Raw genomic sequence first — 70,841 nt, 5'->3', positions numbered from 1 at the left:
GCGCAAGTAGAAGGCCTGAAGCAATTACCAGCAGCAGCAATAACAATTGAGCAGGTCCGGCACCGGGAAGAAGATGACGACGCTCCGGGAAGAAGACGACGACGCTTGAGCAGGTCCGGCTCCAAGTCGATGAAGGGTGCCGACGAGGTTGCAGCCACCGGAGCACCTAAACAAAGAAGCTATGAAGGTTACTCGGAAGTCGTAAATAAATAAAAGAAATTTCTCTCAAGTACCAACTAAATATCTTGCACCTAAACACTACTGCTCCTAAGCACTACTGCTCCTAAGCACTACTGCTCCTAAGCACCTAAACACTACTGCTCCTAAGCACCTAAACACTACTGCTCCTAAGCACCTAAACACTACTGCTCCTAAGCACCTAAACACTACTGCTCCTAAGCACCTAAGCACTACTGCTCCTAAGCACCTAAACACTATCGCTCCTAAGCAAGCAGAAGAATTGTGAACCTAACAGCAGAGCAGACCTAACAACATCATCATGCAAGCAAGAAAAAACTACTGCAAGGGCAAGCATCTAAAACCTAGCAACTAACAAGCAACCTAACAGCCTAGCAACAGCACCAATCAACGTAGCAGCAGCACCAATCAACCTAGCAACTAACATCAACCTAACAGCCTAGCAGCAGCAGTAAGCAAGCTAACAACCTAGCAAGCAGCAGCAAGCAAAAAATACCCAATTTTACAACCCTAGCAAGCAGCAGCAGCAGAAGCAAGCAACCTAGCAGCAAGCAGAAGCAAGCAAGCAACCTAGCAGAGCAAGAAGAACCAAGCAGACAGCAGCTACAGCTAGCGAGTAGCGGCAAGCAGCAACTAGCAAGCAATGAAGCAAGCAGCTAGCAAGCAGTAGCAGCTAGCTAGCAGCAGCAGCTAGCTAGCAGCAGCAGTTAGCAGCTAGCGGCAGTACCAAGCAGCATCAAGCTCACCGTGAGTCGCGTGGAGTCTCTGAGAGGTGAGTTGTTGCTCCGGGTCGAGGAAGATGCGAGGGCGGCGGTCAGGTGCTCAACTCTCGCCTTGAAAAACATAAAAATAAAAATTCAAGTAAGCTTGTTCATGGTACTCGTGCGGTTCAAACAGAGAAAATCAAAAGGAAACCTGATGCTAATTAAACTTTGTCTTGTGTGCTGTCATTTTTATGTCGTGCAAATGGCTACGGTGGCTACACATAAGCAGTAACATAATGCTTTATGGTCTAGTGCACAGTAATATGAGGCATTCATCCGTAACAACAACATTCATCCAAAGAGATCAAATGTTCCAGAACAGAGCCTCATTATTTTGCTTCAGTATAACTAATACCGCTAATATTTGGCATATATCCAAACCGCAAGCATAAAGCAACCACATTAAGGCTAAGCACTAACTAGCCGATGTTTATAAGTTTGTTGTTAATGTTTACATGGCAGTGTACTCAGAATGACCTTGCTTTACTATTCGCAAAAATAAAATGACCTTGCTTTACAACCGTAGAACAACTAAAAATAAACTTGACACATATATACTGTAAATAATTGCCTATATAAAAGTGCAGGTGTAACACAGGGAACACCACATGTCAACCAAACAGCTGATAACCCCAACCAATCTATCTAGTATATTTGCCAAATGGAACAAACATAGAAATACCCTCAATCTATCTAGTACAACGTGCTCTCTCGTTTAGTTTGCATTTCGTAGTCTATATTTTGCTTAAAAATACATTTCAGAATTCCACCAAGAAGACAAGCCTCATTGCAAACAGTTTTGAAATCCTCCCCAAGCAAAGTTCCCAAGTAAAATTGTCCATTACACATTGGGGATTCATACATTCAAGTATGCGCCGGACTTAGTGTAAGTTGCATTTCCAACTAGAATGAGGAATATTGCTACAAGATGCATACGCAGTTTCAATAGTCAAATTGTTTCAATAGTGAGTTGTACTCTGGATATGTTTCAAATGGATTCTTATAAATTCTTCTTGGTCACAGAATTTCTTCTACAATATTATTTTGCTTCGTAGCTTAGACTATCATCATGAATTATAGATTACTTCGTCACTACACCATAGCAAAATAGATGTGCATTACACTAACTAACTGCACCAATGAATGCCAGTGCTCAAGTCATATAAAGAAAACTAAGCTAAACTCAAATGTTTGTGTTTTTCTCTCAAAAATATACAGAGCATCTTGCCTAGTCAATTTAGTAAGCTATATTGTTTCATCTAAACTATGAAGGAGAGGCATTTGATGCAGAAGCATAATGACGAAGGAGGAGGTGGCTCACCCGCACGTAGAGGAACAGAGTTGGCGACGAAGTTGCTGGGGTAGCCGGCGTCGGTCGCGGTGGCGCAGGTGAGCACGGGGTTGGCCAGCGCAGCTCGATGGGGCGGAGTTCGAAGGGGCTCGATTCGGCGAGATTGAGAGGATCTGCGTGGGGGAGAGAACGTGAGGCGGGTGGGGATCGAGGTGAATCGAGGGGGAGGCGGCCGCCGTCGAGGGGGACGTACCTGCGCGACGTCGGAGATCAAGATCGAGGGGTCGTCGGTGACGATGCAGAGGAGGGCGTCGCCGGGGTGGCGAGGAGAGGAGGGCGTCGCTCGTGTCGCCGGTGAGGTGGCGTCGGAGAGGAGGCCGCAGTGGTGAATGGGCGCAGGGCGTCGCCGGCGGAGAGGAAGAAGGGGAGGGGTGACAGCGCGGGGACGGCGGCGTCGCTCGGGGGAAGAAGGGGAGGGGTGGGATCTGGTCGGGACGGGGGAAGAAATTGGGGAAATTTCTATGTCCCCTGACGCCTTAGCAATAGCGCACCTCTCGGGGTGCGCCACTATGAGGCTTAACAATGGCGCACCTCTAGGGGTGCGCCACCGCTCTTTATGTCCGGGTCAAAAGAGTAACGCGGGGGGATTGACATATCCCGCTTAGTACCGCACTGGCTCTATCCCTGGTTGGTTTGTGCCAAACCCTTGCCGGCCAGGTTCGAACCCTAGCGGCCCCATTTTTTTTCCTTTTCTTTTTAAATTGATTTAACACTATAATAAACATCCAAAATAGCATAATACACCAAAATAAAAGGCATAAATAATTATAATTATGTAGAATATTTAAAATACTATAGAATCTAGAAAATATCCAAAAATATAAATTATATGTCTATTTTGATCGGTACAATGTGTAGATTAACAATATGACATCCATTATTCATACAAGAAAATGATACATAATTATCTTTTCACAATCTTCTTGCCCTTCTTTCTCGCGGTTGAATAATTTAGCCCCGAACTCCTAGACTTCTTCTCTTGAATGGACGGCCTTTAGGTAGGGTGGTCCTGCTTCTTCTTGTTGTGTATGGTTCTTCATCATCGTCGTCGTCATCTTCCATCTTCGGATCGCCGTACTGGTCAAAGTCTAGCTCGTTGGCGGCTCCATCCATTCCGACGATGCTCCTTTTGCCTCTCCTCACGACAACACGGCCGGGCTTTTGCGGGTCGGTAATGAAGAAGCATTGGTCCACTTGGGAAGCTAGTACCCATGGCTCATATTTCGCGGTGACCTTTGCGCCCGCTGTCTTGGATTTGGCTTCGGGTATAACCATGGTGGTGAAATGCCGGTCTTCTTTTATGACGTTCTTGGCCCACCTGACACGGAACATCGGCACATTCTCTCCGGCGTAGCTCAGCTCCCGCATCTCCTCGATCTTTCCGTAGTATCTCTGCTTGACGTCACCGGTGTAGGACTCCATCGTTACCCCGGAGTTCGATAATCGCTCTTCATGTCCTTTTCCTCGGTGTAGAATGTGTAGCCGTTGATATCGTACGCCGGAAATGTCATCAGGTTGTGTTCGGCGCCCTGTGACAAGGCGAATATGAGTTTTTCTTCCGCAGAAGAATCCTCGTCTATAGGGTACGTCAGCATCTTGTCCTTGAACCACCGCGTGAAGGTTGAGTTGTGCTCTTTGATTATATCTCCGTCCGTCCTCTCGTTGGCCCCGATCACCGTACGTCTTTGCGATGAAGGTTTTGTGCTCTACCACCCAAGGATCGACCACGTCTATGTGTTGTAGCGCGACTAGGTTTGCTCTTTCAAAGTCGGCGATTCGACCCTTGAAGTCGACATGCATTTCGCGGCTACCGTCGCGGTGACCCCATCCAGCGAGCTTCCCGAGATGCATGTTTACGGGCAGGCCAACGGGGTTCTCGATTTCTAGATAACTCGTGCAGAAGGAGATGCACTCTTCGGTCAGAAAGCCCTTCGCTATGCTTCCGTCTGGACGTGCCCTGTTGCGAACGTACCCTTTGATGACACCATTCATCCTTTCGAACGGCATCATGCTTGTGCAGGAACGTCGGCCCAGCTTGGATGATATCCTCCACGATATGTACCAGCAGATGCACCATAACGTCGAAGAAAGCGGGCGGGAAGTACATCTCAAGCTCGCACAGTATCACCACGATCTCTTCCTCGTAGCCTTCTAAGTTGCCTCACGCCAACAGACTTCCGAGAGATGACGTCGAAAAAGTTGCATAGGCCAAAAGCGTTTCACGGACGTGCGCGTCCATGATCCCACGGATTGCAACCGGAAGTATCCGCGTCATCAGCACGTGACAGTCGTGAGACTTCATCCCGCTGAACCTCTCGCTCGCTTTGTCTAGGTACCTGCTTATCTTCCCGCGTAACCGTAGGGAAGTTTTACTCCTAGGAGACAGTCGAAAACTGCTCGATCTCCTTCGACTTAGAGTGAAGCACGCGGGGGCAGTAATATTCAATCTTTTTGGCATTTTTCCCTTGTGACGACTTTGCGTGTCCTCCGCCTCATCATCGTCATCGTCATCATCATCATTAGGGCGTCCCGCGTGAAGCTCCTCCCCGATCCCAATTGATTGCAAGTCGTACCTTGCTTTCGGCCCATCTTTGGTCTTCTCGGCATGTTGAGGAGGGTACCAAGCGAGACTCTCGCACACGTTCTTCGTGATGTGCATGACATCAAGGCTGTGAGGCACACGGAGGATCTTCCGAGTACGGCAAGTCCCGGAAAACAGACCTCGTCTTCCATACCTTAAGCAGCGGCTCCGGCGCCTTTCGCTTCTTTCCGGCGGTGGGCACTCTTTCCAATTTTTCAATAGCTCGTCTATTTGCTCGCCGCTTCTCGTACGTGGCCGTCTTCGGGTTCATCTTCACCATCGAACAGATCCTTGCGTTTCCTCCATGCGTCGTCCTCGCGAAGCCACCTTCGATGTCCCATGAACACCGTTTTCGAGGACCCGGGATCTCTATCTAGCTGGCGGTACGTTGTGTCGTCCATGCACCTTACGCATGCATTGAATCCGTGGACCACCTGCCCCGCGACATATCCGTAACCGAGAAAGTCGTGCACCGTCGTGAGCGAGTGCGGCTCTCATAGGGCAATATTCTTCCGCGGCGGCGTCCCACGTATTAGCGGGCGTGTCCCATAGCATGGCTAGCTCCTCTTTCGAAGCCCCATATACGGATTGATGTCGTTCCCTGGTTGTTTCGGCCCTTCAATTAGCATACTCATTTGAATGTACTTCCTCTTCATGCACAACCAGGGGGAGGTTGTACATCCACACAAACACGGGCCGGGTGCTATGCGTGCTGCTCCGGCTGCCAAACGGATTGACTCCATCGGTGCTCGCGCCCAGCCTTATGTTCCTAGGATCGTCCCCAAATTCCGGGTACTCGAGGTTCAACGCATTCCACCGGCTAGCATCCGAAGGGTGTCTCAACATCCTGTCCTTTTTCTTTTTCTTCGGATCATCCGCGTCATCTTCTCCCTTCCTCATCTCCGCGTGCCGCCGCATTAGCTTTGCTTGCTTAGGATCCGCGAAATACCGCTGCGGACGAGGAGTGATTGGAAAGTACCACACCACCTTCCGAGGAGCTTTCTTCCCCTTCTTGTACCGACCGACGCCGCACTCCGGACATATGGTACACTCTGCGTGCTCGTTCCGATAAATGATGCAATCGTTCAAGCACACATGGTATTTCACATGCGGTAAATCCAGAGGACACACGATTTTCTTGGCCTCCTCGATACTAGTCGGGCACGTGTTACCTTTGGGAAGACGTTCCTGCCAGAATGACATGTTGTCGTTGAAGGATGTGTCGGTCATTTTGTGCTTTACCTTCATCTCCGAGCCATGAGCGTTACTTTCAGGCGGGTATCCTCCGGCCTGCATCCTTCATACAATGGAGTAACGGCGTCTACCTCCAGCTTGATCCATCTTGGCTTTCTCTCGGGCGGCAGCTCTATGCGTTACTCGTCTGCTTGAGAAGCAGCTCTTGAAGATAAGGGTCCTGCACCCAGTCCATCGACGATGGTCCATCGTCTTCATCTTCATGATCGTCATGATGACCTCCATCTTGATCTTCCTCATCATCAGGTCCAGGATCTCCTACATTGTGGTCATCATCATCTCCGGGATCTTCTACATCCTGATCATGCCCGAGATCTTCTACATCCTGATCACCTCCTTCCTTACTTCTTGTTGAATTCCCATGGACAAATTCATAATCATCTTCATCGCCTTCCCACCGATAGCCATCCATGAAACCACGCATGAGAAGGTGGTCCCGCACCATATCGGCTTTAGGGTTCATAAGGCTCGTTAGCTTGCATCTTCGACACGGACATCTTATCTCCTTTTGGTTATTTCTAATCATCTCGGCTGTCGCGGCTTTCAAAAACCTAGCCACAACGCCTTCACTCATCATGCGGACCATGGTCGCCTGCGGATATAGAGAAAATGGATATCTTAGCATACCAAAAGAAAATTTTGGCATGACCTTCCCTAAAAATCGGACATGTATATGCGTAGTATGCCCAACATTCGCCGAAACGGAAATGAATCAACGTTTCGGCAAAATATTGGCAACTCCATCGCATTTCAAATCCCTGCAAACAAACACATGCATGCAACACATGTGTGGATCGGAGGCTTTGCATATACAACACATGTGGAGACTTCGCATACAACACACATGCACGTGAGACGCTTTTCGCGCATGCGCACACAATACATGAGCTTCGCATAACATATGTGCACACACACGTGTGTGTGCAAGACGATCGGAACCGTTCACACACAAAGCATAAAACCAACAAAGTTACCGATACGGCGAGATCTAGAGTGTTGGATGAGGTAAAAAGTTGAGATTGAGTAGGGTATTGAGCTAAGAAAGCTTCACCATTACTTACCTATGAAGAAAATTAAGTTTACCAACTTAATTTTGGTGAATGAAGAGGTGAAAATGAGGTGGGAAGGAGGGGCAACACGACCAGATCCAGATTTGGTGGGAGGTGGTGGTGGAAGAGTGTTTGGGGAAAGTGGGTGGCACATGTGAGTGGAGGGTGAAAAGCAGGAAATGGTCCCGGAGTTAGCGAGTGGCGCACCACCTAGCCGTGCGCCACTGCTAGGGTGACATAGCAATGGCGCACTTTGCTAAGTGGTGCGCCACTGCTCACCTGGTACCTGTAAACCCACGCCCCTGCCCAACTTAGCAGTGGCGCACCATGTCGACGGTGCGCCATAGCTAGTAGTGGCGCACCACGCAGTGCGCCATTGCTAAAGCCCTCATCTCTAAAGGGCCCGGGCCATCTCCTAGCAGTGGCGCACCACAAAGCCATGCGCCATAAGTAAGCAAAGTAGCAGTGGCGCACCATGGAGACGTGCGCCACTATTAGTTTTGGGTAGGAGCTGGCCTCCTGCCAGGAATTAGTAATGGCGCACCACAAACAAGGTGCGCCACTACTACATTTGTAACAGTGGCCCACCATTTTGTGGTGCGCCACTGCTAAGTAGTAGTGGCGCACGGCCATCATGGTGCGCCACTGAAGTCATCCTTACGGCTAGGCCTTTTCCTAGTAGTGTCATTTGCCCATTTAGCCTATTTCTTTGGGAAATAGGCCATTTGGTCACACATACTTACAAATAACATCTAAAAAATATAGAATAACATATAACAAATATAGAATAATATCAAATAGTATAAAATAATATCAAATAAAATGTAGCATGATCAAGAAACGAAATGTGCCATAGTTTGAACAAATAAAAAATTACAAATTAAGATTGTCAACTTATTTTTGCGCTCTAGGATCTACTTTTGCCTCTTCTCGAACCAAGCTCTCTTCACCTCATTCATGGTTGTCAAGTCGGCGTTCATGATCATGTTGTCATCGGCTTGCCGTTTTAGCTCAACTTCCTTCTCCTTCAACTCCACCTCTTTGGCCCTTGCCATTGCTATGAGCTCAATTTCTTTCTCTTTGAGCTTAATTTCCCTAGCCTTCGTCTTGATCTTCACCTCTTCAATCTCAAGCTTTCTCTTTTGGACATCGAAGAAGTTCTTCCTATCCTCTTCCTTCTCCCGGTGCCTCCTCTCATCCCTCTTGTCCGTGGACACCTCTTTCTCAGCATACATCTCCTTCAAGGTGCCGAACAATTGCATGGCCGAAGCATCACGCTTCATGTCGGCCTTGGTTGACTTGTGGCCTCGTGGACGGCTTGCACGAGAAGCGGAGCTACCACAAGGCTGGCCACCATCAAGGTCAATGACCGTAGGATCTTTGGCGGTCTTGTTTCCAGTCAAGGTCGCCATGTATCCCTCGTACCCCTCCTGAAACTTGGGGGTGCCCATGGAGTTCCTTCCAACAATGAGGGAAGCTAAAGGTCTTTCATTCATTGTTATTTTTGTAGAAATCCAAAGCTTTCCACACCTAGAGCAAAGCGAGACAACAATGACAAACATATGTGTAAACATCGAATGAACAAGTTGAGGTTAAGAATCATACCAAGTCCTTCTTGCCCATGCCGCTAACGGGCATCCGCTTCACGTGATCATACGCCGTCTGGAACTTGTTGCATTCCGTTTGAATTGCTCCTCACCTCTTTTGGAGGGAGCACTCATTGCGGTCGCTGTCAAATGGCTCCTCTCCGTACCGGCGATGTTCATGGAAGTATTCATGGATCCGGCGCTAGAATGCGGTCCCCTTCTGCTCGGCACCTATCAATGGATCTTGCCCAATGGTCAACCATGCATCGACGATCATTTTATCCTCCTGCGTCGTGTAGTTGCTGGTTCTTTTGCTAACCCGACGACCTCGAGCTTGTGCAGTTGCAGCTTGTGTGAACTCCTCACCGAACAACGGCTCCTGGTCGATGTTCATGGTGCCGAGATGGCAAGTGGTGTCCTACTCTATGTCAATGGGAGGTGGCAAGGAAGCCTGCTCGGTCGACGGATATGGCACGGTGGTCGGCATCGTCGCCGGGTAAGACGGAGGGGCCTGCACGGTGGACGCTGCCTGCATAGATGGCGGCGCGCTCTCGGCCGACAAATCATCGAGCAGGTTGCGGGCACCAGTCGTCGCTGCTGCTCCCAGGTGCTTGGGGGGCCTTGGTGTGCGCCGGCGCACGGTTGAGATCAATGGACGAAGGCGACGGCCCCGTCATGGACTCGCCCACCTCCGGTGACCCATCCCATGACGGGTACATGTACCGCCCCGATGGCGCCACCAATTCCTGCGCGCCGGGCGTGTACCCAAACGGGGCAGTCGGCGGGGCTATTGACCTTAGAGGAAGGGGCCGGGTCACGGACGAGGCCGAGCTCCCCGCCGAGGCCGTGCCGGCGCCCGGGACGATCATGTGCTGAGCGAGCACTGCGTGGCCGTAAAAGAGCATGGCATGCTCTTGCATGGCATTCGCCTTCACCTACGTTTGGAGTTGGAGGAGCTGCTCCGCCGCCCTCTGTCGCTCCTCCGCGACAGCGGCCTCCTTCTTCCGTTGCTCGTGCGCCCTACGCCGATGGGCCCACTTCTTGCTCTCTATTGCCCTCTGCTCCATGGTGAGCTCGGGCTTCCCCTTCTTCGTCGTCAGCCCGGGCTCCGGGACCACCGGAGCGTCTAGGACAGGAGCCGCCTCCACGACATGAGTTACAACGGCCGCGAGCTGGACCACGTCTCCGATGGTGGCGGTGGCGGCGGCAAAAGCTTCGTCGGCCATCTCTAGATTTTGGGAGTGGAGTGGAGTGGGTGTTTGAGAAGGCAGACAGGCGGGTCAGGGGAGGACAAGGGGAGGACGGGAGAGGGCAGCCCTCCGTGTCCGTGACCACGCAAACGCGGCCCAAATTTAGGCCAGCTTTGGATCATCCCTGACGCCGCGGCTATCCATTTTAGGGATAAGTCCGCGCGCTGGGCTGGGTTTTTGTCCAGTTCAATCCATCCAGACGAGCAGGCGCGGGATGGATCGCCGGGTTGAAGATAGCCTTTACTACTCAGATCGGGCTCAGAGCCTGTCTAGCCCGCGGCTCCGTCCGCCGCAACAGTTGTCTCGGCGTCCTCGCCACATCCGGAGACTGGGGGACGCCGGGACGGGAGGCTCGAAAGATATTTTTCAAGGATGTTTTTTTGGCGCGATGCAACTGCGCATCCGCGGCCTTCGTCCTCCTTCCTTCGTTCCTTCCAACAGCAGCAGCGGCAGCCTTATCATCGTCTTCACCCCAACCTCTCACCTCTGCTCAGAGTCAGAGAAGCAGCATGTCAAGGATGCCGCTTCCTCCTCCTTCTCCTCCATCCCTCTCCAGCAAGGGCCCCACCCTGCCCTTCTCCCCCAAGAAGTCCCCGCCGATGCCCGTGTACAAGGACCTCCACTTCAACCGCGACCTCTCTGCCACCAAGAAGTTGCAGGTAACGCAGCAGCTTGCCCTCGCCGATTTAATTGCAGTGTGTTTGGACGGGAGTACTCACTTTAGTTTCGTGCGACGGCAATGGTTCTGCACTGGCTGCAGGTAGGCGTGGACCTGGTAGCGCGGCTGGTCGGGGTGACCCTGGGGCCCAAGGGGAGGAATGTGGTGCTCGGCAACAAGTATGGCCCTCCCAAGATCGTCAACGATGGGGAGACGGTCCTCAAGGAGGTACTGCCATTCATATCATCCTGGTCCGCTCTTGAAATTCAGTACATGTTCTTGCAATGCTGGTTATTTTACACTCATTTTGAGTGATCAGAAAATTCAAGTCCACTGATTTACTGTCTAATTGGTTTACACAAGATCGAATTGGAGGATCCGTTGGAAAATCTAGGAGTTAAATTAGTCAGACAGGCCGGAGCCAGGACGAACGATATTGCTGGCGATGGCTGTACCACTTCTATAATCCTTGCTCAAGGCCTGATTGCTGAAGGAATGAAGGTGTGTGATAAATACGTTTATACAGGTTTATAGTTTCCTCAGGAAATTGTTGTTTGTGTAATGAATTTTGACACACAAAAACTCTGAAACCTCAACCTACATCTTATGATTATTCTCAAAAAAGTAGGTTCTTGCTGCTGGCATGAATCCGGTCCAGATCGCCCGTGGCATTGGGAAGACTTCTGATGCTTTAGTTTCTGAACTTAAGTTGATGTCGCGGGAGGTATGATTACTAGTATCAGTTAATTCTTGACTGGATATTTCTCTATTTTCCTACTAATCATATATCTTTAATTTTTCTTCTTCTAGATCGAAGACCATGAGATAGTGCACGTGGCTGCAGTTAGCGCTGGAAATGATTACTCGGTTGGAAACATGATTTCGGATGCTTTCAAAAGAGTGGGCAGGGAAGGCATGGTTAGAATTGAAAATGGAAGAGGCATTGAAAACAGTTTAGATATCGTCGAAGGAATGCAATTTGAACGTGGTTACCTCTCACCTTATTTCGTGACTAATCATGCGAGTATGTCCACGGAGTTCACTGACTGTAAGGTAGTGTGGGCATCTACATGATAAAATATCACTCTGCTTTTCTTTGTGATTAACCTGTCCATGGAGTTGACTGAGTTTAAGGTAGTGCCGATATTTTCCCGATAATATGTCACTCTATGGGATAATTATCAGAGTTATATCTTGTCTTTTGTAGATCCTGTTGGCTGACAAGATAATTTCTGATCCAAGGGAGCTCTTAAGAGTATGCTTTAGTGCTGTAAAGGAAGATTTTCCATTGTTAATAATTGCTGAGGACATCGAAGAAGAAGCATTGGCTACTTTGACCAGAAACAAGCTATCGGGTATGATCAAGGTGGCTGCAACTAAGGCCCCTTCTTTTGGAGAACAGAAAACCCAATGTTTGGAGGACATTGCAATCATAACAGGAGGTACATGACTGGATCACCAACTCAACTGATGGAACTCCATCCATTGACATGCTCTTGTTGGTTTTCAGGTACAGTAGTAAGAGAAGACATGGGATACACACTAGAAGAAGCAGGGAAAGAGGTTTTAGGTTCTGCTTCTAAAGTGGTAATCAAAAATGATTCAACACTGATTGTTACTGATGGAAGCAACCTCCATGCAGTTGAGAAAAGGGTTGCTCAGATGAAAGGCCAAATTGAGGTATATTTAGCAAGCTCCAATAGTTTGATGCAAAGTCAGGAAATTCTCCTTGTGAACTTCTATTTGGATGTCCAGGAGAAACTGCTGATAAAGCTTCCTAAAGCTAACACACACCAATGAATATGGTTATCTATGCTGTAATATTTACAAAATAATATTTTTCATTTCTAATTTCCAGAACTCAAAGGAGAGGTACCAGAAAAAGATACTGGGTGAGAGGATTGCAAGGCTATGTGGTGCGATTGCAATCATTCAGGTCATCAGGTGTCACAAGTATTTTTTGTTAACTAAGAAATACTTCGTGCAATTAATATTTTGTATCATTGTACCGCATGATTTTGAAAACCTGGTGGGAATTGCAGGTCGGTGCTCAAACAGTCATTGAGCTCAAAGATAAGAAGCTGAGAATTGAAGATGCCCTTAATGCAACCATGGTATCACTACCCAATCTACAATCATATTATGCAAGATTCTGTAAACTACAATTTACTATTTCCTAACCACGTTTTGGATCTTTCAGGCAGCTATTGAGGAAGGTGTTGTAGTTGGTGGTGGATGTAGCCTATTGAGATTATCCAAGAAGATTGACATAATCAAGGAATCATTGGATAATGCGGAGCAGAAGGTAGCATTGGTTATATCAGATAAACTTAATATCGTTTCATTTGTAATGCAAAAATGTAGCTAGCGACTTACCCCTTTAGGCTTTGAGCTCTAGAAATGATGAACATGTGGTCCTACCTATTGCTGTATAATTGTTTTTTTCGGGGATGCTTTATAATTGTCTGTTAGGATCTATAGTAACTACACGGTAGGAGGCCTGATTAGTACCAATACAAAATATTGTCTGTTAGGAGGATCTATAGTAACTACACGTTAGGATCTTAGAACGTTCATCTTACTAATTTGTGGATATCAAAATATTTTAATCTATATTAAACCTGAGTACACATAAATGACATATGAGAGGGCCACATCATCCCCATTTCACTATACAGTTTCCATCCAATGAATACAAATGCATATATATACAAGAACGAAAGTGCACAAGAAAACTAGAAAGTGGCGATCACCCGCAATAGGGAAGTCCAGACCGTGCTATGCATATGGATTTCATTTGTCAACCAGAAAGTGCATGATTCACATAAAATATTCATTATTTTGTTTTCTCGTAGTGTGGGTTCTTGAAGGTACAATTGATCACATATTCAAATACGAAAATATTTATGCAGCAACCCACAGGCTCAACGCTACTTAACCACAATCCTGATGTATTTTGTGTAACTCTGCTTTTGCAATTGACAAGGCGCTGAATTTTCTGTCTTGTGATATAACTTCGTTTCTTCCCTGTTTAGATTGGTGCTGACATCTTCAAAAATGCCCTGAGCTACCCTACCACACTAATAGCAAACAATGCTGGTATGAGTGGGAAGTTCGTTGTCGAAAAGGTTATCGATCGCGATCAGTAGCTATTTCGGTTCAGTTACAAGTTGCATCCCTTTTCTTTTAATTCCTCTCTAGCTGAGGATGAATTCTGGCTAACTTGCATTTGCCTGCTTCTCTTCAAAGGTACTTTCGAATGACAATATAAGTTATGGCTACAATGCTGCCAATGGCTCCTACGAGGACTTGATGGCTGCTGGAATATTAGACCCAACAAAGGTATAGTGAAAACTTTGCAGATCAATTAAATTAATGTACTGGTACTTTGACTAAACTGTTAAACAATGTTGAATGGCATATACTAAGTCAGAAATTTGTTTACCTTGCACACATGTACTAGGTTGTGAGGTGTTGCATAGAGCATGCTGCTGTTGTTGCCAAGTCTTTTCTGACCTCAGATGTGGTGATCGTTGAGGCACAAGAGAGCAAACCGGTTCGTGTAAGGCCCCCAATGCCCCCTAGGAACCTGATTCCCCCAATTCCTGCATCAGGTAACTCCTTAACTGCGTACCATTATATAGGAAAAGACCCGCCTTGTTTTGAATATCATACCTAGTTTGGTGCCATGTTTCCAGTTTCAGGTATTCGAGTGTAGCATGCACACACTTGTCCTTGGGAGCCAACACAAATATTGTCCTCAGGAAAGCAAAATGTCTAGGATGAATCATTTTGTGGGCAAATCTCAAAGAGCACTAGAGGAAATATTTACTTTCAATTAAACATTCCACTAAGGAGAGGAAGTGATGGTCTGTGAGGCGAGTACACAGAGCTGAAGAAGGTGCTGATCAGAGCCATACGGGGACTCCCTCGAGAAAAATCATACAGTCACACTTTTTTTTGAAGGGTTGCCTGGTGGCTATTTATTGAATAGATAGTAGGGGCCACATCACGGATTACAAATGGCAAATGATCCTAGCGGGATCCGCATCCTAACTCAACACCTCTTTCGATCTATAAGCCTGACTAGCTAAATGATGAGTGACCATATTTTCATACCTTAAGCAATGTTGAAAATAAACCTGACCCATAGTACTTGCTCTCTGAAAGCAATCAGCTAGTATTGCAGTATAAGGGCTCCAGATTTCGTCTATTCTCGAGCATGCTTGTATCAACTCTAGTGACAGATTCAATCACGGCCGCCGAGCACCCAATCTGCTTCAGAAACTCCAAAATCCTTTCAATGGGGTAGTTGCTATTCCGTTGAAGTTGTGCTTATGATATTTTGAAGAGGACATGTCATCCTAGCAACCGCCTCTCCCTTTCCACCACGAAGAACAACACAAGCTGCGCCTGATCCATCACTATGGAAAGCTGCATCAATATTTAGTTTGGGAATAGACCACATAACCTCATTTAGCTGAGATTTCAGTCGGGCCACCTCATAGTTTGCTGCAAGTGCGTTTATAGCAAAAGTTGTGCTTCCTGGCGAGCTGACACGTCCTCCTTTCAAAAGCTCACGCCGCTGCCACCAAGTATACCAACAACCCACCACAATGATCTCATTTAAACCCAACTGATTAAAATTTGGTGAGTTTAGGTTCGGACCGTAAAGGATATGCTCCAAGCCACTGAACTCTGGCCGCGGCCTGGTAAAATTTGTCGATGAAATCGATCGGATTTTGCATCTCCGGTACTTCGTTGATTGACCATTCTGGCCGGCGACACGGAGTTGTGCGTTTGGGCCATGAAGACCATCATCCTTCCAACCATGGATATGTATAATTGATTTCAAGCACTCAATTATGATTTCTGAAGGAACTGAATTATAAGCAAAATACACATGCTGCCACTGCTATTATTTTAGGGCGAGTTTGGTTGCTTGTAGATTTTCGTTGCATCTGGAGAATTTGTCTCCGTAGAAAATGTAGGAGATCATGCGACCTAAAAGTCATGTTGTGCAACTAGATTGGTTGCCAACAAGTCGTTTTGAGTATAGTAGCAAAAGCCCAGGCCCGTCGTTTGGTTTGGCCCTTTTTTCGTTTCACGTTTTCAGGTTGTGTTTGGTTACAAGCCGTTTCCCGCATACGGTTACCACTTCCGCTCCGTGATGACCTTCCAAAGCAATCAACACTACAGAATAGCATTTCAAGCAGGGCTAATATGTCGCACATAGACAACAACTTAAACATAGTTGTAGCAATGGATTAGATTGTTGCAACACGAGTCCACGAACGACTGCTCATGATGCAACACAAGTTCATCAACCGAGGGGTTGGTACACACCTCCTCATCATACTTAGCTACCACCAAAAATATACATATATACTTTGCATCAGTGTTCATTAAACCTAGCTATTACTTCCAAAATATACATCATCTTCATGACGTTCATCACCGTCATCAACACCAGAATGAGCACCACAACAAGAATCCAATACTCGGGCTCCTCAAAGGTAATACTTCTTCAGGAAGGCAGTAAACCAGGACATCTTACACTCAGGGCTCATCGCAAGGTACCTGGTGTTGTGTCTTGTGCTCCATGAGGTGGATAAGAGCACAGTGGATCGCAATGGGAGAGACGGGTGCTTATGGAACACAACCGATGTAGATCATTTTCATCTGAACATAGTTTTCTATGGGCATCTGAGCATAGTTTGCTATGGGCTTGTTGAGGAGATCACCGTCCCTCGGGTGAGTCTGCAAACAAGAAGATAGTTAGTTCATCGTCTTGTCATAGCTTGTGATTTAGTGCACACAAGAAAAAATAGGTGCATTGATCGAACCATGATGTGTGCAAAGTAGGTATCATCGTCCATCATGATCGATGTTGTCTCTTCCACCCAGCCACATCCTCAAGCCTTTTGACCATGCTCACATGAATCCACCGTGCTCTTGAGTACCTAAGATGGGTGTAGATCTTCTCTAGGGCCGGCCACAATACTTAAGAACGGACTCTGCAACATCCTTGAAGTACTTCACCCTGAATCCAAGGTCCACTCTAACCTCTTTCTTGATGAGGTCACACACCTTGTTTAGAACGAACTTGGACATAGCATGTGGTTATGTCATGATGTTATTTTTCATCACCAGGCAATACTTATCAGGCACTGGCTTGTACCGAAGCGACACTGCCGCCTCCGCCTGCGGCACTGAGTTTGCAGCGAGATCTGGCGAGTTTTCCTTATACTACAACACAAATGAAGTACCGCGGTACAAGAATAATGATAAGGAAGCAAACTAACAAGCTCTTACAACATAGCACACATCAAACACTTTGCAAGCTAGCAAACCAACCAGCACTTAGAACATAGCACGCATCAAACACCTTGTAGGCAAAACAGTAATAAGAGAACATAGCACGCATCAAAATTAAGGGAATATGCCCGAGAGGCAATAATAAAATGGTTACTATCTTATTCCATGTTTATAATAGATGTTTATTTCTCATGCTAGAATTGTATTAGCTGAAATGTTAATGCTTGTATGTTTAATAAACAAGCAAGAGTTTTTAGTAAAGCCTCTCTTTTAACTAGGTCGTTGAGTAACCGATGATCAAAGGTTTCCTGGTCATGAACATTGTATGTTCTTAATAACGGGGTCATGTCATTAGAATAATGATGTGAACACAACCAAGTAGGTATGGCAATCAAGGTTTAAAATAGCACACTATTTCTCCGCTAATAGCGCACTATAGCATATCTAGAGGGTCCACGCTAAATTTTAGTAATTTTGCTCACTGTGGCGCTATTTGCGAGTAGCATGTTATATCGCGCTAAAACTTCATAGCGTTAGCGCTATTTTTTCGGGCAAGTTTCTTTCACTTTTTTATGGTGATGAAGTGCAATCTGTTGGTTCCACTTCTAAATCAGAAGATAATATCGCTAATGCTAATAATTTTTAATAAATTATTTATACTATGTTGTTGCCCTGTGACATGCTGATGTTATCCTTCTAAAATATTTGTGATCTATTTTTATGTGTGGTTATGTATGTATGATTCTGTCAGTTTTGGACTATATATCCATTCGTTCTAGTAAAATTATTTATTTTAGGCTATAATTAGTATTATTTTGAAAACGCTATTTGAAATATACCACGCTATTAGCACGATATAGCGTCCACAATGTTTAAAGGAGGCTGGCGCTATTTCATTTAGCACGCTATTTTAAACCTTGATAGCAATACAATCAAGTGATTAAGTTTACATTGCTATATCAAACACATACAAATTAGCTTTATTCCTTAGACCATGAGATCATTTCAATCACTAACACCGGAAGAGTAATTTGATGATATCACCGTAATAGGGCGGCTATAAATTAAGGTTGATTTGGGTACTATGAAGTTTTAGTTGATGGCCATGGATCAAGAGTAGTATTTATCCATCCTGATGACGGAGAGATATACTCTAGGCCCTCTCGGTGGTATTACATTGACACCGCTTGCAAGCATGTGACTAGGTCACATGAATGACATATCACAGAACGAGTAAAGAGTACTTGTCGGTAACGGAATTGAACTAGGTATAGTTGATACCGATGATCGAATCCCATACAAGTAAAGTAACGTGAGATAAAAGGAATTGATTACAACGTTTATGATTCATGCGATCACATGTTTCATCGTTGAACTAGTGGGAGTCATTACGGCTCTCTAGATCTCGCTGATGATTATGATCGGAGAGGTGTCTCGATCATGTCCACATTATTCACGAACCGTAAGGTGACACACTTAAGGCTCGTCGATGTTTTTAAGTGGAATGGAACACCGGAGAAAGTTTGGGCAGCCTAAGGATTGTTTCGTGTATCACCGGAAATGTTTCGGGATATCGGAATAGTTAAAAGGGTTGACTGTTAATGTTTGTTTATTAAAAGAATCAACAAATACAAAGTAAAAGAATTAAAAATGTTTTATTCATTTATGAGAGAAAACCACTTTCATTTTTAGTGGAGTTCTAAATAAATTATGTGACTTTTGAGTGCGTGTGAATGGAGTGTCCACCACATAATGATGGAAGAAGTGGGGGCACCTCTCTTGGCCGGCCAGCCCCCTTGGGCTGCTGATGCAGGTAAAATGCATACATGAACTTTGTCATTTATTAACATGAATTCCCACATATTTGGAACATATATGATAATAATTCCATGTTTTACATTGATTTATAGGGATTTACCAATGATCCCCTTGAAGGAGATATGCCCTAGAGGCAATAATAAAGTGGTTATTATTTATATCTTTATGTTTATGATAAATGTTTATATATCATGCTATAATTGTATTAACCGAAACATTAGTACATGTGTGATATGTAGACAACAAGAAGTCCCTAGTATGCCTCTTAAACTAGCTTGTTGATTAATGGATGATTAGTTTCATAATCATGAACATTGGATGTTATTAATAACAAGGTTATATCATTATATGAATGATGTAATGGACACACCCAATTAAGCGTAGCATAAGATCTCGTCATTAAGTTATTTGCTATAAGCTTTCGATACATAGTTACCTAGTCCTTATGACCATGAGATCATGTAAATCACTTATACCGGAAAGGTACTTTGATTACATCAAACGCCACCGCGTAAATGGGTGGTTATAAAGGTGGGATTAAGTATCCGGAAAGTATGAGTTGAGGCATATGGATCAACAATGGGATTTGTCCATCCCGATGACGGATAGATATACTCTGGGCCCTCTCGGTGGAATGTCGTCTAATGTCTTGCAAGCATATGAATAAGTTCATAAGAGACCACATACCACGGTACGAGTAAAGAGTACTTGTCAGAGACGAGGTTGAACGAGGTATAGAGTGATACCGATGATCAAACCTCGGACAAGTAAAAATATCGCGTGACAAAGGGAATTGGTATCGTATGTGAATGGTTCATTCGATCACCGAAGTCATCGTTGAATATGTGGGAGCCATTATGGATCTCCAGATCCCGCTATTGGTTATTGGTCGGAGTGAGTACTCAACCATGTCCGCATAGTTCACGAACCGTAGGGTGACACACTTAAAGTTGGATGTTGAAATGGTAGAACTTGAATATGGAATGGAGTTCGAATATTTGTTCGGAGTCCCGGATGAGATCCCGGACATCACGAGGAGTTCCGGAATGGTCCGGAGAATAAGATTCATATATAGGAAGTCATACTCCAAGTTTGGAAATGATCCTGAGTGCATTTATGGCAGGTTCTAGAAGGTTCTAGAAAAGTCCGGAAGAAATCACCATGGAAAGTAGAGTCCCGGAGGGACTCCACCTTGCATGGCCAGCCAACCCTAAAGGGGAGGAGTCCAAGGTGGACTCCCCTAGGGTGGCCGGCCAACCCCCTCATGGAAGGGGGAATCCCACCCCAAGTGGGATTCCCACCTTGGGTAGGTTTCCCTACATATGGGAGGTTTCATTGTTGGGGTCTTATTCGAAGATTTGGATACCAACACTTGGGGATTTCCACCTATATAATGAGGAGGAGAGGGAGGGGCTGCCCACTCTTGGCCGCACCACCTAGGGCTGCCCTTGGCCGGCGCCCTAGCCTCCCCTCTCTCCCCAAACCCTAGCGGTATCTCTCCTCCACCACATCCCGCACGCTTAAGCGAAGCTCCGCCGGATTTCTCCACCACCACCGACACCACGCCGTCGTGCTGTCGGATTCAAGAGGAGCTACTACTTCCGCTGCCCGCTGGAACGGGGAGGTGGACGTCGTCTTCATCAACAACCGAACGTGTGACCGAGTACGGAGGTGCTGCCCGTTCGTGGCGCCGGAAGCGATCGTGATCAAGATCTTCTACGCGCTTTTGCAAGCGGCAAGTGAACGTCTACCGCAGAAACAAGAGCCTCATCTTGTAGGCTTTGGAATCTCTTCAAGGGTGAGACTCGATACCCCCTCGTTGCTACCATCTTCTAGATTGCATCTTGGCTTGGATTGCGTGTTCGCGGTAGGAAAATTTTTGTTTTCTATGCAACGTTATCCTACAGTGGTATCAGAGCCGTGTCTATGCATAGATGGTTGCACGAGTAGAACACAATGTTTTTGTGGGCGTTGATGCTCTTGTTATCTTTAGTTTGAGTACTTTGCATCTTTGTGGCATAGTGGGATGAAGCGGCTCGGGCTAACTTTACATGACCGCGTTCATGAGACTTGCTCCTCGTTCGACATGCAACTTGTATTGCATAAGAGGCTTTGCGGGTGTCTCGTCTCTCCTACTATAGTGAAGATTCAATTTACTCTTCTATTGACAACACTAGTATCACCGTTGTGGTTCATGTTCGTAGGTAGATTAGATCTTACTCGAAAACCCTAAACCACGTAAAATATGCAAACCAAATTAGAGACGTCTAACTTGTTTTTGCAGGGTTTGGTGATGTGATATGGCCATAATGTGATGATGAATATGTATGAGATGATCATTATTGTATTGTGGCAACCGGGCAGGAGCCTTATGGTTGTCTTTAATTTCATGTTGAGTAGTATTTCAAAGTAGTTGTAATAGTTGCTACATGAGGTGAACAACCATGAAGACGGCGCCATGAACCTTGACGCTACGCCGACGATGATGGAGATCATGCCCATTGATGATGGAGATCATGTCCGTGCTTTAGAGATGAAGATCGAAGGCGCAAAGACAAAAGGGCCATATCATATCACATATGAACTGCATGTGATGTTAATCCTTTTATGCATCTTATTTTGCTTAGATCGCTACGGTAGCATTATAAGATGATCCCTCACATTAATATCAAGATAATAAAGTGTTCTCCCCTAGTATGCACCGTTGTACAGTTCGTGGTTTCGAAGCATCTCGTGATGATCGGATGTGATAGATTCAACGTTCATATACAACGGGTGTAAGCCATGTTGCACACGCGGAATACTTGGGTTTGCTTGACGAGCCTAGCATGTACAGACATGGCCTCGGGACAACGGAAACCGAAAGGTTGAACACGAGTCATATGGATGATATGATCAACATGTTGATGTTCACCATTGAAGCTACATCATCTCACGTGATGATCGGTTTTGGTGCGATGGATTTGGATCGTGTACCACATAACAACTATGAGGGATGTTGTATTAAGTGGGAGTTCATTAGTAATTAGATTAAAACATGAACTAATTATCATAAACATAGTCCGAGTAGTATTTTGAATTAATTTTGTAGTATTGGCATCCGTTTTCTACCATGCGCTAGTCTTATAATTGAGATAGAAATACTCGTTAAGTCCGATAAGAAACTTTACGGACTGGTACCGTATTGTTAAAGAATCAAGAAATGATTAAGTCCTATTGCAAACTTTTAGTAAACCTCACATTGTTGATTCAAAGAGTTGTGGTTTCAATTAGTACCTAAAGTTATCTTGTCTCCGTAAAACTTGAAGTTCAAATCTGTTTGAAAAATAAGGAGCTGAAAATTTAGTTTTCAGAAATAATCAAGGTATGAGATATATGTGATATCTAAGACCTTATTGCAAGATGATAGAATATATTTTGGTGAGACTACATAAACTCATAAGTTTTATGGGAATGTACGAAGGTTGAAGACGCAAGGCGTCCCAATCCTCCAACTATTGGGGCACTAACGATATTCGCATATCCATGAAGTGATTGTCCTTAGTATGCACCGTTGCTAAGACTCGTCGTTTCGAAGCATCACGTGATGATCGGGTGTTATAGATTCTACGTGTGCTTACAACGGTACAAGCCAGATTTGCACATGCGAATACTAAGGTTAAACTTTATGAGCCTAGCATGTACAAACATGGTCTCAGAAAGTTGTCATGAATTAATGGATAAAATTATGAGTGAAATTGTTCATCGTATTACAAAGTTACTAATAGTGAAATCTGGAACACTTGTCATATGATGATTAACTTCAAAATAAGAACCTCAAGGTTATTGGTATTAGACCAACAAACCTAGAAGTTATTGATGTTGAAGTGTTTTTCTGAATAATGAGGAAAGCTAAAAGAGAAACCGCAAAAGATATTTTGGCAAAAGAAAAGAAAAGACTAGAAAGTCTAGCTCGTGTGTATATAAATGATATACATGTTATGGTTATATTCCTAGTTAAGTCACACTAAGAAATTCTTGGGTATTAGTACTATATTGGTTGGTATGAAGTGTCATACAAAACAACGCAATACAAGAATACAATGGCCTAAGTGGTCGACAAGGAATATGATAGGAATGCACGACTGGAACAAAATAAAGTGTTATTATGTTCGTCGTTAGCATTCTATCTAGTCCTTAGAATTTATAATAAAGAACTTAATAATTGTTATTTTGCTCTGGTCAAATGAAAACAATGAGTTGTTCAAATTATGACATTACTCCATATACGATGGATAAGTTATTATAAATCTTAATGGTGAAACACACATACATAACACCGACGCTAAAATGCCATAAGGCAAATGATTTGAATTCCACTTATTTGTGGAACCGCCATTTAGGTCATGTTAGAAAGGAACGCATGAAGGAACTCCATGCAAATGGATTTTTGGAGTCATTTGATTTTTGAATCATTTGGCGCTTGCAAATCTTTTCTAAAGAGAATGATTAAAATACCGTTCATAGGCCAAAAGTTGAACGGGCAACTAACTTAGTGGAAAAATACATGATGATGTATGTGGTTCATCGGGCATAGTTGTGTGCGGGAGATTCTTCTACTTCATGAAAACTTTCAACAATGAATTGAGTATATATATGTGGATATATTCAATAAGGAAGAAGTTTGAAACATTTGAATGGATTCAAATAAATTTCAGTATGAAGTGGAAATCATCGTAATAGAAATCAAATATCTATGATTGGATCATGGTGGAAATATTTGAATTACGAGTTTTAGCGAACATCTAAGAGAGTTATGAAATTGTTCTACAACTTACGTTTCTTGGAGTATCATAGTGATGATGAAGTATCCAAGAGATATATCCAAACTTTGTTGGATCAATGATGAGATAAAATATTGATGCCATTATATTTTTGTGGATTATGCTTTAGTGACTACCGCTTTTACACCTGAATAGAGCATCATCATGATCTGTTGAAATGACACCATACAAGTTATGGCATGGGTATAAACCCTAATAGTCAACCAAAATCGGATGAATGTCTTTGTTGGTTATCCCAGAGATTTATTTGGGAATTCTTCCCACGAGACAAAGACAAAAGTGTTTGTCAATGTTTCTTATTTCCGAGAAATTGTTTCGAGTGAAGTATTTGAGTGGGAGGACAATACAATTTGATAAGGTTTATGAACCTGAGCATAATGATCGAGTAGCGCAGACATCGGAATTGGTTTCGGAAGCGGCCACGACGATCATGGCTCTCATGACTACAAAGTGTTTTAGCCATGGAGATCGAAGTACATATTGAACCTTGTAGGTATGGTTTACTTTGTGATCAAATAAATGATTTGTGGACAAAGGATTGATTTTGAACAATGATAAACCAACTACAAAACAAAGAAGTTATGATGGGCCCTGACTCCGTTAAAATGGCCATGCGCCATGAAATCCAAGTTAGATGAATACTTTATGAAAGTAAATGGATCTATGAAATTGATAGACTTGGATGAAATATCCTTGAAGAAAGCTTGACTTATCGAAAAATTGTTTACGACAAAGTTCAAAGAGTTGAATACGATAAGATTAGATCTTCCGTAGCAATGCTTATAGTCTATGTGGATTATTCTAGTAATCACTACATATTTCTTTTATGAGATATGCTAGTAGGATGGCAAAATACACTACTTAACGAAGTATGTATACAAGATACAACCAAGAGTTTTGCTGGTCCGTGGAATACTAGATAGGTATACAAGCTTCAATTGGATGAAGTAAGTATCACGGAGTTGGAATCTTCACCAGATGAAATAGTCAAAGAGTTTTTGATTTCATCGGAGACGATGAAGAGGCTTGCATTTGCAAGAAATTAAGTGGGAGCGCTAAGACACATTTATAATACTTTATGTAGGTGACATATAGTTGGTTATAAATGATGTAATTATATACTTGATTAAAAAGGTTTCATTGAGAATTAACTTCAATGAAAGGATATGGATCGAAACAAATTTAGTGTCAAGATCTATGAAGATAGATTGAAACACATAAATAAGTTTAAGTCAAAGTACATATGATGGATATTGAAGTAGTTCAATATAGAAATATTAAGAAAATGTTCTTGTCATGTGAAGGTTTAACAAGACTTGAGAGTATCTGACACTCAATGAGTAAAAACACATGAGTGATTATAGATCACGAATAATATGTACACAATCAGATATCATGTGCTATAAAGTGTTATGATCATATACCAGAATGATTCATATGATGATCATTGGACGACAGTAAGAATATCCTTGAGTACTTTAGAAGAACTAAGGATATATATATATACTTTTGTATGAACAAATGACAAACAAATCGCTGTAAGGTGTTACACCGATATTGGTTTTGTCACATATAAAATATAATTTCAATCTCAAATTAGACTAAGTGTTGTTTAAAAGGTAGCGCAATGAGCTAGAAGTTGTCTATGCTAGATTTAGAAGAGTTCTAAATATTGTGACGGATTCTACAAAAGAAGGCGAGTATGTCATTATTTTGACAATGACAAAGGATGTTAAGTCAAGAGGTTCTTTGAGAACTTGGTGTAGTTCAGACGAGTCGGAACTTTGAAGCTATATTGTGTGTGACAATATTAGTGACATATTTCGAGACAGCGGAATTAAGGTTCCACCGAAGATCAAACATATTTAATGCCAACTCATTTGGAAATGAGTGATGCGTTGAGACGCAAATGAATTACAAAATACATACGTTTCTGAGCGTGTCAGATCCGATGACTAAAAACCTCTCCCGTGAGCAATACATGATAAAGCACCAAAAGGCCAAGGTGTTATATCTTTACAAATGTAAACTAGATTATTGACTCTAGTGCAAGTGGGAGACTCGAAGGAGATATGCCCTAGAGGCAATAATAAAGTGGTTATTATTTATATCTTTATGTTTATGATAAATGTTTATATATCATGCTATAATTGTATTAACCGAAACATTAGTACATGTGTGATATGTAGACAACAAGAAGTCCCTAGTATGCCTCTTAAACTAGCTTGTTGATTAATGGATGATTAGTTTCATAATCATGAACATTGGATGTTATTAATAACAAGGTTATATCATTATATGAATGATGTAATGGACACACCCAATTAAGCGTAGCATAAGATCTCGTCATTAAGTTATTTGCTATAAGCTTTCGATACATAGTTACCTAGTCCTTATGACCATGAGATCATGTAAATCACTTATACCGGAAAGGTACTTTGATTACATCAAACGCCACTCGCGTAAATGGGTGGTTATAAAGGTGGGATTAAGTATCCGGAAAGTATGAGTTGAGGCATATGGATCAACAGTGGGATTTGTCCATCCCGATGACGGATAGATATACTCGGGCCCTCTCGGTGGAATGTCGTCTAATGTCTTGCAAGCATATGAATAAGTTCATAAGAGACCACATACCACGGTACGAGTAAAGAGTACTTGTCGGAGACGAGGTTGAACGAGGTATAGAGTGATACCGATGATCAAACCTCGGACAAGTAAAAATATCGCGTGACAAAGGGAATTGGTATCGTATGTGAATGGTTCATTCGATCACCGAAGTCATCGTTGAATATGTGGGAGCCATTATGGATCTCCGGATCCCGCTATTGGTTATTGGTCGGAGTGAGTACTCAACCATGTCCGCATAGTTCACGAACCGTAGGGTGACACACTTAAAGTTGGATGTTGAAATGGTAGAACTTGAATATGGAATGGAGTTCGAATATTTGTTCGGAGTCCCGGATGAGATCCCGGACATCACGAGGAGTTCCGAATGGTCCGGAGAATAAGATTCATATATAGGAAGTCATACTCCAAGTTTGGAAATGATCCGGTGCATTTATGGCAGGTTCTAGAAGGTTCTAGAAAAGTCCGGAAGAAATCACCATGGAAAGTAGAGTCCCGGAGGGACTCCACCTTGCATGGCCAGCCAACCCTAAAGGGGAGGAGTCCAAGGTGGACTCCCCTAGGGTGGCCGGCCAACCCCCTCATGGAAGGGGGAATCCCACCCCAAGTGGGATTCCCACCTTGGGTAGGTTTCCCTACATATGGGAGGTTTCATTGTTGGGGTCTTATTCGAAGATTTGGATACCAACACTTGGGGATTTCCACCTATATAATGAGGAGGAGAGGGAGGGGGCTGCCCACTCTTGGCCGCACCACCTAGGGCTGCCCTTGGCCGGCGCCCTAGCCTCCCCTCTCTCCCCAAACCCTAGCGGTATCTCTCCTCCACCACATCCCGCACGCTTAAGCGAAGCTCCGCCGGATTTCTCCACCACCACCGACACCACGCCGTCGTGCTGTCGGATTCAAGAGGAGCTACTACTTCCGCTGCCCGCTGGAACGGGGAGGTGGACGTCGTCTTCATCAACAACCGAACGTGTGACCGAGTACGGAGGTGCTGCCCGTTCGTGGCGCCGGAAGCGATCGTGATCAAGATCTTCTACGCGCTTTGCAAGCGGCAAGTGAACGTCTACCGCAGAAACAAGAGCCTCATCTTGTAGGCTTTGGAATCTCTTCAAGGGTGAGACTCGATACCCCCTCGTTGCTACCATCTTCTAGATTGCATCTTGGCTTGGATTGCGTGTTCGCGGTAGGAAAATTTTTGTTTTCTATGCAACGTTATCCTACACCCCTTTATTTGGTTTATAACTCTGTAGAATAGGAAATCCATGTTTTGTGTATTTTTTACTTTCAGAGACCTATACGGAGGCAAATTAAGCTAGGAGAGGGTCATTTTTTCATCGGGAGAAGCAACATGGGCCTTTGAAGCACACTTGGAGGGGCCCGAGGCCCAATAGACGGCAGGGTGGGCGCGCCACCCCCTCTCTTATGGCCGTTGATCACCCAAATCACTTGATTCTTTCGCGAACCGACGTATTTTGACAAAAAACCTCTCTCTCTCTCTCTCTCTCTCTCTATATATATATATATATATATATATATATATATATATATATATATATATATATATATGACCCCGAGGGCTCTCTAGTTTGTGAAGTGGTTGTGGAGCTTGCCATCTCTGGAGTGGAGGAAAAGCTAGCTAACCATAAGGGAAAGGCCTTTGTTCTTCGTGGAATTGGCTTGGAGAAGAAGGTGAGTCTTCGTGGCGTTCAGGAGACCTTCGTGGTAGCCCACATCTCTCCAACATGACGTGCCTCTCCTTGTGTGGGGGAACACGGGAATACATCTTCGTATCCGCTTGTCTCGGTTATATCTATACCCAAGTTTAATTTCCTTATGATAACCATCGTGCTTCAAGTACTTATATCTTGCTATCACATGTGTTCATATATCTTGTGCCTATCTTGATTAACTTCAGTTGTTGTTGTTGCACTTAGTTCAGTCTAGCATATTTAGGTTTTGTGCTTGTTGATGCATGTAAAATGCATACATGAACTTTGTACTTCATTGACACATATTCCCACATATTTGCAACATATATGATGTTATATCCATGTTTTATATTGACTTATGGGGATTTACCAATGATCCCCTTTAGTTGGGTTATAACTTTGCAGAACAGGAAAACAGTGTTTTGTGTATTTTTCACTTTTAGGGACCTATATGGAGTCAAACTGAGCTAGGATTTCGGGGATGTCAATATTTCACCACGAGAAGCATCTGGAGCGCTTGGACCTCACAAGGGGAGGGACTAAGGCCAAAAAACATTGGTGGCGCGCCCAGTTAGGGTGGGTGTGCCACCCTACCTCTTTTCGCCATCGACCATCTGTTTCGCCTGATTATTTCTCCCACAGACTCCGTTTGACTTAAAACCCCTATATTTATGACCCCCATGGTTTCGTCGAGGAGGGAGCCGCCGAGAGACAGAAACACAAAAACAGAGGCTGAATTTTGGTGAGCCTGAAGAGGTTGCACTCGAATCCGCAAAAAGTGTGCAATAATTTGCGCACCCGATAGTTCCGCCCCTTGGGCGTTTTGGAGCGCTTGGATGCGAGCGATCAACGCGTCAGTGGCTGCCTTTTCTTCGGTTGTAGCCTCTGCATCCCAAGACTTTCCCCTCTGAATATCGTCGGAAGCGTCAAAGGGAGCAAGACCGTACTCTTGGGCAGCCGAAGATTCATCCTTGACGTAAAGCCACTTCCTACGCCCGCCTTGGACGGATTCGGCAAACTGCACATCAAAGTATCCGACCTCTGGCCGGACGCAGATGCAAACACCACCTACGTTATAAATGGTGTTCTTAGAGTTGTTGCGGCGGAGGTAAAAGATGCGTTTCCACAGGCCCCAGTGGAGGTGGATGCCCAGGAAGCATTCGCAGAGGTTGACAAAAATAGAGATATGGAGGAGAGAGTTAGGGTCAGCTGGTGAAGCTGAATCCCATAGATAAAAAGGAGGCCGCGGAGAAACTCGTGAACGGGAATGGAAAAGCCGCGGATGAGGAAATCGACAAATGTTAACCGGAAACCATAAGGGGGATGAGGGGAACTTTCATCGCCTGACATCGTCATTGCTTCCTTGTTGAGCAGGCCCATCCTCTTGAGCAGCCGTTTGTCCTGCGTGGAGAGCTTCAACCTCTCCCATCCAAAGATCTTGTTCTTCTCCACGCGCTCGTCGATGCCTGGGGCACGGTTCTTGCAGAGCTTGGTTCGGGGAGCCATGGTGGATGCGCGGTGGAGCAAACGAGGGGCAGCAGAGGGTGAGTGTGCGAGGTGCTCGAGGAGGAAGAAGAAGAGATGCAAGAGAAGATGTGCGGCGCAGCGAAGGGGGAAAAGTGAGGAGTAGGGTAGAATTTATAGGTGGAAGACGGTGAGCTCAGCCGTTGGATGAAAAGGAGAGGATCCTAAGCCTTACGCGTGTTCGAGTGGTAAAATGGTCTTTACACTTTATTTTTACCAGAAGGAAGTTACCGCGTGTGTGCCGGAAATATCGGAAGACGTGCGCGCCCCACTTGTGCGACGTGGAAGAAGTGCAAGCACATGTTCATATGCTCGGGGGCTACTCTTATCAGAAGTATTGTATATACTTGTGGTAAGATAACGCGATGAAGGTGAAAATATGGAGTTTGACAAATAATAGAAGTTGAACCTACAACCAAGTGCAAACACTCGGCTGTAGCCTCGGGGGCTACTCCCATCGGAAGCGCTGGTCGCGCACCCGATGAAAATATAAAGAAGAAAAAGAAGGCAAAATGATAAGTCAATACAGAGTTGCAGTCAAAGAACTTCTTCCGCACATCTTCGAGTTACACGTAACTCATCATGTACTCCTATCGGGTGGTCAAGATATTGTTTTATGAGTTAACTCGTAAAATAAAGAATTGCAGCAACCGACAAAGGCGCTCGACAATATATTCTCAAAGCGCGTCCGCCGTGTAAAAACTCTGAATGCCATGAATCGAAAGAATGCGAAGGTAAGACCCCAGGATCTGTCCTGTGTGGTGTGGCATCGCACCCGAATGCGCTCCCCACTTTATCCGAATCAGCAGATGCAAAGAAAAATCCCGACGGACGCGGTAGGTACTCGATAAAATAAAGCTGGGATTCGATTCACGATAAGTCCTTAAGCGGCGTGTCTCGAGTTACGTCAGTATCCCGAGTTCGAGTCCAGTGACTCGAGCTTGAAGTAGGTTTATGCGGGTTTGCCACAAGAGCAGTTAACTGGTACCTGATCCGTCAGATGAACCAGTCCCATTTACCATCATCCATATACAAATAGATGTTGAGCAAAATATTCGTTATGATTCGAAAGTTTTACTAAACATGTGAGTCAGTTTTACGAATGGAGATTTTACTCGACTCTACGATCCAAGCAAAATCTTGGGGGCTACTGACATAGGTATGCCTAACAGGCATGCAGAATAAAGTACCCTAGATTATATGAAGAGGACATGAGACCCACGGACCCGAAGCTTTGGAGGCTCAGAAGCCAAGGGATCTTCGGATAAGGAAAAATAGAGTTGTAGTAGAAATATTGTATCAAAATAGGAAAGGCCCAATACGTCTCGGGTGTTGTAACTTGTACGACACGAAAAGTCTCGGCTCCACCTCCTATATAAAGGCGAGCCGAGGGAGAAACGTGGATCGGATATTTGCCAACAGAACCACCGTAATCTTTAGCCGAGCACCATTGTCGGCTGAAACCTTCGAGATCTACTTGCCCTCTACTTCTTACGAAATCCTAAGTCTACAATCTGTAGACATTGACGAGTTAATACCTCGTCAGTATGTCTTGCTGCTCTGTCCACCTTTGTGATGAACAGGGTGTGTGATTTTATCAAGAACAGGATGCCAATGGATAAGGGATTCAGGATGGTGCACCTTAAAGCTATTGCGGACGATGTTCTCAAGTTCAGTGGCCGTCAAGTTGGATACAACCAGGTCTACAACCATCTGAGCCAATGAAGACCAATGTGGGTTCATGTCATGTGGATCAAAATGCTTGAGGATGTGCATTGGGTGGAGAAGACAACATCTACCATAATGGACGACGATGCCTAATTTGCCCACATCAAGGCACGATGAACGTTACCTCTTGTTCTAGTTTATTCACTAAGTCGTTACTTTTTAAAAGATCAACAACTAACTAATCTCTTGCTTGCAGATTCACCCTAAGGACGCTGATTTGATCAACAAACCCATAAAGAACAATGCTCAGATCAAGACCACTTACGGTTCTAGCAGCTCAGATATCTCCATTTGCGATCCACCGTGCTCTCAGCCACCTCATGGATCACAAGGCACAGGACAACAGGTATCTCGCAATGGTTCCTGGAGACAAGATGGCTTGGTTTACTGCATTCCTGGGGAAGTATTACCTATGAGGAGCCCGAGCATTGGGTGTGTGTTCTCGTGCTTGTTCTATTGCTGATAATGAACATCACGTTCATGATGTATATTTTCAGAGTAGCTATGTTTGATCTGAACTGGTGCCAAGTCTGTATATTCTGCGAGGTGATATTTATGTAATCACTCGATTGATGAACTTGTGTTGCATCATGAGGATTTCTCCCTGATATCATGGTGCAACACTATTATCCACTACAAGAACTTTGATCATCCACTAGAACTATGTTAGCATTGCTGATTATGTGATATATAGTTGTCATCGTCTACTTTTCTATTGTGTCGAACACCTTGTGAACATTTTCTATTAAGTTGGTAAGCTCACCAAAAAAAGTTACGAGGTTAATGTATCCAGGAAACATTGTGTAACCAAACGCAGGTCTATTTCAAGAAACACGATTCTTGGGCAACCAAACAACGAGGACTTGGCTTCCCCAATGATGCCTAGTAGAAATTGTTAGCAACCAAACAAGTTGCACAATGTGGATTAAAGGTTACATTTCTGCGCATAGCTATCATGGAGCCCGAGATGCACAAAATCCCTACTAGCAACCAATCATGCCCTACGTACCGCTCTAGTAGTCTAGAGTTGCATGATTGACTTTGTGCACGGTTAACCATTAAACAAATTTGATCGTATTCAACGTGTATCCACTTTAATTAATTAGGATACTTGATAAGGAAACTAATCTTCTTCCTTTTTCCCGTAGCATTATTATACTAGCCGTCTTACCCGTCTCGACACTATATATGAAAGTTGAGACACCAGTTATGATTAAGGAAAGCTAATTTTTTACAAGTTTATGGTATATTATAGGGTGGATTTTATTATCCTGGGCCCATGTCCATATATTTTAATTCAGTGAAAAATCATACTAGCTACATGTTCCAAAAAAAAATGCAAAAACAAATGATGGGCTTTATATAAAATTATAATAATCTTCTAAATATCACATACCTCAGATAACAATAATGAACTTTACATGGTACATAAAACGTGTGCCAACATTGCCCGCTTAGGTTAAGAAATTTCAGTTATTACTCACCAATTATATGCAACATTAGGCGCACATCTAGTATATATAGTTCTCAGTTTGATCCGTGGTCGCTAACACTTAACATATGTTAAATTATAAACTTCAGACGTCACATACTATAAGGAATCTTATATGATGTAAATTTTAGGACAACGTGGACGTATGGGTCTCGCAAGTACGGAGGCACAAGCTCCCATTGCAGGTACAGAGACGGAGTACATATGTTTCACCACAGAAATAAGCACACGTACACCTGCAGATTACTAGGAGCAGCAGCAAATGGCACACGAAGCAACCAGCTGATGGCGGCAGCAGGCAGCAGCAGAAACTAGGTTCCTAGGTAAGAATATGAGTCGGTAAATTGCTCTGAACTGCAGTTTGGTTCTAACTACGTACCTACCTACGTAAACACCACTCCTAATCATTTGCTCCTCGATCATAACTAAGCTTCTCACTCAAAGGCACCATCGGCGTCGATCTCTCGTTCTTCCCCACGCGAATTGTGGACGCCCTCTGTTGCCTGTTGGTGGTTTCTTCTGCTCCACACAAGATCGAGCGCGACCCGCGGCCGCACGAGCCTCTCATCGGGAGCCTCGCCGCGGAGGCGCGTCAGAGTGACGGGCGGAGCTAGGCGTGGATCTCACTCAAGGTGCACACGCCGTTTACCACCATAGAGGAGGACAGCTCCCCGCAAGTTTTTGGTATCACTAGTGGAAAAGAGGCCTTTCGTCCCAAACCTCTGGAAGTAAATGTCCCCGTTTTGAACCAAACCGGGACCAATAGGGGCATTGGTTCCGGTTCATCATGAAAACCCTTTAGTTTCGGTTCGTTTGGACCCTTTAGTCCCGGTTGGTAATACAATCCGGGACTAATGGGTGGTCTATGGGGCAAAAGCCTTTAGTCCCGGTTGGTAATACGAACCGGAACTAAAGGCTACCCTTTAGTTCCGGTTCGTATTACCAACCGGGACTAAAGGGTTTTTGGATTTTTTTTTTGCCTCCCCATGCACTCCACCCCCCTCCCCCGTGGATCGCCTTTTTTTAACACTGTAAAATATAAAAGAAAATGATAAAAATTCAAAAAATACAATCTTTTCAGATTCTTGTATGTTATGCAACCTACTATTAGGGAAAATTAACAAATTTGAATTTTCACTTTTTTGCAAAAAAATGTTTGAAAAATGGTAAAACCGCATTAACTTTTGCATACGACGTCGAAAAAAAACGTATAATATATCAAAATCATTAGAGCAAAAGAGTTACATCCGAATTCACCGGGGTTTACCCGGTTAGCCAATTTTTAGATTCTCAAAATTCAAAATAAAAATATGAAAGGAGGAAGATTTTAGTTTTTGCCAGAAATTCAGAATTTTATATTTTTAAATTTTTTAAAATAATAATTACATCATGCATAAAGATTACTATTACTTAACCATAAAGTTAGCCAATTTTTAGATTTTAAAATTTTCAAGTTTGGCAAAAAAATATTAAAAAATAAATAATTAAAAATAATTAATTAAGAAATTAATATTTTAAAAAATAAAATTATAATACCATTACCACAACATGTTATTATGTCATTAGTTTTGTTTATTAAAATAATTATTTGGAATTCGAATAATAAATAAGTGTGATATCGACCAACATGTTAATAGGATTGATATGATACTAGTATCACAACATGCGCGCGAAGCTCTTGGAAGTGGGACGGGAAAGGAACTTGGAAGTTAAGCGTGCTAGTGCTGGAGTAGTGAGAGGATGGGTGACCGAGCGGGAAGTTGGACCACGGGTAAGTAATTTGACTAGAGAGTAAACGTAGTTTTAGAGATTAAGTGTAGTTAGAAACTAAACTAGTTAAATAACTGAAATACTAGAAATTCTGAAAAAAAAAGGAAAAAAAGAGCGAAAAATAACTGAGCATAACCAAATGGATTAAAAAAATAACGAAATAACCTTCAGTCCCGGTTCGTGTTACAAACCGGGACTAAATGTCATTTCCTCGACGCGCGCCAGCAGCCCACGTGGCGGGACCTTTAGTCCCGGTTTATTTTACAACCGGGACTGAAGGGGAGGGCCTTTAGTCCTAGATGGTTGGTCCCTGTTCGAAAACTGGGACTAAAGGCCCTTACCAACCGGGATTACAGGCCCTTTCTACTAGTGTATAGTTCTCTCAGCCTCACATCGAACTCGGTCACACGCTCAGACTAAGAGCATGTCTAACAGACCCATTAAAAGGGTCAAACCCGTATAATAACCACCGAAATAAGGGGCTGGGCGCTACCCGGCCATCTAGCATACCCCGTAAAACAGGCTCCCGCGTCGATTGTTTACAGTTTTGGCTCCGGGGCGGCTCTTCGCCTCTTACTTGTACGGGGCGGGAGGCTGAGTACAGGGCCAACCCCTCATCCCATTTCAGCTAGAGCGCGCGGACATTTCAGAATTCCCAACCGTTTTCCCCGCGCGCCGCCGCTGAAAACAGAATATTCCGTAAGATTCTGTTTTACGCCGGACGAGTTTTCGGCCGGCGGAAAGTGAATACAGGGCCCTCTACTCACGTTTTAAGGGGCAGAAAAATAAGGACATGCTCTAATCATTCCATTGATCCTTAACTCGCTACCCTTTAGTTTATTTTTAAACTAACATGAAACTTTTAGTATGTGTGGATTATAATTTCTTTCTAGACGTATATATGCGCGAATTTTGACTTAACTAAACTCTAGACTGATCAACGACTAAGAACTATCCAAAATGGCTATGGATTGTCAAAAAGGAAATTGCACAGATGCATGAATGCAGCAGGAAATGGCTATGTGTTCATTTCCCAGTACATGATGCATGTATTGCTTTAGACTTAGTTTGGTACATCGGAGAAGTACCCGAACTCTTATATTTTACTGAATGAGGATAGATGTCAACTAATCCTTCAATTCTAATTAACCCCGGTTAAGGTTCTGGGAAAAATGTGCCTGCATGTGTTGGGTGCCCGATCCCTAGAGAGATTGGTTGTTTTGGGTGCTAGGTTCGATGTGTTTGGGCCACATAAGCCACCCTGCTTCATCAGTTGTGACTCCAAAGCACCTTGCATGGGGTGCATGCAGTGTAAAATAAACTAGCACAGTAGAAAACCCCATGATTACTTTGCTGATTTCACTCTAAGTATTTAAAACGTAGAGAGTTTGTTGCGATTCATGCATGCCAGTTGCCATTTACATAGTGATCGAGCTGGAGCTGAAGATCCAAAAAAAATCGAGCTGGAGCTGGGTCAAGGAATTGAAACTACCAGTACAAATCAGAACCCAATTCATTTAAGGTTCTTATTGGATCTTGCCCAAGCTACCTTTTTCCTAGTCCTAAAATCCTGTGCATGAGCATGTTCATGAAAATGATCACATTATCCGTATCACCAAGAGTGAATTAATAATAATAATAAATCAAAATTTACAAACAGAAAATTTAAATTAGTCACATGAGTGAATTTTGTAACACATCATGAGTGCGATTTTCACACTCAGGGTCTCCATCTTATCCAAGGGCTCATAGTTTTTGAGTATTACTGCAAGACCATTTTGCTTTCGAGCCCCTTAAATTGTGATTTATATCAACCTATACATAGAACTTATTTTCTTGGTCATTTTCATGCATCTTTTTGGTCATGAAAATGTACAAATGGTTGTTTAGTTGATAATATGAAATTTAATTATGCATAGATTTTAAAATTTATGTCAATTAGTCTTCCAAAATGTGTAAAAACTGATGGATACAAAAACCCAAATTAATTGGCCCAGCTCAAAAGTACACTTATACTATACATAGTATATGGATGTGCCCATTAATTTGGACCGGATAGAGTAATATCTTTATTCATGCATCTTTTAGACCAGGAAAAGATGCATAATAAAAAAAATAGTGTGAACTAAATAAATATGCATAGTATATCGGATGGGTCGAGAGATAATAATAATTGATGTGGTGGTAGTGTGGTAGGAGTTGAGGGTATATTTTGCAAAATATGAGGGGCTTCATGAAGATAGTTGTATGGAGTTGAAGGGGTGTTATGTAAAAGTTCTAGCATAGCTCTTGATGATAAGAATGACGGAGATAGCATGCGGAAACCAAAATATGGGCGGAACATACTTTCGTGGCGCTCTCTTGTGTTATCCGTATGGTTCTAGGATGGTATGGGTATATTATGTTATTGCACACAATCTATGAAAAAAATTAGTCCCTATTCGATTCGTATGAGTTTAAAAATGTGTATCGAAATGTCATACAAAATAGCGGACCCAAGAACGTTTCGAAGCTTGAGCAAACTACAAATTTGAAGGCTTATGATTTTATATTTGTTCAAATTGCCTTGAGAAAATACCCCATGCAAAGTATTGCGCCGTGGGGCAATAAGCCGGGCTGGAGGGATGCTGGAACCACCTATGGTAATGCATTTAAGATCCTACGGGGTTTTAGTTTGTTTAACAAGACATGAGAAAACACAGTATACTTTCAATGAGATTTGAGCAGATGCAAAAAAAAAAATCAACGAAACATAGTACAAACTAATGTTCAGGGGAAGTTCATGTAGCATTCGATCCTTGTGAATCAGACAACCGATATAGAAAAGGATCTAAGATCCCAGTGTTAAAAAATCCCTATAAAATCCCTTGGAATCAAATAAACCCCTTTGTCATGAGATAAGTTTCATAACAAATGAAGAGTGGTCAGAAGACTCCAAGGTGTAAAGCTAATGCTATTTTTGTTTGAAGGGAAATTTATTTACTAAGGGAGGTACTTGTAAGAAACGGTGCATGTCCCACTTTTTCTTTCGCTGGCTCTTTTGATTCCTCTCAAACAAATTATCTTTTTTTAATGTTTCAAACCATACAAGCTTCTTTTTTTGTGACTTAAAACCATACAACCTTTGAACTTGAAACTTTGCAAGCCACTGAATTACAATTAAAATATAGGAAAAGTAGTTTAGGATTTTTATGACAGCCAATATATATATATATATATATATATATATATATATATATATATATAAAGAATTTTAAAATTTTAAATATTTGAAAATTTTGATTGCAAAAAAATATGAAATATTTTCCCAACAGTCTAGTTGTAATGTTTCAGTGACCTGCAAAATTTCAAGTCCATATGTTATATAGTTTGAGAGATACATAAGGGGAAAACTCAAAAAAAAAAGTTATGGGTGTGTTGTGCTCACTCACAACTTTTCCTTTAAAAAATAGTGCATTTTATTTTGGACATATTAACTGAAGGTTGAGTTAATCTTCCCTCTAACTAATGTATATATAGCAACACAATTTGCGTATATAAAGTCGATCGAAGATTTGTATTTAGTGGATTTGCAGCTCTCCCCAAGCTAGGTAGCACTTGCTTTGGTAACAATCAAGCGATCCGTAAACAAAGGCTGCTGGGAGCCTCGGGATCGTTAACGGCGTAGAATAATGGAGCTGACCGTCTTGCTCCGCGCGCGCAGGCCTCGACGATCATGGCCTTGCCTTGCATCCTACGTGACCACTTTTATCCAGGTCCAGCGCCGTGGCGGCCGGCGTCAACTCTTCCCAGCCAGCAGCTCCCTCCCGCGGCTAGCTAGCTAGCTAGGTACCTAGCAGCAGGTCGGCCACGCTTATATATACATGCTACATGCCTCTCCCGCGTCAAAGATCGAAAGCTCTACCTAGCTAATTTGCGTGCATCGATCGTCTCGATCGATGGCTGACTTCTCGTCTAGCAACGGCGTCCCGCCGGGGTTCCGATTCCACCCGACCGACGAGGAGCTGCTGCTCTACTACCTCAAGAAGAAGATCGGCTTCGAGAAGTTCGACCTCGAGGTCATCAGGGAGGTGGACCTCAACAAGATCGAGCCATGGGACCTCCAAGGTACTGAATTATCCATTCTGCCATGATGATATGCTCAATTCATTGCTGATGTCCTACTTGTGTGTGCCATGGTGCGCGTGCAGAGAGGTGCCGCATCGGCTCTGCGCCGCAGAACGAGTGGTACTTCTTCAGCCATAAGGACCGCAAGTACCCGACGGGGTCGCGCACGAACCGCGCGACGACGGCCGGGTTCTGGAAGGCCACGGGGAGGGACAAGTGCATCCGCACCAGCTACCGCAAGATCGGGATGCGCAAGACGCTCGTCTTCTACCGCGGCCGCGCCCCGCACGGCCAGAAGTCCGACTGGATCATGCACGAGTACCGCCTCGAGGAAATCGACGAAGCCCAGGGCGGCACCAGCGTAAGCCCTCGACGATCTCTCTCTTAGAATCATGTGCTAAGTGTTGATGCATGCTTGCAGTTCGCTTAATTTAGCTATAGGGTTGATCGACTGTGTCGTGCTGATTACAGGAGGATGGATGGGTGGTGTGCCGCGTGTTCAAGAAGAAGTGCTTCTTTAAGATCGCCGGAGGAGGAGGCGGCGAGGGCAGCTCGAGCCAGAGCGCGGAGGCCGGCGGCGGCGGCCACATGACCGTGTCATCCCCGATGGGCGGCCACGAGCACGCTAGCATGTCGTCCCACTACATGCACGGGATGCACCCGCAGTACCACCAGCACACCTCCTCCTTCTACTACTCCCAGATGCAGCCACCGGAGACGGCCTACTCGCACCACGTGCAGGTCCAGGACCTACTCACCAACCATCGCCCGGCCGCCGACGCTTCCGGAGGCGCTGGGTACGACTTCTCCGGCCTGCCGGTCGAGCACCATGGCCTGGAAGTCAGCAGCAGTGATGGCGTTGCGGCCAATGGGCTGGCCGAGGGAAGAGATCAGACGAACGGTACTGCTTCTGATCAGCAGTGGCAGGCTATCGACGGGTTCGGCAACGGCGGGAGCGCCGCCACGGTGCAGCAAATGAGCGCCATGAACCCCGGCCAACGAGGCGGGGAGATGGATTTGTGGGGTTACGGGAGGTAAATTTGACATCGCCAACACATGAACAAGTGCATCTGCATGCAGGAATGCTGCATGGGAACCTTCAAAAGCTGATTATTGGAATGTTATTATTGGTTTTGGTGTTTTGGATATGGTGTGTATATGTACTATATCATTAATTTGTTGTTTGGTGTAATAATAACCAAGGATACATATTGGTGTATGAGTGTTAGGGTGATAAATTTGTGTGTGTACATCTGTTTGCATGGACGAAAACTCAAGAATTTAAGTTTTTGGGTTTTCTTGACATGTATGGGTTGGAGTGTACACAAATGTAGAGCGTGTGTGTATTGGAAGTGGGCGGCATCATTTGTTCCGCATGCATGCCCTTTCATCTAGCATGTGCTAAGAAACTTAATGATGAGAATTAAGTTCATCGTTGTATTGTACTTTCATCCAATGTTTATTGATATCACTTATATCTATCAATATTGGAAAGTTAATCTTGAGCACAGATAGTGGTGTGCAATGTGCAAAGCATTATTACATCTACTATATGCATTTCCCTCTTTTGTCACTCGCAACTTACGGTTACTTCAGTGTGATCAATTTGTAAGTCAGTACAACTTAAAAGCTCCCGTCTTTTTGTAGGGACATAGAAAAGTTTAGGGTCTTTGTGGTTAGTTTTTTCGTGATCAATTTACCGACCACCTCTCACAAAACAAAACAAAAAAATTCCAGGCAGTCCCTAGTAGCCATATAGACCTTCAATGGATCGCCTTCCCAGTCAACCATACAAGCATGAACCAAGCATGTCGTTTCCCTTCTTCCTGGCCACTAGGGCTGCAAAAAAAACTTGAGACTTGTGAGCGGCTCGAGATCGACTCTTCTCTTAGCTTGACTAGAAATTGGCTTTAAAATGGGCCGAGAATATGATTGTCTTTTATTCCTCAAACAGGAAATGATCTGATCTTGAGCCAACACTAACTCGCTCAACTAAGCTCGATAGCTCAAAAAACATATCATAATTATGTTACATATTAAATGGAAACATGATAATTTACTACTTTATATGGTGTGGATTGGATTTATTCATTCTATTGCGAATGGAATTTAATTAAGAGAATCTGAAACTTTAACTTATTGTTTCTATATGTTGTGTATGCTATTTTTTCTTTCTTCCATATACAAGAAATAATGGAAATTTAGTATTTCCTCATAGCTCGAAACTGGCTCAAGATCGACCGGAGATTGTTACATGATGAGTATGACCAAATTTTACAGCTCGACCTTTAACTCGACCCAGTATGAATATTTATCATAAGTATTAGAGATAGTGTTAACTAGTGAAGACACGCTCGGGAAATACCATGATGCACTTGGGTGTAGGTGCATCCGTTTTCTCTAATATTGGGAAAAAAATGCTATTTGAAAATCTAAAAAAATTTGAAATAATTTTTATAAACATATTCTATTGATACTTAATTGTGTAAGTTTTCACAGAAATACATTTGTATGTAGCCTACACGAAAATGATAAAATGTCCAAATGACACTACAATAATTGGTTGTGTACTGTTCACGGTAATAGAAATTCCTATTTTCACATTTATGTGTAGATAACACATGGTCATTTTTTATACCAAAATCTGCACAAATAAATATCAACATTGGATATACATACGTTTATTTAAAAAAAATCTGAAACTTGAAAATAATATTTTTTTAAATTCGTGGCACCAAGGCCGGTCCTGTGGTTTTTGGGGCCTAGGGCGAGACTAAAATTTGGGGCCCTTAATATAGGTATTACAATAGTATTTACAGATATACGCAGAAAAATATGTTCTCAATATCATTTAATTGTATCCAGAAGTCAGTAGCATATCAAATATTTTATACATGTTACCTTAAAATTTTCTTTTAGCGTTCCTTGATGCAAATTCACTTATGATAGGGTTGATGTAAATGTCATGTAATAATTTCTTCTTGATGCAAAATGTTGTCAAACCGTTAACCTCTGTTGAGTCATTGTTGATCTCAAATAGTTCTTCAATAATTTCAACTTTGAAAAGCTTATTTCAGCTGATGAGACAGTCACAAGCACATTAAACATGATGCGGTATTAGGATAACAATCAACTTCTCTGACATGCTCAAAAATCTCCATAGCAGACTTTACGCCATCTGGCAAGGTGAATCTCATCATCTTTAATTCAGAAATAAGATCATATACCTCAACATCACATGAGCCACCCTTGAGAGAGAAAGTTTGTGCAAATTTTCTGCAACTTTAAACACCATGAGTTCTTTGAATCTGTCCTTCAAAGATGTTACCGCCATATCAACCACAACATAAAAATATTACAACATAAAAATGTTACCGCCATATCAACCACAACCATACCAACCTCTCCCTGATATGCCTCCAATGTCTAAATTCATCATGTGCTAAGGAACTCTGACTCCTGCTAGCACTAGACTAGAAAATCTTACAATAAAAACGGAAAACTTTATCAACATCTTTTGAATAAACAAGCCATTTTCTATCATGTTTCTCTCCGTTACTTGAACTCCTGTAATAATGACCATACAAAAAATGTCTAGATACATCGTCTAGAGACTAGAGGGTACTCCATTTGTTCCTCTCTCAAAGGTCCTTTCTCAGCTAAGATATATCTTGCCTTGTTATGCAGATTATCCCAATTTCTAGGATCATAAATATCAGAAGTGTAAAATGGTTGTTCATCAACACTAGGAGACTCTGTATGTGGATCTGTTGAATTAGCTGCATTCTCAGAGCCACTTACATTGCTATGGCCAATGTCGGTGTCGATATTTTCCTCTTGCTGATAAGAGCCACTTACCCCTGCATCTTCCTTGATAGTAACTATCGCCAACTGATCATTGGTTTACTGAAGCACTAGTATTAGATTTGAAAATTTTGTGAATATCTCCCCTCTGCGATTGTATCAAGGCCGCCACCTGTTTTGCTCTTTTCCTTTTAGTGTTACCATCTGGATGCTTTCCCGACAAGAAGGACATGATAACACACAATGCTCAAAAAGAAAACAAATCAAATTCTGAATGGTAAAAACTATGCCTTAGAAGTCAGATCAGTTAAATCGGCGATGTATGTATGCGGGTATTCTGGCGACGGAGGCCCCGAAAATTGAAACTGACGAGACAACAAGACGTGAACTGATAATTGGAAATTCAGAATTAGGGATAATTTAGGAGAAAACAAGAACTATTTGTAAATTCCAAGCGAATCGTTACCGTGTCTCTCGCTGATCTATGTGGTCTTGTGCATTGACGAACTCACAAACTCATGATGAACTGAAGATTGACGGAGGGGCCAGGAGGCCTTGCACTGCTAGCCTGCTACGCACTATCTCGCTGCTCTTTGTGATCGGACGATCGCCGGCCTGGCCGCCTGGATAGTCGAACCCGAGGTGACGAAGCATCAACCGTCTAGGTCGGACCATCGGCGACTAACTGACGCATCCTGGGGCCTGGGGATTACTAAGAGCACCTCCAGCCGTTTGAAGCCCCCAGGGCGAAATCCGGACGAAAATAACGCTAGATTAGATGAAAGTAGGGCATGGGGCATCAGTTTACCAGTTGCACCCCCAACATTCGCCCAACAGTGGCAATAATTCCAAATAATCATCTTCCCGCTACACAAAAGCATCACCCAATAGTTCGGCGATTGGATCAGCCACATACCGGTGATCTAAACAGAAACTAGACGATAACAGGGACATCGACAGTCCCGTCCTGCGCCTTTTCTATCGCGGAGTCGGGTAGCGATGCATTGTTGGCCGCCGGAGTCACAGTGGCGGGAGTGGACGTCGGAGGAGAGGACGAAGCGCTCGACGGAGGGGGGCGTAGGATGTATTGGCAATGCGCGTCGTACCAAGCCCTCGTCTCCTCGTCCATCTTCCCGTTATTACGGGCGATCAGGAACGCCATGTCGGTGTTCCTCTTCTTCGCCGCGGAGGTTGCCTTCAGCAGGGCGATCCGGATCCCTGGTTGGCGAGCATCTCCTTCCAACTGACGTCGTACTTGTCGTCCCTCCCGACGGCGTGCGCCCTCGCGTCGGCCCAGCACTTGTCGAAGGACGTCTGCAACCTTTCAGCGGGATGCACTACTACAGAATTGGCCTCTAGTGACAGACACAAATGGCTTGTTAGTGACAGGCAAAGCGCCTGACACTAAAGACTAGTCACTGGTCTCAGGTTACTAGTGACAGGCAAAGTGCCCGTCACTAGTGTGTGATACTAATGACAGGCAAAAGAAGATGCCTGTCACTGGTTTGAATTTTGATAATAAAAAAATACTTTTTCCACGAATATTTCTGATAGCACAATTTCAAAAATAAGATGCATTTCCACCAATACTTCATATTGCACAATAAGATGTTGTACAAATAATACATTCTGATCACCCAATGTGACATAACATTTGCACAAATGTTGCAATCTATTTCATCAAGCTCTTCATGCACATGCGCTCCATGAACTCAATCTCATCAGCCTAATTTGGAAAAAAAATCCAGGCTTTCCAATCATTTATATCTGCAGCAGCCGCAGACCACAAAGATGAAAAGCTTCCAACACGATTGTTCACACGCATCGCCTTCCCGTTTTCACCGCCCGCCGTACACGTACACGGCAAACACCTCGCCCCCACGCACGGCTCCCAATTTCATTCGCACCCATGCTCTGGAATGCATCCGATGCTATCCAAGGAAGAACTGGGGTTCAGAGGCTTATCTCAGTGTTGATATCTTCTTTTCCATCTTCATTTGATACAGATGATTTCTTCAATGGTAGGAGCTGGTCGAGCATGGCATCACACTCCTTCACAATCTGGTACAGTTTGTCAGTGGTAAAGTAAGGCTCAAGCAACACATTTTGAATGAAGGGGAGGCAGATAAGGACCCCAGGTCTCTTGTCATAATTCTTGAGAATCTTGACCAGTTCTGTAGTGGCAAAAGGGAACATAAGCATAGTAGATAATGAAAAATAGCTTAGAGAGAGTATAGTAACGCATGAGCATAGGTAGCAAGAATAGTAAAAGGTTTTGACATATTTCAAATGGCACACAGATCACGTTCATCTGTCACCTATTTTTTGCAAAGTTCTCCTAAGACAGGATTGTCGAGTACTGCTTTTTATAAAGTCTAGAATAATCATAGAGCATACAATGAACTTTTATCCTCAACCAAATTTTAGCGTAGATTAAGTGAAATCTGCAGAAAATGAGAAAAATATGAAAAAAAACATTTTGTCTATAATGTATTTCTTCATTTCACTAATAGGTTGCACTACAGATCACGTTCATCTGTCTACTTCAGCCTGTACCAGCCTCCTGCGCGTTCCGCAACATAGCCAAACCAGCACAGACCACTTGGCCCAATTATTCGCTTCCCATAAAGCGAACCATGGCTGAATTGAAGTGTCACGGCTCCATCTACCCCAACTGACGTCTCCAACTAACAACACATTTCCATTCAATTTTTATTTCGTTTAAACTAGCAAAACATCCCACAGGCAAACACGAACTCGAAATTCTATACAAAGTTTGGACTTAGCGACCACTGGGCGAGGCTGCCTAGAGCTAGGGTGCAAGGCAGCGAAGAAGTATCCCTTCCTAATACATTCACCTGCCTAGGAATGTCATCTGTCTTGCCAAATTTGATATAGTCGCATTAAGGGGACTCCACTGGATGTTGTTCTGGAATAGAATCATGTGTGGTCTGAATTTGTGGAGGACTATGCTAGGACTGCGACAGAGAGTTCTGTACAACAGTAGAGTACTTCCTCAGTACCTCAAGGTAAAGGAGTTACAGTCTTCTTGTTTGGTCAACTGAAAAGTTTCCAGCATGGTTGTAATACATATGCTTTCTCTGTGTTTTTTTTCGCAAGGAATGACATCGCACCAATCAGTCAGTTATTAAGAAAAATGTTTATCTAATTGTTGATGCCCCAATACATAATATGTTGCTTCCTGTTTTCAACTAGCTTTAGTGTTAAGTGATTTCCACTATTATTAATCATGACGAAAAAACATGCATTTCAAGCTGACCAAATATATGATAAATAAAATGCCCCATACCTCATCCGGTGATCATGCATGCTTGATCAATTGGGTTGCAGCCGCCTTTGTGCGTGAATCATGAACCTCCGGCGATTCATAACCGCCATAAAAACTCCAGATTCTGAGGCAACCTCCAAGCATGATATCAGAGTGTACTCTACCTATAATTTTCTTCCAAGCAGGGTAATGATTTTTCAGAAAGATACACTAAATGCCAGTAGTGCCTTTCTTTCTTTAAGCAGGGTGTACGACGCAGCACCCTTGCCTGCGTACCCGGCCACCGCCTCCTGGCTCCATCTCTGCTCCACGCGCCGCCGCCCGATTTCTACCCCAATTCGGCAACTCCTGCTGCTGATTGTTCTTCAGTTTGCCTGCTGCTCCTCTGAACTAGGTAATTTCTTGTTTTAGTAATAGTCAGGGACTGGGGTGTTTGAATAGAGGCTTAATAAATATTTCCTTTACTTTCTTCGAGCGTTTGCAATGGATTTGAAGATATGTTCATCTTTGCTATCATACCAAATTTCATATGCTATTACAAGTGTTTTTTCTGGTAGTTTTTTTTTGCGCTTAGTTTTTGGCATGGGGCTTGCTCCAATCATGGCTCCACTAATTAAGCGATCTATTAGATGCAAGTGTTTCCACCCGTCAAGTTCGATGACTCATGGTGCATTTTTATTTACATTTATTTATGAACCTACCCTTTACTAATTACGAAATTAGATTTCTCTTAAAAATACCGAATCCGGAGAAAAAAATAGGTATATTAATGCTAACATAGATGAACTTGCTTGTTGGTTTTTTTAGAGGAACCTTGTTTGGTTTTGAGAACATCAAAAGGAAAAAAAAGTGTGCTAGCTCTTTGTTCTAAACCATTGGTATCTTAACTCATAATTTGTATATGTTTGAACTTTTACTTTTAATGCAGCACATGTAATTTTGGTCTCTCAAACAGATTTTGACCACTCCAAAATGACTTATCGTGTACTTCAACATAGAACAAGTCGTGTCCTATAAATCTCTATATTGTGCTTGTCGGAAGAGAAGGGAAAGCGGTTTGCTCGCTAGTAGAGATGGAAGACCACAATATGGACAAATAGTAGGTGCACGTACTCTAGTTGCTCATGTAGTTGTGTACGTGTGTGTATTGATTTCACGAGACGGAAGACGAGCCCGATGAATCGATCAAGGTTTTTGGACTGAAGTATACCCTGTCCTAGGCAAATCGAACACACAAATGCCCAAGCACACATGCTTTTACAGCCCTAACAATTTTTTTTTTTGAGGTAAGAACACATATATTAATACAGCAGCAGGCCGCCTCATTAAAAACCTTCCAGTCCCCTTAGGTACCCTGGTAAGGAAAAGAGTGCGTAAGAAACCTGCTGCCAAATGATTACACAGTGTTCATACAATCAAGCGTGATCAGGTCCTGAACGCAGTCAGGCGCTGAATCTCGCACACAACCAGAAAGACCTGACCTACCAAGCTGAGCTAGGACATGAGCAACCCCATTACAGACTCTGTCTATCTTAACAATGGAAACGTCTTGGAAGATCTTCAGAAGTTCACGGATCTCCAAGATGGAAGTCCAGCAAGCTGAGCGTTCCTCCTGGTCACTTGAAATCGCCTGCACTGACACGCGAGCAATCTGTTTCAATTGTGCCCGGCCAACACCGCAATTCCACTAGGCTGGCGAAGACCATGGAGGCAAGCAATTACTTCCGCCTCCTCTGCACTCCCACAATCTGGAATAGGTTTCCATTCGGCAACAAGAGGGGAGCCTCTATGGTTTCTGACAATGATACCAATACCAGCCATCTTTGACGCAGAATCCCACCCGGCATCGACATTGGCTTTGACTGCGCCGGCTGCTGGGAGGATCCATGAGGATATACCACTGCCGATGTCGTCACCAGCCTTAACAGTTGAACTGTGATAATTAACCAGGTACGGGACAGATGCGAGACACCGAAGCTTTACCATCTCCATGCACTATATTATTTCGGTGATGCCAGGACCGCCATAGAAGAAAGATAATCTTGGGTCTTTGGTCCTTGGGGGCATTGATCAGAAGAGTGAAAAACCAGTCCTTATTATTTTCTCTAAACGATAGTTCAGTTGGCAGAGTCCAATGATCGCGAAGTTCCTCATGCAATGCACGAGGCAGAGTACAATCAACAAGTGCATGGTGGGCATCCTCGGCCTTGCACCCACATATAGCACAAGTGGGGGAAACCGTATCAATTCGCCGACTTAAGTTTAGGCGGGTACCAAGTGAATCCGAGGCAGCCCTCCACGCAAAAACTCTTAGCTTGGGTGGCACATTCGCTTTCCAGATGACATCCCAGATCTTCCTATCGCCAGTTGCCTCGGAGCTGGATTGGCCTGTGTTACTACCCTGGTTTTTCATATGGAGGCCGATCCGGTATGCCGAACGGACACTGAACAGGCCATTATTTTCGCCACTCCATGCAATGAAGTCTTCCGTTGCTCTTTGTGGAAGTTTTATAGTAAGAATCACAGCCGCATCATGAGGTAAGCAGCACTCCCTAACAGCAGCTTCATTCCAGGTTCTTGTTTCCTGGTCAATTAATTCCGAAACCCACCTCCGCCGGAGTGAACCTCTTCTTCCATCCAATTTCAAAGAGCCTGGTCTTGGGAGCCAGTTATCACGAAAGATTTTGACACTTGAACCATTTCCAATGCGCCAGATTATTCCCTGCTTCAATAACTCAAGGCCATGAACTACACCCTGCCAGGACCTTGACTGATTCTTGATGAAGGCAGTGTCCAGGAGATGGCCCGACGGGTAATATCTCGCCTTCAGAAGCTGTGCGCATAAACTGTCCGGATATTGCAGTAATCTCCAAGCCTGTCTCGCAAGGAGAGCTTGATTAAAAATATGGAGATCGCGAAAACCAGTACCACCCTGTGCCTTTGGTCTAGTGATTTTGTCCCATGATAGCCAATGCATTTTCTTCTTGTTTAGTTCATCACCCCACCAGAAGTTGCGGATAATTCGCTCAAGGTCATCTACTAGACCAATAGGAAATCTGAATACACCCATGGCATAGGTAGAGATAGATTGCAGAACAGACTTGATGAGAATGTCCTTCGCTCCTGACGACATATACTTCTCAGACCAATCACTAGCATGCTTAGAGAATTTTCCTTTGGTTGATTTGAACTTCCCCTTTGACATTCTTTCCTCTGGGACAGGCAAGCCTAAATACTTCTCTTCAAAACAGGTGGTCTCATATTTCAGAATTCCTTTGATCTCATCCTGAGTCACCGCCGAGCATTCAGACCCATACAATATGGAGCACTTTCCTAGACTCACCAATTGACCCGTGCCTTGCTCATATCGGTCCAGGATGCCCTTGATGATGTTGGCTTGTTGTACAGAAGCTTCGAAGAATAGAAGACTATCGTCGGCAAATAGAAGATGGGAAATTCCCGGGGCACGGCGACAAATATGAAACTCACGGAGAGAATTGGTCTCAGTTTCCTTTCGAATGAGACAAGATAAAGCATCAGCAACAAACAAGAAGAGATATGGTGACAGAGGATCACCTTGTCGGATGCCGCGAGTCGGAGTGAAGGAGTCCAACATATTCCCGTTAAAGCGAACAGAATAGCGAACAGTGGTAACACACGCCATAATCCACTGAATCCATTGAGCATGAAAGCCCAGTTTCGCTAAAACCCCTTCCAAAAACCTCCAGTCCACACGGTCATACGCCTTGGCCAAATCCAATTTGTACGCACAAAACTTCTTCCGAGCTGCTGATCCTGTTTGGATCGAGTGAATGCACTCAAAGGCTATTAAGGCATTGTCAGTAATTAGCCTTCCAGGGATAAACGCACTCTGGGTTGGAGAAATCATTCCCTGAAGACAAGGTCTCAATCTATTAACCAAGCATTTGGAGACCACCTTAAAGATAACATTGCAGAGACTAATGGGGCGGAAATCCTTGAGAACCTCCGGGTCATTATTTTTGGGAATTAGGACAATCGCCGTATCATTAACCTCCTCAGGCAACACCCCAGTAGAGAAAAAATTTTGAACAGCAACAACCACCTCGTCTCTAAGGAGATCCCAATTCCTCTGTATAAACCTGGCTGGAAAGCCGTCCGGCCCTGGGGCCTTAAGGGGACCAATTTGAAAGAGGGCATCACTAATTTCTTTTTCTGTAAATGGGGCACAAAGCTTGTCATTCATCTCAGCATCGACACAGCTTCTCATTGTATCAAGAATAGGAGCCGGGTTTATATTTCCTCCTGTGTGTAGAGCTTCTGGAAAAAATCCCGTGCCATGTTTTCCATTTCCGAAGGATCCGAGGTCCAAGTCCCATCATCTCTCCTAAGGCGACGAATTCTGTTTTTCCGACGTCTCCACGATGCTCGTCGGTGGAAGTACTTCGTGTTTCGGTCGCCTTCTCTGAGCCACGCAATTCTGGATCGTTGCATCCACATGATTTCCTCTCTATAAAGGAGTTCATCCATTTCCTTCTCAATACCAATATAGGCAGCTTTACTCGCTTCATCTGATAAGGAACGGAGATTTTCTAGTTGGCTCCGTTTCTTGTCTATCTCCTTAGCCACCGATTTAAAATGCACTTTCCTCCAACTCCGCAGCTCACTCATCATGTCCCTCAAGGTCGAGGAGACGTCTCCCAGATTTGTTCCTGGGATCCTACGAGACCAGGCATCTTCTACTGCCGCAGCCAGGGATGGCTCCCGCTCCCAGGCTACCTCATACCGTCTGATGGGGTTAGATGATCTGCAACTAGGAGACTCATCCGCTGTCAAGAGGATAGGACAGTGGTCCGATCGGGACGAAGGAATGTGTCGCAGTCTATGTTCTGGAAACAAAGCAGACCAAGCTGGTGTGGCAACAGCTCTGTCAAGCCGGACTTTGACATTGCGCTCTCCCTTCTGTTTATTGTCAAACGTCCAGGGGGTTCCAATGAACCCAATATCATGTAGGTCACAATGCGAGAGGACCTCTCGGAAGTCCATCATTAAGCGCTCTGATCGTGGTGTTCTCGAGAAGTGTTCCTCTTGCCACATCGCCTCGTTGAAGTCTCCCATCATCAACCAGGGGTTATCTGATCTGTGCTGTATTTGTCTAATTTTGGACCACATTTGATGGCGATCACTAGCCTTAGGTTCCCCATAAACAAACGTTCCCCGCCACATGTGATCATAAGGGCCTCCGCTAACGTGCACATCAATATGTCGCTTGCTGAAGGATAGGAGATCCACAGTCACCTCTTCGGTCCAGTAGAGGGCTAAACCACCACCCTTTCCATCACCTTGCACATGGAAGCATTCCTTCATACCAATTCTATATCTCAGATTTTGAACTCTTTCCTTACTTTGCCTAGTCTCACAAATAAAGACCAGGCAGGGCTTATAAGTCTGTACAAGACAGACAAGCTCTTGAACGGTCGCGAGGTGCCCTATTCCCCGGCCGTTCCAGCCTAGTGTCGACATTAGGCCCGGCGGTCCTCCTCTAGGGAGGCCGCCGATGTTGCCAAGTCCTTTGTTGCTGTAGTTTTCCGCAGCTTTGTGCGGTCACGAGGGTCAGAGTATGCCGGAGGAAGCGGTGGAACCTCTTCTGTGTTTTCATCCACAATATTATTGCTTGATTCCGAATCATTCTCAGTGTGTTCCCCATCAAAGACAAGAGATTTCCTTGCACCCAAAGTACCATCCCCATCCTGCTCCATTGGGGCATCCTTTAAGGGACTTGAGGCTGTATCCTTTAGATCAGAGTTCATATCCAGCAAGGCATCGTCGGAGGAACGCTTACGGAGGCCCGAGGCGGAGCCTCTGATTATTCTCCCTCCTCTGCCTCTTTGATTGAAAGGGCGGGGCTCTAAAGTTGGCGGGTTAGCACGTCGAGTTGCGAGCATGAAATCACCATACTGCAGCTCCTTGGCTGTCCACACTCCATCACCGCATTCCTCATGATTGTGCCCAATCAGTCCACAGCGTTTGCAGAAGTATGGAATCTTCTCATATTTAACAAGCAGCCTCTTCCTACCTTCTCCTTCAACATTGAGTAGCACAACTCTGGATAAAGGTTTTTCCACCTCAATTAGCACACGCAGCCTGACATAATTTCCTTCATAGAACAACTTAGGAGACATCTGCACCTCTTTTGTTTTGCCAATTCGACGGGCAAGATCATCAACAACGTGCACTTTCCGGTATAGCTCTGGAATCCCGTGGATCTGAGCCCAAACAAACAAGCCGCCAAACGGGACTTTCTCAGGAACTTCACGGCCATCGTAGTCCTCAATGAGGACCGCCCATCCTCGGAACGTCCAGGGACCTTGATGAACAACTTTCTTCCAATCGCCAAGACAATGCATATGGAAAACGAAGAGATTTTCCCCCGCTTCACGGCAGGTCGGCTCCTTGGAAAGGTTCCAGATTGCTTTCATCTTCCCAAATAAGGCCTCAGCACTAAAGGATCGTGTCGTATGAACCTTACCGATCGCCATCCAGCGAGCATCCTTCTGGAATTCTTTAACCTCATCCGCGCCAATCACCACATCATCAAGTTCGTCGTCCCGCAGATCTAGGTTGTTGAGGAGATCGTCGAGATCTGGTTCAGTTTCCGTCATTGCCGGTCTTGCACCGGCGTCAGAGCTTGAGGCCATGACGCAGGGAGAGTTTCCGCAAAATCTGTCACACGCCGGGGAAGGGTGGAGGGTTTACGGGTGAGGGAGGCGGAGACGAGCGGAATCGGGTTTAGAAACAGGTCAGATCTCACGGCGGCGATGGGGATCGCCTCCGGAGCCTGGAAACCCTAACGAGGAGGGTACGAGTAGCTTGTCAGCCCTAACAATATTTTGATCATGGTTGCATATTATTTCGCACGTCAATTCTTCTTTGGTTTATCTAGTTAGCATTTCTTTCAATGATTCTTCTTTGATTTAACCAGTTAGCATTTCTTTCGGGAGATTTATCTCTGATGGAGTAATGTTGCTTCAAGAAGTTCTGAGAGAGAGAAAATTCAGGAAAAAACAGGGGATTGTCTTGAAAATAGACTTTGAAAAGGCATATGATAAAGTGAACTGGGGATTCCTCGTTTGATCGTTGTGAACGAAGGGATTCAAGTGATAATTGGTTGACTTGGATCAAGAAATCTGTAGCTGGTGGGACCCTTAGTGTCAAAGTCAATGACAAGGTGGGCCCATATTTTACTAGTCATAAAGGTGTGAGACAAGGTGATCCTTTTGCCCCCTTTTTGTTTAATATGGCTGCTAATGACCGGCCAAAATGGTGCACTTGGCACAATCCAATGGCTTGATTACCGGGTCAGTGAGATAACTTGGTGCAGTATGGGCACCGCAATTCTTCAGTATGCAGATGACACTATTTTGCTACTCGCAAGATGATGCTCAACAAGTCGTTAACTTAAAGCTCCTCGCTCTATATCTTTGAAGCTATGTCGAGTCTGAAAATTAACTTTGAGAAAAGTGAAGTTATGTTGATTCCGGAGGATGATATTAAACAAACTTTCTATGCTGAATTATTCAATTGTCGTAAAGGTACTTGGCCCATCGGTATCCGGGGACTCCTGTTTGTGCCAGAAGAGCTTCAGTAGCTGACATGAGATTCCTGGGAGAGAAAACCAAGAAAAAGATGAGTGGCTGGATTGGAAATTCCATGTCCATTGGGGGGAGGCTGATTAAGATTGATGCTTGCGTTGCTAGCACTGCTGTGTACCAGATGTCACTGAGACTTTTGCATAAATCAACTATTGAACAAATTGATAAGCCTATCAGGTCTTTTTTCTGGGCTGGTAGTGCTGATAAAAGAAAATATCACTTTTTTAGATGGAGATGGATCTGTAAACCCAAACAGAAAGGTGGTTTGGGAGTAAAGGATTTATCCAGATTCAATATTAGTCTGATGTGCAAATGGTGGTGGAAATTGGAGCATGAAACTGGTCCCTGGCAAGATTTTATGAGATTAAAATACTTGAATCACAAAGGCATTTACTATGCAAAACACAGACCTGGAGACTCTCCCCTCTGGAGTGATATGTTGAAAGTTAGAGATCTTTATCTCTGTGGCAGGAGAATGAAAGTTGGGAATGGGGAATTAACTAGCTTCTGGGGAGATTCTTGGTGCAGCACTAATCCTCTTAAGGATATGTTCCCCGTTCTGTTTGATATCTGCAATGAACAACACATCACTGTTGCTGATGCAGCCAATATGGGCTGGAGATTTTCTTACAGAAGATGGCTACCTCCTGATTTGATTATTCAAGAGGCTGGCTTATTTCAGTTACTGAATCAATCCCAATTATCTCAGGAGAAGGACTCCCCCAGATGGAAATGGACTAAAAAGGGCAATTTCACTGTAAAATCTGTGTATAAGCAGATCAGTGGTGGAGGTCGAGATAGATCCTTTAGGCATCTCTGGAAAAGCAAAGTCCCTTTGAAAATCAAAATTTGGCTTTGGCTGATCTGGCATAATGCTATTGCCACTAAAGATAATTTGCTTAAACGCAATTGGCCTGGGGACCCCATCTGTCGCTCCGTAATGAACATGAATCCATCACCCACCTCTTCTTTGGTCTGTCTCGTCGCCAAGTTTGTGTGGAGTGCAATAGCCACCGCTATCAAAGCTCCTACTCGACCTAGGAGTTTTTCCCAATTTTTCCGGTGGTTCCCTCGCTTCTCTCATGCTAGTCGCAACACTCGCATTGCTGGTTTGGCCGCTCGTTTGCTCGGGCCATTTGGAAACTAAGAAATAAATCCTGTTTTGAAAAAGTTAATCAGCTCACCGATGGATATCATCGCTACGCCGCTGTTTTCATGAATTATTGGTCGGTCTCCATGGTGAGCAGGATGCTTTGGAGCTTCGTGCCGGAGCCGATGGACTATCGCGCCTTGCTCGCTGCGGCGGGAGATGGAAATCCACCTGCGAGGAGTTCTCGGACGAGCTAATCGCTTGCGCTCGGAGGATAAGAACTCGAAGATAATCGTGAAGACTCAACAACCTCCCGAAGTCGTTTGCCGTGCGATCTAGGATGTTCCCAGCTCCTCTTGTTGCCGCGCCCTTTTGAGTTGTTCCCTTGTCACTGACGAGGTTATCGTTTTCTTGTAATATACTTCCTGGTTCTGTAATATTTGTCCTGAACGTTAGCATTAGGCGGCGATCTCCCCCCCCCCCCTTTCTGAAAATTGTTGCTGTATTTTCGTTATCTCCATGGTAATGAAAATTCGATCCCACGTGGATCGTTTGGAAAAAAAAAGTTAGCATTTCTTTCAATGATAGCCAACTCATGTGCTAAATCAGCGATGGAGTAGCTAGCGATGTGTGCATGCGGTAGTGCTGAGTCGCGGGGAGAGCGACATTGATGTACGCTTCCTTTCGAGAATATCGGTCTGTAGCTAGTGGTACCCGTCAATTCGTCTTTGGTTTTTATCTAGTTAACTTTTCTTCCAATGATGGCCAACTCATGGGCCATCCAAAATTCTGGGTAGCCAAATTAGAGTATTTGGTGGTGCCATGGGCTAGAATTGTACCCGGCTGGCTCATTGAATTGGGATTAGGCCGCTGGCCCATCTAGAGAATTCTGTAAATAAAGCCCATCTAGAGAAGAGTACCCTGGGCTAGGGCCAGGGTTGAGAGTCCAGACCAGTCGACCATTGCCTGCCTCGCCGCGCCTGCGCGTAGACGGAGAGAATCCCGTCTCTCACTGCGCCACCCACACCGACCCTGCATCGCCGCTGCCACGTCCGCTACACCGCCGGAGCCTCCAATTGATTGACGCACGACCTGCCGACGCGTTCCCCGCCTCCGCTGCATCGCCCTAGCCGCCTGCTGGTCGAGGTGTCAAGCTCGCCGACGTCGCCCTCCCTCTCCGGCTCTCGTCGCGTGGATCCTAGCCACAGGCATTGGCGGACGCAGCGGGGGGCCGGGGGGGCCGTGGCCCACCCAGAAATCCAGCCAATTTTTTAGGTACCCCATGAAAAAAGCCCAATTAGCCCAGCACCAAGGCACCTACACGAGCGATTCCCACAGCAGGCCAGCACGAGAACGCGATTCCCAGCCAGCAGCCAGGCTCCCAGCGACCAACCGCCGCCGCCCCGACCGATCGCCGCCGCGGCCCCGGCACCGCCGCCGCACGCCGCAGGCCCGCCCTCGACTAGACTGCCTGCCTGGCCGGCCGGCGATCTCTGCCCTCACCCAGCCCCGGCCGGTGCAGTAACCGCCGGCCGCCGCGCCGCTCTTCCCGCCGGCCGCCTCTCTCCCCGCGGCCCTGCTCTTCCCGCCGAGTCGCCGACGACCAGGTGACCTGCTGCCGTGCAGCCGCGCGCTCTCCTCTCTGCCTCTGTTATATGTTATTTACTTATTCTCTCTGTTAGTCTGTTTGGTAAATTGCTTTGGTAAATTGCAAATGTATACATGACTCTGTGTGTATTGTGTAACAAAGAAAATTGCTAAATTGCTAATATTTGAATGTTTTAATTGTGTAGAAATGAAGAGGGATAGCAAAATTGCGCTACTTAATTAGAAACAAGCATCAAAAACAAAGAAGATAGCATCAACACAGTTAGTCATACATGATGTAGAAATCGAAGGTGGTGGGCTTGATTTCGATGACAAAGAGTATTTTCCGCAATGAGTCTAGTGAAAAACAAAGAGTATTTTCCATAATAAGTCTAGTGAAAAACAAGTTGAGAAATAGTATGGGTGATGAGCTCTTGAACCATTGCTTAGTGACATTTATCGAGCGATGGGTGTTCATCTAGTTTAGGTGGTTTCTCTAGTTTCCCCCTTTATAGCTTGATTGGCGCATTTCATAAATTGTAGAAATACAACACGATTAGATCTTATTAGTCGCTAGCCAACCCGTGATTCTTCAATCGTCGACCGACCCATTCTATACTTACTGCTTTCGTATGAGATACTTTTCAGATTTTTGTTTTGGAGCAATTGCACCTAGTTTTTGGCCCAGGGCTTGCTCATATCCTGGCTCCGCACACCTGGTACGCCATCTAGATTTGTAAGGTATTGAGAACAGATTCCCCGTGGGATTGTGTATTCGTAAGAAGTTGAAGGACTGTCATTAGCAGAACAAAAATTAAGTTTGGGTATAAGCCTATAAGGGCATGTATCGATGTTAGGCGGCACTAGCAGTTTGCATAGTGTTGCTGCAAAGCCTCTCAATTGTGGTAGCTAACTTGAGATTAGTTACTTTCTAACATGGGAAAAAAATCATGCAGGTGTACAGTCCTATAGCTTTGGAAATGCATCCTCATCTGACCCTACACAGGCATCCTATGTGTGCCGAGGTATGTGTATACTGACCTCTGGGTCTATCTGAAGCTTTCACATTGAAAATTTATATTTGCACCTTTTCTAATAAAATATCATGTCTATTTGTTCCCCAGATTATTGAAGAATTCCAAAAGTGCCATGTGGATCACCCATTAAAAAAATTCTTTGGGGAATGCACAGATCTTAAGATTAAGCTAGATCGATGCTTTCGGCAGGAGGTAAACACCTTTATTTTCAGGGATGTGTTCATCAAACACCAACATGCTCATGATATTTGTCGGTGTTGTTGTATCTGTCTCCAGTCATGGCATTCCTCCTTTTATTTGATTAAATTGATTTCCTTTGGAAGCACTCATATTATTCGGTTTTGCCCACTCAGTTTTTTTCCACATATAGTAGGCTAACAAGATGTAGGTGTTTGCATTATTGTCTCAACTATAAAACTAACAGAACCTCCCAAGTTAAGAGTTAATACTAAAATATAGTTATTTTCTTCCTATATCTTAATTTATGCTGAAGAAGTTTTTTTACTTCCCTAACTGTCATGGTACTCTTCTTGTGAGATTCAGAAAGCTGTGAAGCGGAAGGCAAACTTTGAAGAGAGCAAGAAATTTAAAGAACAATTGCAGGCTTATAAAAAGGAAATGGCTGAGAAAGACAATGAATCATAACTTGCCACAGAGGACAAGGGCCTGATTTCTAATGCTTTGTTCTGCAACCAAGTGGCTTCCACTTTGCCAAACGAAATTTGAGATTTTACCTTAAATCTTGTGTAGCACACATATTTACTGTTTAAATGTTACAGTTGGTGAAGTATAGTTTATGGACTTGAATTGGCTTTTTTAGAAGTTTGAATCATCTCGTGTGGTTATGTTACTTATGCCTTGTCCATTTTCAGTAGCATTGGAAGCTCTGCTGGATATTTGGACAACAATTGTTGCTCTATGTTGGTGTTGTACTGTGAGGATTTTTTGTTGGAAACCCTAATAAATTGAAACAATTTCAAGTAAATCCAGTCGATTTTCTGGTATTTTCATCTGGAATTTGCTTGTTTCATACTGCAAGGTAGTAAGGTACTGAGTACTGATATTTAATTGCCAGACACTTTTGGGTTACATAGGTAGGAGCTGTAAGATGGAAACTACTATTCCTGTGAAGTGGTTAGATTCTGGTTCTCACGCATGTAAGTAGAAGGAGCACTATTGGCCCTAGAGCAACATAAATATGGATGATTTCATCTCATTATATGTCAGTTTGTTATATTAATTTTCTTAACTATGTCTTTGGATTATTTTCATGCATCAACTGTCACATATTATCTTTTGATGATTCTATGTTCGTCAAATGAATGAACTCTGTACCTCAGTCTATTCTCAGTTGCTCTTGGAGGACTATTCAAGCTGAATCTGATTCTATAGAGATTGTAGAGGCTTTGGCTGACATCTGAAACTATAGAGAGTCTTGTTTTGTTACCTTGGATTAGTGCTGGCAGCTTTTTGTAGGCGTGTGCAAAAACGGTTTGACCAGAACCTGTCAAAACTGGTAGCTCAAAATTATGTACTAGCTTTGTGGCTCCAATCTGCACACTGAATGCGATTTCTTTCATTTTACCCCCTTATTACGAGATTTCTTGCTTGATTAAGTCTGTCATGAGGCAATACCATATGTCTTCTTTAGCAAGAATTGTCCACATGCTATGTCCGTCAAGAACCTTGTGCGTATTTTCATCTGTGAGAATGCCCAGAACTCCAAATGTAATTCCACTGATCATGGTCATGAGGTCATCCCACAGCTTCAGGGAGTTAAGGAAATCCACAGTCAAGAGTCAAGAGGTTGAACTGCTATATAGTAGCAAATGGATCAAGCTCATCGTTGGTAGTTGTACCTTCTCCTTGGAATAAATTAGCCTACTTTTGGTGACGAAGGTAGTGTGGCCTGTGCTTTGAGCTTCTTCAGTTGCTGGTGGCTGCCAAACAGAATATGCAGCACAACAACCATGGGACAGGGGTGTGTGACTGCGCCTAGAAAGCTCACATCCCGATGTTAGGATGAACGCCCGGACAAGGTGAGAGAGCGTCAGCACCTGCTGGCACTAGCGAGATGAGCTTTGACAATTGAAGCTTTCGCATGGCAGTTCACAAGTGTCGAGTGTCATCATAGCCTCTGTGACTCGTGCGTGTACCCTACCTACCGCATGGTCCATTGCTTCTAATTTGATTTTGTTTCCTTCTCTGGCTGTAGCCTGCATATAAGCGACATCATACTTGCAGACTGCAAGGCAATCTGAAGTACTGTACATTTCAGAGAGGAGTAGCAGGGGATCGAGCGAAGAAGAGCATGGCGTCGAGCGCGGTGGAGCCTATCCCTCTCCTGAGTCCCTACCAGATGGGGCCGTTCAGGTTCTCGCACAGGTGAGCTTCATGTGCAAACATCTATGGCTTATGGCAGCTATATCATGATGCGACCAAATTTTACTCTCCTGAATCCTGAGTTCCTGACGCAGGATCGTGCTGTCGCCGATGACGAGGTCGAGATCATACGGTAACCTCCCGCAGCCGCACGTCGTGGAGTACTACGCGCAGCGGGCGACGGAGGGCGGGCTCCTCATCGCGGAGGCCACGATCGTCTCGCCGGACTCGCGGGGGATGGGCCTCATCCCGCATACCCCTGGGATCTGGACCAAGGAGCAGGTTCAGGCGTGGAAGCCCGTCGTGGACGCCGTGCACGCCAAGGGCGCCACTTTCTTCTGCCAGATTTGGCATGTCGGAAGAGCCTCTGATACGGGTAAGATTCTGTCGTGATGGTTGTTTTTTCACTGTCAGTTTACTTTAGCTGCCACTGTCAGTTGTTCTTCAGTCACACCTCACACTAGCCCCCAGCAAGAACTGAAATGAGCAGTTTATAGTATGCCATCTGAGGCGAGGCAGTGATAACTCTGAATTGTTGTTATGTGTTGCCATCAGAGGAACGGCCCATCTCAAGCACAGATAAGCCGGTAGAGAAGAACGAAGAGAACTACTTCATGGATTTCTCAACCCCAAGGCCCCTGACCGTGGAGGAGATCCCTGGTGTCATCAACCATTTCAGAATCACCGCCAAAAATGCCATGGAAACCGGTACAATAGCTTCACCTGATCTAAATTAAACGATTGCAAATGATTAGCCGAGCAGTGAACCGTTTGTTCACGAACGAGCGCGATGTCAATCAATGTGTTACCTGTTTGTGGCACGCGTGCAGGATTCGATGGGGTGGAGGTGCACGCCGCCAACGGATACCTCCTGGACCAGTTCATGAAGGACGGCGTCAACGACCGCGCCGACGAGTACGGCGGCACCCTGTCCAAGCGCTGCCGCTTCGCCCTGGAGGTGGTCGACGCCGTGGTGGACGAGGTCGGGCCCGACCACGTCGGCGTGCGCCTCTCGCCCTACTCCACGTGGCTCAGCTGCCGCGACTCGGACCCGGACGCGCTGGCCGCGCACATGTCCCGGGAGCTCAGCCGCCGCGACGTCCTGTACCTCAACGTCGTGGAGCCGGAGATGGCGTTCGCGGAGGACGCCGACGGCGGCGAGGCGCGGCGGGTCATCCCGCACAGGCTGCATGGGATGAGGGAGGCCTTCGAGGGGACGCTAATGGTCGGCGGAGGGTACGACAGGAAGGAAGGGAACTGGGCCGTCGCCCAAGGGTACGCCGACATGGTCGTCTACGGCCGGCTCTTCTTGGCCAACCCCGACCTGCCGGAGAGGTTCAGGCGGGACGCGCCGCTGAACAAGTACCATCGCCCCACGTTCTACACCGACGACCCCGTCGTCGGATACACGGATTACCCGTTTCTTCACGATGGTGGCGACAAGGTGATCCGCGAGGAGAATGGCGTGATTTAATTAGCATTTAGCAAGATGCATGGAGAACACCTGAATGAACTGCATGCCATCGTCGCATGGCCTCCTTCACTGACTCTTCTGTGGATTCGCTTTGGTTCGAGAGCGCGTCTAGGAGAACGCTTTGTTGTGCACTTTGCTTAATAATAATCTCCATGCAAAAGGCCAAACTAGAGATAATGACTTTGATGAATCTTGAGGTACTTTTGATTTTATTATCACTGTAGGTGAATGTTTTTATTAATCCTCGTGAATATTTTTTCTAAACCTCGCGATTTTTTTAAAACCTCACGAACAATTTTTGGAACTTGTATGAACATTTCTTACGACTTGCGAACATTTTTGAAACCTTGCATTTTTTTTTTGAATTGCACGAGCATTATAAAACTTGTATGCACGAGCATTTTTAAACCTCACGAACAAAAATTTAAAGCTTGCGTTTTCTTGAATGTCTGAACATTTTGTTTAACTATGCGATCATTTTTATGGTTTGCTAACTTTTTTAAGACTTGGCATTTCTCTTAATTGTACGAAGGCTCGCGAACATTTTCGAAACCTTGCGATTTTTATAATTGCACGAACAATTTTTCAATGTTGTGAAGAAATTTTTAAACCTTGTGATTTTTTGAATTGTTTGAAGAATTTATGAACTATATGCACATTTGTAAGGCTCATGGACATTTTGAAGCCTTGCTTTTTTTAATAGTACGTACATTTTAATTGTGCGTTTATTTTGGACTATCGTACTAAATTTTTTTGAAACCTACAGAATAATTATTTTTGAACTTTCCAAATATGTTTTGATCACACGAAAATTTTATTTGAAATTGTGAACAACTTCTGAAAACCCGTGAACAAGTATTTTGAATTTTCTAGAGATATTTTTGAACGAGCGAACATTTTTCTTAATGACGCGGACATTTTCAAAAACTCGTGAACTTTATAGAATGTTCTTAAAACATTGACACGTGTGTTTCACCCCATAGCTATATGCCTAAAATAGTCATAGAAAGATTAATGTGGCTCTCTTTCTTTCAATTGTGTTCGGAATAACTACATCATGTACATATTGTTGTTTTCTTGCATATGTACCATCGACATAGTTGACATGTACTAACTCCATTCAAAAATAGATGTCTCATTTCTGTCTACATATATTTATTGAACGGAGGTAGCAGAAGGAAACGATCAAAAAGTAGAACCAAGGGGTGCTAATTTGTTCTTACAGTCAACTTTTAAGCTACTCCCTCTATTCATAAAAGGATGTCGAAGATTAATCCGAATTCGGATGTATCAATATACACTGAAAAGTGTCTAAGATATATCCAAATTTAGATAAACTTTCAACACCTTTTTATGGGACGGAGGTGTATTTTAGAACTTGTGCAACAAAAACGGGCTTGGGAGAAACCAAGCTTAGTACATGTATCAAAACAAAAATCACTTCACTAAATTTTCACAACAACTCGGTAGATCTTTGTAACTGTGTACTCCCTCTGTTCACTAATGTAAGATGTTCTAGATAATTTTAAAATAGGCTAGGTACAAAATAAAATAAGTAAACCTACTGAAACTATACTAGATAGAAGAAAAAATGAGTGAACCGAAAAAATCCTTAAACTTCTTATAAAGACGTACGAAGGGAGTACTTCCTCCATCCCAAAACTGAAAAAAAGAAGGACCCTTGGGTTTCCAGAGGCATTACTAGAAGACCAAGTACACACCGAGACCGTCATCAGCTATTGGAGCGAGTCTGTGACCTCATTTGCCCTATCACCGGACAATGGGACCATGATCTTGTCAGGCAAACCTTCAATGCCACGATGCTGAACATATCCTCTCCATCCCAATCCAAGAAGGATTTGATGATTTTCCAGCTTGGCATGCTGACCCCAAGGGTGTCTTCTCTGTCAAGTCAGCGTACAAGCTCAGACTCAAGTTGTTGGATGTTGCTGCAGGCGAAACTAACTCATCTACTGTAGCAAATCTGACAATAGGCACACCAACCAAAATGGCAAAAGGTCTGGAGCTTGAATATCCCTAGGAAAATCAGCATGTTCCTTTGGGGCTTGGGGCATAATAGCCTGCCAGTTAAGATGAACCTAAAACGCAGAGGCTTGGATCTTGAAACTATCTGCCCTATGTGCCAGCGGCTCGACGAGGATTGCGGACATGTCTTCCTCAAATGTAAGTTTGCCAAATCAGTATGGCGTGAAGCAAATCTGGAGTCTGTCCGGCGAGTGTTGTTGGAATGTGCAAATGCATCCCAAACACTAGAAGCTCTACTGAATTTGGATGATAGTTGTCGTCTGGTCTCAGTTACACTTATGTGGAAGATCTGGAGTGTGCGAAATTCAGTGAACGCTGGAGACCGTTCCCCTTTCCCGGCTTCTGTAGCATCATTGGCAATTCAACACACCTCAGAGTTCACTTCCTATCTAAGCAAAACTCAAACTATACAGTTTACTAAAACTGATCGATGGACCAAACCTCCTGCAGATTATTTGAAAATCAACATTGATGGCTCTTTCTGCAGGGAAAATGGCACTGGCGGATGGGGCTTCTGCATTAGGGATTACAATGGTGATGTTTGTGGTGCAGGTATGGGGCAAATTGCACATGTCGCTGATGCTCTTCAAGCTGAAACAATTGCATGCCTCAAGGCCATAGAGTATGCAGCTGAGTTAGGCATGGGACGGATAATTATTGAAACGGATGCAACCTTGCTAAAGTCAGCTCTGCAATCAAGTGAGTTTGATTTGTCTCGCCATGGATTTTTTTTTTCGGGAGGCAAAATGCCAATTGCTTACCAACTTCATAAATTACAAGGTGATGTATTGTAAGCGTGCGTGTAATATAGTGGCTCATGTTTTAGCCACTAATGGTGCTAGTTTAGTCTCGGGTGGTATTATGCTGTGGCATGATCTTGTACCAGATTTTGTATCTTCTATAGTTGCCAGCGATTTAGCTGCAACAGATCAATAAAAGCCACTTTTTCTGTCAAAAAAAAAAACTGAAAAAAAAGAAACCGTCTCACATACGAGAATTCTCCGATCCCTCCTGCTGCACATTCCATGCAGAGAATAGTTTATGCCGGAAAGTGTTTTTGGCTGCCAAACTCCAATGCTCTCGCCATTTAAAAAAATAAAGATATTTTTACAAGTTACTAAAAAATCTGAATATAATATTAGGGATTGCCAATGACACATCTCACAATCATGCAAAATCTCAATCCGAAATTCATATTATTTTATGCTAGACAAAAATGGCAATATATGATATGTTTGGATGATTTGAAAATAACTACTCAGATCTCGAAAAGTGTTTTTAGCTCCCGAGCTCCAGTGCTCTCGCTATGTTAAGAAAAATTTAAAAATATGTTTACAAGTTATAAAAATCATGAAAATAATTCTGAAGACTATCATTGATACATTCCACAATCATGCAAAATCTCAATCCGAAATTCTTTTTATTTTGAGCTAGATAAAAATGACAAAATCTGATATGTTTTGAAGATTTAAAAATGACTACTTAGATTTACAATTTTGTCATTTTTGTGTAGCTCAAAATATTAAGTATTTGAAATTGATTTTTGCACGTTTGTGGGATACATCATTGACTATTTGCAGATTTGTTTCCAGGATTTTTTGAAACTCAAAAATATGATTTTTGGTTTTTTTTTTTAAAACGAGATCACTGGTGCCCATGTGCACCAAATATCTGTCCCTCAGATCTACACTTTTGTCATTTTTGTGTAGATCAGAATATAAAGTATTTGAAGTTGATATTTTACACGTTTGTGGAATACAACATTGCCTATATACGGATTTATTTTCAGATTTTTTTGAAACTAAAAAATATGATTTTTTATTTTTTAAAAAAACTGAATCACTAGTACCATGTGCACCAAATCTCTTTTATAGACTCGTGATTTTTCGAGGAAAAAAGATGCAAAGTGTAGTTTTCTCTGCCGCATGACCGCAGCAGTGACCTCAACAAATCAAGTATAGTCAACATTATGGTGCCTTGTTGACTCTCACGTGAGTGATCTTGCAAACAAACCGTGCCAGGTTCACTGAACCCCCTCCGGCGGTTTAGGAGTATTAAATCTTCCAAAGAAAATCTTTAAAGGAGACAGTGACACTTTGGTCCACTGCCGGCTGCTGCTTGTCAGCATAAACCGAGGGAGGTGCCATATATAGTTGCCTAGGAAGGAGGAGAAGAGAAAGTAGAGCAAACAAGACAGAAGCAAGATGGTCGACGCCGCTGCCGCAGCCCCCCTGCTGACCCACTACAAGATGGGGAAATTCGAGCTCTCCCACAGGTTCGCCTCCTGTTCGCCCAATCTCTTCTTCTTTTCTTTGCACGGAAATCCCAATCTGCATCAAGAATCGATTCTTTAGGTCTTCTGTTTAGGCGATTTGTGCAACAGAGAAACCAATTTGGGTGAGAGAGCTGCCTAGCAAGTTTATCACTAATTTTCTCAAACGATGAAGAATTTCCTCTTTGAAAATCCCAAATATGGAAGATTAATGCAGGGCATAGACTGCAGAAGAAAACAATGGAAAAAAATCGACCCGCAGAAGATGGTTTCCTCATCTTTATTTTCGTGTGGATGTTTTTTGCTCTCCTGAATTTTATTATTATACTGCTGCACTGTGGTTTGCATCTTGTAATACCATCAAGAACCATATTCGGCTCACAATTTTGACCCCCAAGAAGATTCACGGACAGAAGCATAATAATCAGGTCTTATTCTGAAAGGTTTTATTGTTGTTATTGCAAACATTGGACTGCATTACGTATTCAGATATGTGTAGGAGGTGTTTTTTTAGGAAAAAGAAGGCAATGCCTCCTGCACTGTGCTGTGCATCCTCCTTGGATGCAAACAGCCATAATATTGTTACAAACTATGCCAGGCAGGCATCACTGCCAAACACATCGGATTACAAAAAGAGACAAACACAATGTCGTCTTGCATTGGCCTCACTACAACCATCTCCTCCGTCATGGTATCATTTACCACAACCTATGACTGAAAACGGCAATAAAAAGTATGTGAAGGAGATGCTCCAATACAAAATTTGATGCTTTTGGAAGAACAGCGAGTTTTTATTGTTAACCCAAACAATCTGGCATTGCTGTATAATTGTTCGATGAACATACGCTATTTGTAAAAGTTACACCCAAATGACTCCACTCCACTGGGAGTGTGTCGTTAGCAAATGGCAAACAAAACCTAAAAATATGTAAACTATTCCGATGAATTTAATGTGGAATACCTGCTATTATGGTTACAACATGTGCCCCTGAACTGTATCTGTTTGTTCCTGGACTTGTTCCTGAAAAACCAGTTCGATGAATTATGTCATTCTTCTTGACTTGATGATCCACTTGTTCCTGATAGCTTTCTGTTTCTGTTTAGGGTAGTTCTTGCACCACTGACAAGGGAGCGATCCTATGGAAATGTTCCTCAGCCGCATGCCATACAGTATTATCAACAGAGAGCAACCAAAGGAGGCCTTTTGATTGCTGAGGCCACTGGAGTTTCAGAGACCGCTCAAGGGTGTGTATGCCATACCCTTAGGCTGTGGCTGCTGGAAATCTCATTAGTCATGTTTAATTTCTTCTTCTCAATATTATTAGTTGTAAAGATGACATGTGTCGTGTTACCCTGTATGCATTCAAGGTACAAAGATACTCCTGGCATTTGGACAAAGAAGCAGGTAGAAGCATGGAAGCCGATCGTGAGTGGGGTTCGTGGGAAAGGAGGAGTATTTTTCTGTCAGATTTGGCACGTAGGAAGAGTCTCTAATCATAGTAAGTTTACAAACTCTAATAGTTATCCTTAAACTTAATGTAATCACAATTATTTCGCAAGCTGGATAGCCTCAAATAGATTTTAGACTTTCGGTTCAGCTCAGCCACATCTTATGCTATTATTATTCATTTATTCATGAACATTATGTACATTTATTCATGGTTTTATGGCAGCATAAGTTATCTCATGTTTCTTGTAAATGAAATGGCATTAGTAACCCTGTAGTCATTCCAATAGTCCTGATTTTTATCTTACTAACACATGTTCATTATCTCTTTGCAGCGTTTCAGCCTAATGGGCAGGCTCCGATTTCGAGCACCGATAAGCCACTCAAACCTGTAGTGAGAGCAAATGGCATAGATGAGGCTACATTCTCAACTCCTAGGAGACTAGAGACTGATGAAATCCCTTCGATCATTGACGATTTCAGGGTTGCTGCTAGAAATGCAATTGAAGCTGGTAAGTAGCAATATTTCTCTCATTTTGCGCTCCAGATGTTAAGAATGTGCTATTACCATACAAATTACAGATTTATCATTCATCCAAATTAGTATCTCGATAAAATTAGCATACGAAGGTTTAAATGGATGTTGTGTCAAGTGTCTAACAAATACCTACTGAATTATTCAACATCATGTGACTCCCAAAGAAAAGGGATATCTAATCTCAGTGCCTTGGTTTGTAGGATTTGATGGTGTCGAAATTCATGGAGCTCATGGTTATTTGATTGATCAGTTCTTAAAGGACCAAGTCAATGATCGTACCGACAAATATGGTGGGAGCTTAGAGAATCGTTGCCGGTTTGCGTTGGAAGTAGTCCAGGCCGTGGTTGAGGAAATTGGAGCTGATAAGGTTGGGATAAGGCTCTCACCCTTTGCAAATTACTCAGATGCATCAGACTCAAACCCAGAAGCTCTAGGCCTATACATGGCGCATGCGCTTAACAAATTTGGAATTCTTTATTGTCACATGGTGGAACCACGGATGGTGAAAATTGGTGAAAAGTTTGAAACTCCCCACAGCCTTCGCCCCATAAGGGATGCTTTTAAGGGAACATTTATCATAGCTGGTGGGTATGGAAGGGATGATGGAAATAAAGCAATCGCTGATGGCTATGCGGATTTGGTTGCATATGGGCGCTTGTTTTTATCCAATCCTGACTTGCCCCGGAGGTTTGAGATAGATGCTCCTCTCAACAAGTACATTAGAGAAACTTTCTACATCTCCGATCCAGTTATTGGATACACTGACTACCCGTTTCTGCCATCCAATGTCTAATTGGACCTTTCAGGAGTGAGCTCTCCCTCCTCTCATAGGAGCATCTACCATGTGTATCAGTAGTATTGAAGGAATAAGATCGCCGGTTTCAATGCTCATGTGTATGGACATAGTATGGATAAAATGTATGATTGTTACAATTTAAGAATTTCATGTGAGAAGTGAAAAACTAAAGTGAGAAGGAAATTAAGCAGTCATTTTTTTTTGTAAATTAGCTTAACTAGTTTACATGCAAGTAGTGTGACCCTAAATAAAATCACAAGGGCTTACCTATTTCGTCCTTTTCGCTCCCACATGTGTTACCTTAGTCATCGACTTTAGAACATGTCAACTACTCATGCCGTGGAAGATAAATATGACAATGATTGGTGGAATATATGCAACAAATGAAACAACTTAGCTTGAATCTATGCAGACTACCAGTACTCCATTAGGCAGGCCAGCCAGTGTTGCCTTGTGTTGTCCTACTGACAATTAACATCAGAGGGGTAATATTATCCAGGGAGTTAGAATACAATTGCAGATCACACATGATGAGCATATGAATGGTAAGAAGGGCCTTTTCCCACCCATCATTTATATGCTTTTATCAAATGATGAAGAAAATCCTGCATATCCTTTTGGTGGTTTGTGAGTATCAACCATTTTTTTTTGTCACTACGGTGCCAAATTAGAGTTGCTTTACCAGTAAAAAAAGAAACATAGGTTCCTAGTGAAGGTTTCCTTTTTTTTTTGCCCTTTTGTTTGAACTATTTTCCCATATTTTGTTGTTGTCATTGTCCCTTCATTTGTATTATTGCAACTTCTCGTTTTTTATGTTTGATAGAACAGGACCCATTGTACTCGCAAAACTGTTAAGGATGATTCAGCTACAAATGTTGTTTGGTCCCCTTGTGAATCCAGCTTAACTAATAGACCTTCCATCTCATATATCCCAAAACGGTTTATATTGTGCGACGGGGGGGGGGGGGGGTACTTCATTACAACTTCTATTTCTGCACCAAACCCACTATGCTCAAGACTTAAATTGACATGGAATTATTTACTGAAGTGTTTGGATCTACATTTATTTTGTAACTGAAATGTGATATCTTACTTCAGTTTGTGTTCTAACTTCTAACTTCTGAAAATGTTAATCCTTCTCTCCTTCAAATTTAAAAAGTGAAGGAAAAGGATCTACTAGACAGTTGAGCTTATCATGGAAGTAATTGCTCAGTCAAACTTGATATGATAACCCCTTATATTACCTGACAAAGCCAGATCTGAAGTTGTTGAAATTTGTCGCTAGTAAATGTCAGGCTTACAGATTAAATGGAATCTCATGCTTAGCTTTAATTGTGGATATAGCCACCTAAAGAATAGTGAAAAGCTGCATTATTAGTGCATATATAAAAATGAAAGATATGCAATGGCCAATGCTTGTGGTGCCTTTGGCATCACGGACATGTTAGAAATCTTCCTTTGGAACTTTGTCTCCTGTGTTTATTATCTTATTTAGTTCATAGCTGTCACATTAACTTTTTGCACAATGTATCATGTTCAAGCAAGAGCTTTAAATACCCTGCTGTATCAAAGTGAGGTTCAGATGCACTAAACGCACTATCTCCTTGGATGTTTGATTATTCATGGACATATCTTAATTATTCTGTCTAGAGGCCTGCTGTTTAGTGCAGATTTATGGAATCGTTAGCGAGGAGTAACATTAGGTGCCGGACGTCTAGCATAGATTTCAAAGAGATTTAGATCAACATTGCAGCCAAGATTTATGCCTCTTCAGTGATGGTATAACCTTGAGAACACTTGCTAAACTCGAAAAAAGCGACAAACAAAAACATTAGCTTTGCATTTATTCCTTTGTTCTGGAGTATTCAACTGTTTCTTTTGTTTATTTTCTGCTGCTTACATCTCTCTATGGTCTATCTCTGGGGCATTACTTCAAGAGCTATCTTGGACAGTGAGGAAAGTTACCCTTGTTACCTTGCACCGCGTGTGTTATCTGCTTAGCGGTCCGAGTATTCTACCAAAAACCTCCATGTCATCAAAAATGAGAAATTTTAAGACGCTCCCGAACTATTAGAACCCTCCACTGTTTTCTACCAATGTGTTTAGATTTAAATATGAAGGTAGTAGGTCGCCCATGAGTCCTAAATAAGTAATCCCTCCATCCCACGAAACATGTTGAAGATTAGCTAAAATTTGGATGTAGCTAATCTTCAACATGTTTCGTGGGACGGAGGGAGTATAATCTACTTTCATATTGTATATGAATATGGTAGGAAACAATACATTTGTAGAGTATTTGTATGGTATGTTTGCAAGTGAAGACATATTTGAAAGATTGCTGCACTAGCCAATTGAACCAAAAGTCCGAACTGATGGAAGGCTATTTTAGTCCTTAGCGTGAGTTCGGTGCGGGCCGCAGAATCTTTTTTCTTTTGTTTTTAAAACTGCATGAGCAGGATCTTGAACTTGAGACCTCTTGGCTCTGATACCATGAAAGATTGCTGCACTAGCGAATTGAACCAAAATTTCGAACTGATGGAAAGAAACTAGGCAGTGTATTTATATTTTACAATATTGTCATTTTGTATGTGGCAATACTTAACCTTTTACTTTATGCTCAAAAAAATTGTTCAAGAAGCATGATGATAAGATAATATAGCAGGTTTAAGGGGAGATTATGCTATGCTTTTGTATGTAACGTGTGACAACACCTGTTCGATTAGAAAAGTACTATTATGACGTTTCAAGTATTTTTCTACTACGAATAGGTCGATCAAAAAGCATGTTGGATCATTACTACTGGAATGTATCTGATCATACAAGGGTTGGAGAGAACC

The 70,841-nt window shown here is 43.6% G+C and overlaps 5 protein-coding genes across 8 annotated transcripts; all 5 read left to right on the top strand.

The window, feature by feature from the left end:
- The first annotated feature begins 10,439 nt into the window (after positions 1-10,439).
- On the top strand, positions 10,440-14,904 carry LOC124670744 (ruBisCO large subunit-binding protein subunit beta, chloroplastic-like). 2 transcript variants are annotated; one of them, XM_047207223.1, is made up of 14 exons: positions 10,445-10,692; positions 10,794-10,919; positions 11,055-11,192; positions 11,320-11,415; positions 11,502-11,744; positions 11,899-12,133; positions 12,202-12,371; positions 12,550-12,627; positions 12,734-12,805; positions 12,892-12,996; positions 13,727-13,819; positions 13,941-14,033; positions 14,155-14,305; positions 14,390-14,904. In XM_047207223.1, the coding sequence occupies exons 1-14, from the start codon at positions 10,543-10,545 to the stop codon at positions 14,407-14,409; spliced, it is 1,770 nt and encodes a 589-aa protein (XP_047063179.1). In that variant the 5' UTR covers positions 10,445-10,542; the 3' UTR covers positions 14,410-14,904. The 2 variants fall into 2 exon arrangements, with proteins under 2 accessions (XP_047063180.1, XP_047063179.1); XM_047207224.1 differs by lacking the exons at positions 13,941-14,033; positions 14,155-14,305; positions 14,390-14,904 and having other exon boundaries at positions 10,440-10,692; positions 12,892-13,055; positions 13,086-13,813.
- Positions 14,905-38,442: 23,538 nt separating this feature from the next.
- Positions 38,443-39,649, top strand: LOC124679517 (protein BEARSKIN1-like). The gene is made up of 3 exons (XM_047215253.1): positions 38,443-38,611; positions 38,695-38,972; positions 39,083-39,649. Exons 1-3 carry the CDS (start codon positions 38,443-38,445, stop codon positions 39,647-39,649), a joined length of 1,014 nt encoding a protein of 337 aa, XP_047071209.1.
- A 16,300-nt stretch (positions 39,650-55,949) lies between these two features.
- LOC124676121 (COX assembly mitochondrial protein 2 homolog) lies at positions 55,950-58,034 on the top strand. 3 transcript variants are annotated; one of them, XM_047212199.1, is made up of 4 exons: positions 55,950-56,032; positions 56,969-57,037; positions 57,137-57,241; positions 57,593-58,034. In XM_047212199.1, the coding sequence occupies exons 2-4, from the start codon at positions 56,993-56,995 to the stop codon at positions 57,692-57,694; spliced, it is 252 nt and encodes an 83-aa protein (XP_047068155.1). In that variant the 5' UTR covers positions 55,950-56,032; positions 56,969-56,992; the 3' UTR covers positions 57,695-58,034. The 3 variants fall into 3 exon arrangements, with proteins under 3 accessions (XP_047068155.1, XP_047068154.1, XP_047068157.1); XM_047212198.1 differs by lacking the exon at positions 55,950-56,032 and adding an exon at positions 56,285-56,731; XM_047212201.1 differs by lacking the exon at positions 55,950-56,032 and adding an exon at positions 56,668-56,753.
- A 1,347-nt stretch (positions 58,035-59,381) lies between these two features.
- Positions 59,382-61,077, top strand: LOC124669448 (putative 12-oxophytodienoate reductase 12). Its single transcript, XM_047206064.1, has 4 exons — positions 59,382-59,434; positions 59,527-59,807; positions 59,987-60,139; positions 60,262-61,077. The coding sequence occupies exons 1-4, from the start codon at positions 59,409-59,411 to the stop codon at positions 60,903-60,905; spliced, it is 1,104 nt and encodes a 367-aa protein (XP_047062020.1). The 5' UTR covers positions 59,382-59,408; the 3' UTR covers positions 60,906-61,077.
- A 4,022-nt stretch (positions 61,078-65,099) lies between these two features.
- LOC124669447 (putative 12-oxophytodienoate reductase 11) lies at positions 65,100-68,175 on the top strand. Its single transcript, XM_047206063.1, has 5 exons — positions 65,100-65,226; positions 66,328-66,468; positions 66,592-66,722; positions 67,006-67,182; positions 67,409-68,175. Exons 1-5 carry the CDS (start codon positions 65,156-65,158, stop codon positions 67,999-68,001), a joined length of 1,113 nt encoding a protein of 370 aa, XP_047062019.1. The 5' UTR covers positions 65,100-65,155; the 3' UTR covers positions 68,002-68,175.
- Positions 68,176-70,841: the final 2,666 nt, after the last annotated feature.

Source organism: Lolium rigidum, chromosome 7, assembly GCF_022539505.1.
Source record: "Lolium rigidum isolate FL_2022 chromosome 7, APGP_CSIRO_Lrig_0.1, whole genome shotgun sequence".
In the NCBI taxonomy this organism is placed as follows: domain Eukaryota; kingdom Viridiplantae; phylum Streptophyta; class Magnoliopsida; order Poales; family Poaceae; genus Lolium; species Lolium rigidum.
The sequence above is the reverse complement of the archived record's forward strand: the minus strand, read 5'-3'. Positions and strand labels throughout refer to the sequence as shown.

Bases quoted from the DNA above. Each gene is read 5' to 3' on its own strand.
- LOC124670744 (XM_047207223.1), top strand. From the start codon at position 10,543: ATGTCAAGGATGCCGCTTCCTCCTCCTTCTCCTCCATCCCTCTCCAGC. The intron at 12,628-12,733 runs GTCATCAGGTGT...TGGGAATTGCAG, and splicing joins GTGCGATTGCAATCATTCAG to GTCGGTGCTCAAACAGTCAT. The intron at 13,820-13,940 runs GTTATCGATCGC...TTCTCTTCAAAG, and splicing joins GGAAGTTCGTTGTCGAAAAG to GTACTTTCGAATGACAATAT.
- LOC124679517 (XM_047215253.1), top strand. From the start codon at position 38,443: ATGGCTGACTTCTCGTCTAGCAACGGCGTCCCGCCGGGGTTCCGATTC. The intron at 38,612-38,694 runs GTACTGAATTAT...GTGCGCGTGCAG, and splicing joins CGAGCCATGGGACCTCCAAG to AGAGGTGCCGCATCGGCTCT. The intron at 38,973-39,082 runs GTAAGCCCTCGA...TGCTGATTACAG, and splicing joins AAGCCCAGGGCGGCACCAGC to GAGGATGGATGGGTGGTGTG.
- LOC124676121 (XM_047212198.1), top strand. From the start codon at position 56,645: ATGAGATACTTTTCAGATTTTTGTTTTGGAGCAATTGCACCTAGTTTT. The intron at 56,732-56,968 runs GTACGCCATCTA...AAAATCATGCAG, and splicing joins ATCCTGGCTCCGCACACCTG to GTGTACAGTCCTATAGCTTT. The intron at 57,038-57,136 runs GTATGTGTATAC...TTTGTTCCCCAG, and splicing joins GGCATCCTATGTGTGCCGAG to ATTATTGAAGAATTCCAAAA.
- LOC124669448 (XM_047206064.1), top strand. From the start codon at position 59,409: ATGGGGCCGTTCAGGTTCTCGCACAG. The intron at 59,435-59,526 runs GTGAGCTTCATG...TTCCTGACGCAG, and splicing joins CCGTTCAGGTTCTCGCACAG to GATCGTGCTGTCGCCGATGA. The intron at 59,808-59,986 runs GTAAGATTCTGT...TGTTGCCATCAG, and splicing joins CGGAAGAGCCTCTGATACGG to AGGAACGGCCCATCTCAAGC.
- LOC124669447 (XM_047206063.1), top strand. From the start codon at position 65,156: ATGGTCGACGCCGCTGCCGCAGCCCCCCTGCTGACCCACTACAAGATG. The intron at 65,227-66,327 runs GTTCGCCTCCTG...GTTTCTGTTTAG, and splicing joins AAATTCGAGCTCTCCCACAG to GGTAGTTCTTGCACCACTGA. The intron at 66,469-66,591 runs GTGTGTATGCCA...TATGCATTCAAG, and splicing joins GTTTCAGAGACCGCTCAAGG to GTACAAAGATACTCCTGGCA.